The sequence below is a fragment of the Rosa rugosa genome, chromosome 4 (assembly GCF_958449725.1).
Source record: "Rosa rugosa chromosome 4, drRosRugo1.1, whole genome shotgun sequence".
Classification (NCBI taxonomy): Eukaryota; Viridiplantae; Streptophyta; class Magnoliopsida; order Rosales; family Rosaceae; genus Rosa; species Rosa rugosa.
In genome coordinates, this window is record NC_084823.1 from 139,418 (window position 1) to 206,147 (window position 66,730).

A 66,730-nucleotide genomic window follows, 5' to 3' on the forward strand; every position below is an offset into this window, starting at 1 on the left:
AACATTATTGCATCATCAAGAGCTAATCCACTCACTCATAAGACAACCATTGTGTCTTAGGTCAAAGGACTAATTTGTATTATTGCAATTTAGAATTCAGGTTTGACATGTAAGTAAAACTTCATACAAGAACTCTAGTGATCGCGTTCAGTGTACTCTTTAAGATAAGAGCACCCACATACTTGTATTAGTATCTCTACACGAATGACAAGAGACATATCATCCTCCATATTGAGCATACATAGTATGTGCTAGTCTTTCCGGATTATCAATGTCCAAATGATAATCCTATGACTAGGAACCTTTTAGGATATATAAGAGTGTACAAGAGTAAAGGTCTCATACATCTAACTCTTTAGATTACTTTCTCTTTAACTCATATCCCTTGGACCTTGTTCAATCAAATATCAAATATAAGCAATGAACAATAAACTTGCCCTTTTGATAAATAATCATTACATCAAAATGATACTACAAAAATTGAAACAGATAACGCGTTTCAGACGACACCACACACTTTTCCGTCAACTGATTGATTTTCTTTTTTTGGACCTCGTTTTTACAAAATCCGACTTCTAATATAGACTTATGATTAGTTCAGAAGGCGTAAAAAGACAAAACCGTGGTGTGACGCTAAAAAAATTGAGCGGCAAGTTTCCCACCATGTAAGTGTTGACAAACCCCGTCTCAAATTCCAAATTTCCCCCCAACATGTATTGATCATACAATGGAAATTATAAAACTGTGGTCTGATCAATATGTTTTACAGAAGGAGGGTGATTTCCCAGCACCATTTTTCTCCAACTCCCCAAGGAGGGAAGTCAAATTGATAGGAGACAAACACCAAATTTAAAATGACTGCATTCAGACCACATTTTTATAAAATTCTGTTGTGTGAGTCCTTGTGCAAATTGATATAGGTCGGGCTTGGAACCCTAACACTTAGCAAAAAAATAACAAAAAACCTAAAACTAAAACACAAAGCTCCTCACTCTCTCGACAGCACCTCACTCTCTCTCGACACATACCCAAAACCAAAACCCAAAGCTCCTCACTCTCTCAACAGCGTCTCCCCAAAACCAAAACCTGTTGCCAAAACCTCACTCTTCGCTCACGCCTCACCTTAAAACCAAAACCAGTCTCTCCTTATTCGAGAGTCTTCGATTCACATCGATTCTTGAACCAATTGATGGCTTGATGCACCTAAACAATCGTATGTTCCATTTACGCCTTAATTTCGATTCGATTCATTTTTGATTCATGCCCTAGATTTGGATTCCTTACTGTTTCTTCTTTGGTGTTGGCAAAAACTCAATGTGTCGTGTCAAAGCACAAATACATTTAATGTTTTTCACACCGCACTTTTTGTCAAAAGAACTATCGTATGTATACAATAATCACAACGGCTACAAAATAAACCGACTTCTGAATTTCGAAAAGACAACGGGTGCTCATGTCGCCTGTTGTGTGAACAAAAGTCTCCTAACAAGAAATTGCTGTCGACATATGTCGACACCCATCATACCACGGTTCCATGTTTTCGACCTTCATCAGACGACACCTCGACAGATCAAGACCAACCTCAATATCAGATGACAATTTTTACCCATCGTGTGTTTCAATTTTTATAGTAGTGGCACATGCAAAGCTCAAGCACGCACCTAGATCTTCCCAACTTGACTACAATGTATCATGGGAGCACATCCACTCATTATTGTGTTTGCATCACACTGAAGTTAAGGCTTCATTTGAAAAAAGTCGATGCTTTGTGCAACACGAGTTCAAGCATGCATACCTGAGAGAGTTGATAGGATTTGCCTCCATTGCGGCATTGAACAAGATTGCTCATAAAGCGAACAAGTAAGCTCTCATTCATGCTGATGATCTTTTTTACGTGAATATGATACTAACTTATTGATTACATGCTGATTTAAACTTTCTTTTCAGTAAAGTGTGCTGGGAAATTTGATTACCCTTTGATTATTGTTGCTAGAGATTAATTAGGAGTTTCAGCTTTCATGTGCCCCCTCTCCACTCTTTTTGTTCCTTGTTAATTACTTCACTTTATTAACTTTCTAAGATCTAATGTGTTAGACTAAGCTGCCTCATTACTAAACCCTAACCTATAAGGTAGCATTAGTTCAGCTGTAAAGGTATGTACTATATATGTACATTAGTTGAAAAACATTAGACTTCCCAATTAACGGTCATCTTCATCTTCTAAGTAATATGCACATTCCAAAATACAAATCGAAGTTAAAAAATTACTGTTTAGATAAGGAATAAAGAATATGCTGACAATGGCATCATTGTGCACTAATGTACTGATTGACACATGATATTATATGTTGGCAATCTTCTTTGGAGATAAATTTCTACAATGCAGGGCTGTGTTTATGTCTGTTAGGAGGATTTTTTTTTTATTGATTACATAGGGCTGAATATATAACAATATCAAAACTTGCATCATGTAATTGTGTCATACGTAAAACACATGGGTTACCTTGTGCCCATGAGATAGCTGAATATAAGCGTTGTGACAGTCCCACACCAATTACATTTGTGCATCACCACTGGAGAAAGTTAGAGATTGGGGCAACAGTGGAAGACTTGAAATTCCATGAAAATGTTCATTTAAAAGCACAACTGGAACGATTAGCAGAATGGGCTGAAGAACAAAATGAGGATACAAGACGTCAAATCTTAGTGAAGATTGATAAGCTAATAAATCCAAGCTCTACTTTACTCAGGGAGCCAGCTAAAAAAAGAAAGACCAAAGGGCGTCCCTGTAAGGGAGACAGTAGCACTCCTCATTTGTTATCCGGGTTTGAAATTATAAATACATTGTTGTCTGAGCATGAGACCCATTCGTCTCTTCCAAGTGATCAAGATATCTCACGTAAGTCAAATACAAAGTCAAGTAATGACCACTCAGAGAAAAGTAAGGTACGGTACAAATAGGCTTTTAGTAATATCTACTTGAAATTTATCAATAACTTACTAGTTGTCTACTTGTCTTATGTATAACATTATGTTTTCACAGGCAGATGAGCTGGCTCAAAAGGATATGAGGTTTGAGCTAACTCAAAAATATATAGTACAGTTCATGTTTGGCATTCAGCAATATATTATCAGTTCAATGGATGTTGAAAATGATGGTAATTGTGGTTTTAGAGTTGTGCCATCAGCTATGGGATTTGGTAGAAAACATTAGCGTAAAGTGTGGACTGATTTGATAATTGAGTTAAAAGGCACACTCGAGCTTTATGAAGTTCTTTATAGAGGACAAAGTGTTGTTGACCAACTTTGTAAACGACTTAACCATTCTGCATCCAATTTTGCACCTAAATGGAAATAGATGGAGCTACCAGACATGGGGCATTTGATTGGAACGTGTTATGGAGTAGTAGTAGTCAACTTATCAGATTGTCAGTACTTCACATTTCTCCCATTACGTGAATATACCAAGGGAAAACTAATGGAAGCAAATTTACATGAAATTGGCCTTGGATTTGTAAACAACAATCATTTTGTTCAGGTGAGGAGTAACATATATACATTAATTTGCTAATAAATTTCATATATATGATTTAATGTGACTAATGAGACTTCTTATTTTCTACATAGGCATGTTTATTGTCTGGACACCCATTGCCACCGGTTACACCAAATTGGATCTATCATGCCGATGATAAAGCTAAAAGTTTGTACTTGAAGTATCAAGACCGTTTTCAGCAGTATGATCGATTGCCACATCCTGAAAGAGTGACTAATATATCCTCAGAATCAGTGCAACTTGATGACGACAATGTACTTGCCGATGAAATTGTTCAACTTGGTGATGTCACTATGTCTAGTGAAGAAGAAACAATACATCTTGGTGATGACTGAATTGTCAAAAACGTACTTTTGAGTCTATTAGCTAACTGGTTCAACTTATATTTATTTAGTTATTGTATTTGTTAAACATTTTTTTTTGTATCAGTTTTTAGTTTTCATCTTGCAGACCATATTGAACAAGTACTGCATGTTCATCTTGCAGGCCATATTGTCATATTGAATAAGTTGCTATACATGTTTAATAGCTAGTATACTGCTACAAGCTTGTGAATTTTGAAAGACTTACAAATGTTTGAAATTTTATTTTTTTCGTGATGTTGTATTGGAGTTGGGATACAACAGTACTATATTTGATTGTAAATTGGACGATGATCCTTTCAAAATAAATTGGACTTTTCTAGCATAAACTACAAGAAAATATGTTAAAAAAAAAAAAGTTAAATAATAGGATATTTCATGATTTTAGAGATTAAGAATATTTTAGGTACTTTAGGAAGTGTATTTAGTAAAATATTGAAATAAAAAAAATTAAATAAGTAGTATATTAAGAAATTAGGGATGTATATTTTAAACTTCTCTTTCTTTCTCAAACTTTCAATTGCAAGACATCTACCATCTCTTTTCTCAAATTACCACTACCAGCCTCATTACAATTTATTGAAAACGTCGACCTCGTCATGCCCAAATCCACCGAAATTCAACTGGATGGGTGTTTTGCATGTTATTATTCATTCTTTGTGTTTTTAATTTAGTTGAAATGGTCATAACCTGACCAGAATCGTAAGGGCCAGCTTGGCCCGGGTCGTTAGACTATTTTTGTGAGCTGGTTTTTTTTTTTTTTTGGCAAAGTTTTTGTGAGCTGGTTAGGCAGAGCTATGTTTTATATAGTGTGGCCTCGACACGGCCCAATCCTAAATAAATTTTCAAAATTGTTGACTAGGCCCAACCGTGCGCAATGACAATAACTAGCTAGGTGAAATTGACACTCTTTTTTTTTGGGCAAACAACATATATTTTTTTAATTTTTTATTATGCACATGTCCATTATAAAAAAAACTTATTCTTTGAAGATGAGCTGTGATTTGTATAAACCAGGGTGCCAATTTTTATTTTTTATTACATAACAGTTGAGTAGTTAACAATAGACTTAAGACATCCCCTAAAGGCTATAGAAAAGAAATTAATGACGTGATAATTTTTTCCTAGCTCCGCCGTTATGTGTCAAATTTCAAGTAATTACTTAAGAGGACACATTCTATTTTTAGTTATTAATTGTGAGCTTACAATAATTTACCTAGGCGAAAAGAGCAGAAGAAAAAGCATAAAGCATAAACTAGTGAAACGAAAAGATGAAAACATAACTTTTGGTTATTCTTCTGACTTGTATTTTACTGGCGGTAAACAATTTCTGAGCCTAGTTTAGGTGCGTCGCGGGGCACCAACTGACCCTGCGCCAGCATCAAGGATTTGTAGATCTCGATGATCATCTTCTCATCATACTCCTTAAGGGGGCCTTTTCCGAATGAACCAGTAGCGCCATGACATACGGAACCACCGTAGGCGGTAGTGAACACCCGCGAGTTGGCGAATCTCAGCATGAGTTTGACATAGGCGTCTCGAAGCCAAACCAAAAACTTCTTGGGTGAAGGGATTCTTCTGAGGGAATTCAGCTTCAACTTGGGAGCCATTTTGATCCGCCACACGCGCCTTTTACGGGGTGAACGCAGCTCCATCCGGTTCTTGTGGCGTCGGCCCGACCCACTTAGCTTTTTGTAGCCTCTCCTTCGCCAGTATCCTCTCAGACCTTTGTACATGCTTGTAGAGACCCCTTCCATTGATGCTTGAATTTCGATGGATCTGTGTTCTTGCCGGTAGCTAGCTGATCGATCTGAAACTAGTTTTGATTAATTCACTGATTGAGAGATGGAGAGATATGCGTACAACATTATTAATACTAAAGTAGATGTCGATCTCATTGTATGGAATTATGGATCGAAATATGGGAATATAATATTGCTGGATGGGATGGTAATTATAAATGAGTGAGGGTCACACATACCTGCATTTCTGAAGCGTGTCGCTGTCCTTGATGATTATTGAATGTGGGAGGACATCGCACGTGCTAGGTGCGGATGATCCTCGCCGTTTGATCATACCTTTCTGGCATGGCTTACTTGCCTGCATTAAATCCGTATAAAATTGAATTTTTTTTTAATTTCTTATTTCTTAATTCATATTTGTACCATGTCTTTGGCTGATACCCCTACTTTGTTAAATGGTTAGGATCAGCTTCTTTATAAAATTAAAAAGTGTCCATCTTGTTTTAGGTAAAGAGGTTCTGGAGAATGATTGTGTGTTTCATTGATAATAGGGGTATCTTTTTATAGAGGATTGTAGAATCTGAATCATATAAGGAAAACTTAATCGAACATTGATTAGGATATCTAGAGAATTCTAACATATTATAACTGAAAAAGTAATTAGAGTTTGGGCCCGACACATATAATTCATGTATCCTTAAACACTCCCCTTTATGTCGCCCAAACGTTGATGCTCCTCTCGTTTTCTCGTCAAAAACCTTATCGAGTAACAAAAATCGAGTGGGACAAAGATAACTTTGGTCGAAGGAGAAAAAGAGTACAACACACCCTTCACATTTCAATATCAGAATATGTAGACATCTCCCCATGATGTCTGCGTCTCCCCTTGATGATTACAATCATGGGAGTTCGGATAACTTCCGTAGACCAATGTTTTTCACATATTTCTCGAAAGTGAATTTAGGCAATGACTTAGCGAATAAGACCGCCAAATTGTCCTCAGATCGAACTTGGTTCGCAAGGGGGAAAGAGGACACCAGCCGGTAGTAGAAGCGGCGGTTGCGATGGTTTGGGTGCATGGTGAGTCCGAATCCATCATGTCATCCACCGTTTTCTCTCTGTAGAGATAGAACAAGATCATATCTATCGTACCCTTCAAGTATCGAAAGATAGTTTTTACGCCAGTCCAATGGCGTCGCGTTGGCGTAGAGCTATATCTAGCTAATAAGTTCACAGCAAATGAGATGTCTGGTCTTGTGCATTGTGCTAAGTACAATAATGCGCCTATTGCACGTAGGTATGACGTACACTTCTACCTCTAACACGTCTTCGTCATCATCTCTGAGACAAAAATGATCTTTTTTAAGGTCAAGATTACAGACGACCATGGGAGTGCTCACAGGCTTAGCTTTATCTTCATTAAAGCGCTTAAGCATCTTTTGGGTATAAGCTGATTGGTGAATCAAGATACCATCAACACGGTGCTCAAGTTCGAAACCAAGACGAAACCATGTTCTCCAAAGATCTTTCACCTCAAACTCGAATTTCAGATGTTCAGCGGTTTCCCTTAACTCATCAAGACCTTCTAATGAAGTTCATGTCATCAACATAAATCGCGGCAATGGCAACTCGGGAACTTGTCTTCTTAATGAAAACGCACGGGCATAGTTCATTGTTGACATATCTCTTCCCAATCAAGTAGTCATTTAGACGGTTATACCATATCCGTCCGAATTGTTTCAATCCATATAGTGAGCATTTCAACCTTATTGCAAACGCGCTCCGTGGTCTAGAGCCACTTGACTTTGGTAATTGAAGTCCATCAGGAACCTTCATGTATCTAGATCCCTGACCCATAAAGATATGCTGTGACCACATCCATAAGCTGCATGTTCTGTTTTGCGGAAACTACCGAACTGACATGGTAGCAGAACGTAACAACGTACATTACAGGAGAATATGTCTCCTCGTAGTCAATTCTAGGGCGTTGAGAGTCCTTAGATGAATCTATGACTCAACTTTTTTCTCCTTTGAGGTTTTGTGTGGCTATGATATGGCCTCAATATATAGTTCATGATTACTGTATATTGATGAGGTTAATACTGATTAGGTGACAATTATGGCAGTAATTTGGCAATGAGGGAATCAAACTCCTAACTTAGTCTAATTTGTAACTCAATTCTTTAATCCTCCTTATCACTTGAGTTTATTCTAAGCACTTACTGTTAGTGATTATTCAATATGATTATATGTTACCCTAATAAAAAAAGGTAAATTTTATTTTACCTCCCTTGACCTTTACATCTTGCACTCCTGCACTTTTCATTTAATCACGGGTCCCCCTATACTTATCAATTTCACTCAATCTTGTCCAATCCTTAGCTTTTCTACTAACTATTATGTGATATATTTTGAAATTCTCGTCATTTATGATATAATTTTGCATGTTGCATTGGTGAATTATCATCATATAAGGGAGCCATTAGAGATACGTTTTCAATTTAGGGAGAATTTCACAAATGATCACTGAATTTTAATGAGTTCGACACTTTGGTCATCGAAGTTTCAAATATATCACATTAGTCACTCAACTATTACACCGTCTTACACTTTTCTATTTTCTATCTATTTCTCTATTAAAAAATTGACACATCACCTAAAGTCAGGGGTATTCTAATCCATTTGAGTCTTACCCGCCATTTTCTTTCATTCATTCGACCATACCCAGTATTCCCTTCAAAATAATAAATTTTCCTTCCAAAGTATTCTAATTTTCCTACCATTTTTTTTGGCATTCGTCCTTCCACCATATTTATACATCTCTCTTAGCAATCTGTTTAAAACCTAGATTTAGCTTCTCTCTATTCTATATAAAAGTGTAAAATATGATATAAACTGGAAAATTCAATGCACAATCTAATGAACTTGAATACTGACTGGGATGTTATCGAGTAGAAAATATGTGCAAATTTGATGTGATGTGCCCTACTGCCAAGTATAGGAGGACAAATCTAAGTAAAGGGAAAATGAGAGTATCATAAGCAATGGATTGAGTAACTCTACCCTACGCTAGATTACCGTGAAAATAAAAACTAGAAAACACATGTAAATCTATCTTTTTACAAGTTCACAGCCTTACCCCTTTGGAAGCTAAAGATCATATTGTGGTAGTGAATGGCTTGGTTAATTTTAATTTTTATAAAGTAAACTAAGCTAATAAAAATAGAGACTTAGGCACCACGTCCCCCTCGCGGTATAATAATTCCATCAATAATAACATCTAATGGGGCTCTTAACCCCCTTTCAAAAAAATAAAATAAAATAAACTAAGCTAATAAAAATAGGGACTTTGATCAATGGGATAAATAGATTTTAGGGTTCGCACATAACCTCCCTCATGCATTTATTGTAACCCATTTTCTAATAATAACATGCTTTGATAAATTTCCCCTCGGTTTTCGCTAGAGAAACCGAGATACCAACTAATTATGCAACCTAACCATGTCGCTAAAGCAAAGCTAGATTACACAACCTTAGTCCCATTTGCATTTGTTAAAACATAAAAGGGCTTTGATGAGGCAAACCCTAAGGCCTCTCAACTCTTAAACTCACAACACCAAGCATTAATTTTAAGGTAAGGAACACAAGCAATCTAGTTCTATCCGTAGGAATAAACTAGACTACCATCCTATTAGCTACACATGCTTCTCGGTTACAAAAGATTGTCAAGCTTTAGTTTCCAATTTCATTAATTCCTACAACATGCTTCTAGGTGAAAAATTCAAAAACAAATGTAAGAAAGCATTAAAGTAAAGTAACTAAAGGATTCAAAATATGCATATTCATTTAGAAACATAGCATCACATTCCCTAGCCCCAAATTTATTCCACTCACAACCCATAGTTACATACATCAAAGTCATAAACATAATAAACATTAAGTAAAAGAGAGGAAGAGAGGAGAAAGTGGTTGGTTACCCACGGGTTTGGTAGTTTCGAAGTTGTTTTTGTAATTAAGTGTGTATGTGATCTATGCTTAACTATATGTGTGCTCATAGCCTATAGGTGGGTTAGTTCATTATAGTTAGAAAAGCATATTAAAGATTTGATTGACTTACATACCCTTATTTGTGAGACTTTGTGCCTATATTTATAGTATATGCATTGTTCATTCACTTTTTCTTACATGTGTGTACAATTTCACGACATCACGTATCTTTAGAACTTGTCTGAGACCTCTCACGGCTACTTATTAGCTTACAACTAGATAGAAAGGATGAAGCATTAGAGCTATTTACCACCATGGCCAAAGATGCATGTGCCCAAAGACATTTACCATTAGCTAGATTGTCACTTTGAACCTATTTATATTTTTAACCTTCTTGTTCATTAGCACCACAAGACATTTACCATTAGCATGTGCCCAAAGACATTTTCATGAGCGTAATTACATTCTAAACACATGGATTAAGTTAATCCTCAAGCTAATAAATATGTGATTAATTTTTTTATATTTATTTTGTAGAAAATAGGTGGAGTTGCAGAAACAAGATAAAATGAGGTGAAATTGGAGCAAATTGGCGTTTCCGATAAAATGATGAAAAAGTCAATGCGGTCAACTATGACCAACACAAGCGAGGAAGCCGAATCTGACTATTCCAAGACGATGCATCCGGATGTGTTTTAAGATCGGAAGAAGAAAAAGAAAAATAATAATAAAGAAATAAAAAAAGTTGTATTAATTAATCGAACAATTGATTAATTAATTATGTTCTGAAAAGCCATCACGTGTAGCAGTTATCTTCTGCCTCTTTCTCAATTATAGTTAATGGCAGTCCCTCTGGTTGGTTCAAACCAACTAGAGGTATTAGACAGGGTGACCCCCTCTCACCCTATATTTTTATCTTAGTTATGGAGCCTCTAATGGCACCTAAATGCTCTGGCTATCAACCATAAATCACAAGTTGGCCTTCTATCTTCACCACATGGTTTTAGAATTTCTAACCTCATGTTTGCTGATGACTGTCTAATTTTGCTAAGGCTACTAAGAAAGGAGCAAGGAACATTTCAAAAATTCTTAACCTCTTTGTTGCTGCTTCAGGTCAGAAAATCAATTATCATAAATCTTCTATCTATTTTTCTCCAAATGTCAATTCTAGTCTAAAAAATGATATTGTAAATATTCTGAATATTCAGCAAAAGGCTACAATAGGTAAGTATTTGGGTATCCATAATGTTATTTTTTGGAAGGATCCTATAAATGCAAAAGAACTTTTACTTAAATTATCAAATAAGTTGTCTGGGTGGAAGAAAGGAACACTCTCAAGGGCAGGTAGGCTAACCCTTACTAAATCTAATTTTACTGGTATGCCCAATCACATTATGCACTACACCAAAAACTGCATCACACAACGGTGATCACACAACGGAGAACAAATCCTCTGTTGTCTGTTGACGACAATTGAATCATACAACATATTTAATAAATCTTCGTTGTATAATGATGCTCAAATTCTAAAACTTCTAGTTATGAGGTGATGGCACAACGGAAAGAAAGATTATCTGTTGTCTGAATGAAAAAAAAGACCGGCATATTTCCCTTCTACCATCGAGTCAAATTTGGCTCCAAATTGTACCCTAGATGCTATTAAATTGGACAACAGTTTAGTTACTTCCGTTGTAGGAGTATACCTGCAAATCATCATACAATGGTTTTTAATGTCCTATTGTGCAAGTGAGTACCAAAATTTGGAGATGGCTCCAAAATGACATTCATTCCCCCCAAAACGAGAAAATTTGGCTTCAATTGTTTGTTATGCTTGCAAGTTCCAACAACAGAATGAACTATTTCTGTTGTGTGAATGAGAAATGACTAGCCTAAGCGCGAAACCTAACATTTTGATTGCAGAGGCGGGAAATTTCTATCTTTTATTCCCTCAGCTATGTAACAAATCAGACAACGTAAACGTATCTATACATTGTCTGTCTGTGTTTAAAAAAAAAAAAAAAAAGTTAATGCCTATTGCCTTAGCCAACTATAGGGCACACTCAAACAAAGTTAACGCCTTGGCCATTTTCCTATCTGAGAGAGAAACCTCGAGCTTTTCTTCATTTCGAGCAAAATCTGGAGCTTTTCTTCACCATCTTCTCAAAACACTTAGCCATCACAAATCACCATCTTTCAAAGTCTGGATTTAGGTTCTATTCGATTAGGGTTCGATTTGGGTTCTACTCGATTAGGGTTCGAGTTGGGGGTTTTTCATTCTGCTGAAATGGGGGATTTGGGTTCTGACCAATCGAGTTGGGTTCTACTTGATTAGGCTATTTCTTCAGCCCCAGAGAGAAGATAAATCTCATTCTTTGCAAGATCCGCACTGGGTATTTCTTCTCTTCTTCTCTTCATTCACACCTGTTCTCTCATCTCTCTTCTCAAATTCACCAGATCCGCCAAAGACGCAGTCCACACCGGAGCTCCGCCTTGCCCTTCCTCCTTCTCTTTTCTCCTCCCACCCCGATGGTATCACTTTCATCTTTATCCTCTCAATTTTGCTTGAAATTCGCTTCATGTTCATTGCTTTTTAGATTCCTTCGTTGTTGATTTTACTTTTCTGGACCGCTAGTAGCTCTTTTGTTCTTGATTTTAGTAGAAATTGCCTTTGTCAGATGATGAACTGAACCCAAGGTTTTCGATATTGCAATGGGTGTTTGTGTAATTTGGAGACGATGGAGTGATGGGCATTGGGTAGTCGATGACTTGTGGATAATCTTGTAGTTGTTGATGGAGTGATGGGTATTTTGTTTCTGATTTTGTTTTGGGTAGTTGCTGATTTGCTCATAAATTGAAAGCCATTGGGTTTTGTGGGTTGTGTTTCTGGGTTTTGGGGGTTGTGTTTGAGGTATCTGTAATGGGTTTTGAGGTAGCTATAATGTGTTTGAGAAGCTAAGCGCCTTCTTCTTCTTCACAGAGAACTAGAAAGAGAACGGGAAGCTCTCAAGGCCTCAATCATCTTCTCCAGGTAATAATCAAACCTCTCTTGCAGTCTTTTTTTTTTTTTGAAGAAATCTTTCAGTCTTTCTATTCAATTGGAATTGATTTTCTTTCAGCAATTGCAACCAGAAACCATCATTGTTTCAATCACTGATATTATCTCTGCAACCGCTTTTTACTCAATGTGGTTTGGTTTGTAGGTCTCTTTACTCAATGTGAAATTTTAGGTTGTCAATTTTATATGCATTAGTTGAAAACAGAATACATGCAGATCACAAGGTTTTTCTGCAGTAAAAATATTTGCAGTTGTGTTAATCAAGAATCTCGGTAGCAATTAAGCAACAAGTTAAGGTTTAGTTTAACTATCTTGTCTTTGGTTGCTCAATATCAAGTAAAGGTGAGACCCTTGTTTGTGGTTTCTGTTAGACCTGGGATTAGATTGACTACATTAGTTTTGGAAGGTGAAGGCTAGGTAATAGCTATTAACTCAATACTGGAAGGTGAAATTTTGAGGAGAAGCATTAGTTCTGGATGTAGAGTGAGAGTGGATACATTGGTCTTGTGGAAAATAAAAACTGTTATGTAGGATATAGTTTACTTTGTTACTTTGTTAATTTTCTCATTGTTAATCACAAATGTCCACTGGTTGTTTTCTATAGCCCTACATTTTTGGAGGATAAATCACTAATTCCTGTCAACCTCTGGATGAACAATGCTCAAGCTAGATCAAGCACTCACTATGATCCACACCATAGCCTTCTCTGCTTAGTTTCTTGCTGTAAACAAGGTCAAATAATTTTCTCTGATCTTTTGAATGTATTGGGCTGCTTCCAACTTCATAGTGATTATATATGTTTATATAAAGAATGACTTGGATTGAAGAAAGAAGTTTGTTCAATTTTGCACGACTATTGTCTATTAGAGTTCTCTTTTTTTTTTTCTAAAACAAACTTGTATGCTTCACAGTGGTTTTATGGCCTCCTTCAGCAGCTCTGGTGTTATACCCTATGCCAATATATGGGGAGGCATCAAATCATAGGTACGGTACTTTCAGCAGAGTATGAATGCAGATCAAATCTCTTTTCTTTTCTCTACCTACTTGAAAGTTTATGCTTCTAGTCTATTTTCTATCTTTTCTTTTTCTACTTACTTTATGTGCAGTCTTCCAATAGTTGAATTGTACCCCCTCTTGGCAATTCTGTTCCTTTAGACAACATTGACTTTTCTAATTATCGAAGAGCAGAATCTTCAATGGAGTACTCGCATTCTTCATGCAGGGGATGCACTATTTATTCCTGAAGGCTGGTAAGATTTAAAATCCATGAACAGTATTTTGTTAGGCGTGCTCTCTCTCTCTCTCTCTCTGTGAACATATTGCAACTATTTCTTTCCTAATTGCTATTTCTGTTCTCTACAGGTTCCACCAGGTGGATAGTGATGATCTGACAATCGCTGTCAACTTTTGGTGGCAATCAAACATAATGTCATGATGTCAGAACACATGGATGCATATTATTTGCGCATCATCATCATCATCTTGAGTACGTATTTCTGAGACTCAAATCGATAATGGTTTTTTTTTTTTTTTTTTATGACAACAATACAATTGTTGCTGGCTTTGAGTTCTTGAGTTACGTTTTAATAGAGAACTGTCTCCCAAAATTTTGTTTATCATTTGAACTGTTCCTTTTTTTTTTCTTTTTTTCTTTTTTATTTGGTAAAAAGACACTAGACAAACTTCACACGTGTGTTGAGTTTTTAAAGAAAGTTGTGATAAATATTAGGAGATAAATTATGATAAGCAACAGAGCTCTGGGAACCGTAATCCCCCATTTTCCAACAGAACCCAACAAAGCTGCTCCGAAATAAAGACATCATGCTCTGAACTCTGGACAATAAACAGGGCACCTATGCAACAAGTAAGGGTTAGCAATGACTGGGTTAGCTCAACAATGTTCAAGTTATGATACAGATTTTTATGATGTTCACTTTAAAAATTTTGAATTATTTCATTTTGTCAAGTAATAAATTTCTATAGTTTAAATATTACTCAAGGAAATTGATAGAACTATATTTCTTTTTAAAATTGATATGTATTGGTCATTGATTGACTACCACAATCAGTGATTGTGATCTCTTTAGAATGGTAGATCTATGCTTGTGGATCATTGATCAATACACTTCATGCTGTCAATTGTTGTGAATCTCCGAGTTACATTATCTTACTTGTAAAACCTTTTATTTCAGCAAGAGGAAGCCTGGAACGCATACCCAATATGCAAAACAGGTTTGGCGTGTCTTTATCTTGTTATTTTCTGTGTATATCAATTGTTAAACAATCTTAAATAATTTATCTAACAAAGTTTTTGACTCTGGTTTCTCTGCAATGGATGCCCAATCATACAGTAATCAAGGTAACATTTATTGTCTCTCTTGAAATAATAAGTATTCCATGTATATAGTTTGCACTTGAAGACTGCTGAAGAAGCATTATTTGTTTTGTATGTGTGCATTGCCCATATTCGCCAAATTACAGTTGACCATTAAACCTGTTCATAGGGCTGACAATGGCCATTTCATATTTGAGTAACAAGTTTGGTATATCTATCATTTTTGTATTTTTCTCTCAAGTTTACTTTATGTATTTTACTTTGAACATTTTGATATTTTACAATGGTTTTTATGTCTGAGTACAAAATGAAACTTATAAAACGTACAATAGTTTTTGCTTAATTTATTTAATCTGGGTTGGTTGATTGATGAAAACCTCTATGGGGTTGTATTGAATTCGGATGCACAACTTAAACTTGTTGGGGTCATATCATTAATTCCTAGTTTCAGGGAAAATAAAAAAAAACTGAGTCTGATTTTTTGCTTTAGGAGGATCTGTTTGTCAAGTATTTCCGTCCTATGAAAGCAAGTCATATTGTTAACTTTGGTTCACTGTCGTTTCAGGTTTTAGTTGAGAAAATGGGGCTTCCTGAAGCATCTTGAAGTGTGGGATCAAGTAATATGGATTTACTAGGTAAACCAAACTGTAGACTTGAAATGGTTCATTTTATTTATGTGGTTACAACTTTGAACATTAACAGGGACAATCGTATGTTCTTGCACTCCATTTTTCTTTCAATTTCCTCAGAATGTTTAAGATTTCACTTCTAAAATGAGGTGCTACATTATGGCAGGGTGCAATAGATGTGTTGGAGAGAAGCACTCGGGTTCAGTAGCTTGATGGAACTGTTGTACCACTATGATCTTCTCCATTGGAGGTAACTTTGAGTGATTCTCCCTGTTGTGTGTGTTTTTATGAAATTATCAGTTTTGGGAAACTTTCAAGGCAGAGAATCTCATTTTTGATGCATATTTGGTGTAGGTTTTTCAGGTGATTTCTCTTGACTCCATAATTTTTCTAAACAAGCAATACAAAACTTTGAGGAGTATATATGTCTTCTTTTAAGTGTGCTATGCAAGAATGAACATTACTATAGAGCATTGTTATGTAGTAAGGCATAATCCCTTTTGTTTTCATTTCATTTGTAAATTGTGTCAGGAACTATATGGTGGATTGTTGCATAAAGAGTCATTGGAAGATCAAGCATGGAGTACCCGGCATTGCAGCAAGCTATATTTTCTTTCATCATGTAAAACTTAGCCAGAAAACTTAAAAGCTTCTTAGTCTATGAGATGTATCAATGTTTTAACAATGTTCCTTAAATTCAATATTTGATGAATTGATGTATCACAATGCTTTTGGTACAAATATTGATCATTTGATGGTTTGCATTCAATTTGTATTCCAATTGTTCACTATTAATTTATACCTATTCAAAATTTGGGTATTCACACAACGCAGTTCTAGATATCACACAATGGATTTCAATAAGTAACGTCGTCTAGTTTTAAGCTCATACAACAGAAAATACTAGAACATAGTTGTCTTACTCTAAATCACACAACAGAAAATACTAGAACACAATTGTCTTACTTTTAATCACACAACAGCTAAACTACAAAACCGTTGTATGAAAATTCAAACCACAACGGCATAAAAGCAAATTCTGTTGTGTGAACTGCTGCGCACAAGTGCTGCGCATGGGTGCGTCCGGCATCTGTCGAGTTCTTGGACGATGGTGTTAAGAAATATACGTCGACTGACTTTGTATCATACAACGGTGAATTCACCGTCGTCTGATTTTTCATCAGACAACATCGAGATTGACGACGGTGAGTCTTCAAATCAGACGACGTTTTTTCACCGTCGTGTGATGCAGTTTTTGGTGTAGTGATGTCTTGTTTTAAATGTCCAAAGAAGTTGACCAACAACATTGATAAGCAAGCCAGATCCTTTTTCTGGGGCTCAGACATGAAATGTGCTCCTGTTGCTTGGGAGCAGGTGTGCCAACCCAAGTCAACAGGTGGCCTGGGCATTAGACCTTCAACTTATTTTAATAATGCAGCTATAGCTAAGCTAGCTTGGAAAATAATTAATGATAAGGATAACTGGTGGTCACAAATTATGAGAAGAAAGTATCTAAGAAAGGTTTCTTTTTTCCAGGCCAAGAAGAGACCGAAGAACTCTATTGCTTGGAATGGTGTCTTGGACGCAAGAGACCTGATCATGAAAGGAATGAGGTGGATTATAGGCAATGGTAAGAATATTAAATTTTGGACTTTTAATTGGGCCTTTGACTGTCATTTACTTGATTTCATTCCTGATGATAAAAGGAATATGATTAACCTAGAAGAATCAATGGCTGAGTATATTATTAATGGTAAATGGGACAAGGCAAAGCTTGCTTCTGTTCTAGACCCTAATATTGTGAAGCAGATTCTTGGCATTCCTTTATATTACCTGTTTGTGAGCAGGAAGATAATTATATTTGGGGTCCCTCCTCAAATGGTAGATTTTCTATTAAATCTGCTACATGGCTGCAATATGATCATCTTCGTAAGCATAGCCAATCCGAGTTAATTAATAAGCTCTGGAGGCTTAATGTTCAACCAAAAATTAAAATCTTTGGTTGGCTGTTACTTAGAGGAAGACTTAAAACTAGGGACAGACTTTCCAGGTTTGGGATTATTAATGATAACTCATGTCTTCTCTATAATAGAGATAATGAGACTGCTGATCATTTGTTTGGCTATTGCGAATTCACTAAGGAAGTGTGGAGGTTGGCAAACATTAACACCCTAGTACATTGGGAGGAAGGATATCTCAAAGTTTTTGAGGAACTTCTTTTACTACAACCTTACAATGATGATCTGTTTGCAAAGATTATTACTTTATGCTGGCAAGTTTGGAAGACTAGAAATGATGTTATTTTCAGAGTAGCTTCTGTCAATCCTATGTCAATTATTATGTCAGTTGAAGCAATAATGAAAAGCTTTGCTGATTTTAACACTAGTACTAGTGGAGCAGAAACTTCAAACCTTTCAACCACAATTAAAGTGGTCTGCTCCTCCTAGTTGTTTTGTTAAAATCAATTTTGATGGCTCAGTTAGAAGAGATTCAGCTGCTAGTGGTTTTGTTATCAGAGACCATAATGGAAGACCAATTATTGCTGCAACCAAGAGTGTTGGCAATTCTTCTACCCCTGTTGCAGAAGCTACTGCACTCAGGGATAGTCTAATTGCGGCCAAAGACAAAGGTTTTACAAGAGTTGAAGTTGAAGGAGACTCAAAGCTGGTTATTGATGCAGTTACTGGAATGGTGATTCCACCGTGGAGGCTTCTCAAATTGATTGAAGACATTAGAACCATTGCTGCTTCCTTTTCTCAAATTACCTTTAAGCATATCTATAGGGAAGCAAACTTTGTAGCTGATGCTATTGCAAATTTAGGACATGATGCTGCTTCTCCTATGTCTTGGAGTGATAGGGTCCCAAGTGAGGCTTCTAGAGCCTTAATGTTTGATGTTGTAAACTTTGGTTGCCCAAGAGGCTTCCTTCTTTAAATAGTTTTCTTTTCTTATTAAAAAAAAAACATAATTGTTTAATTAGCTTGAGTACATCCACAACGGTCGAAAACTCACAACCAGATAGATTCCATAGAGATGTCATCACCAACAAGATCTTCCGCATGTTAAAGGAGACTTGCCCAAGAATGAGGTTCAACTCGCAAAGAATATATTGCAGACTTGGGATAAGAGGGAGCTTCAGACCTTGACGGAGGGCAGATTAATGAACAGTGGTATACCCATCAGGTAAGTTAGTGGCATGCTCGTTATACTGTAACGGTTGCAGTTGCACTACACCTGAAATCTTGTAGTTCCTTTTCATCTTCTCAATCTGCCTCCACATTATCGATTTGCCAGCTTGTCCACTTTCACGTCGTCCACCAACTCCCATAAGGAGGCACCGCCAGCGTTTCCCTCAATAACCTCATCTCCTGAGTCATCACTTGGCGGGAATCACTGGCGCTAGAATTACTCTCCAAATGCTCCACATGTTCACGCCTAAGATTTTGCCTGCGCCGCAGCACATTGGTGGTCGTCAGGGTTAGACATATACTCTTCCATTAGGTGTATAATGGTTTCTAAGGGGGTAATGTCAAGAGGTTCAAGCAGTGAGGTTCTTTCAGGGGTAAAATGACGCAATGAATCAATCAAAATGCGGTCTAAAATGTCAAGAGACACGTCGGACTCTGACTCCTCAGTGATTGAAATCTCAATAACGTCAGGCGTCCCTCAAAAACACCCTAAACCCAAAGTTAATAGTCAAAGTTATATCTAACCTACCTGTTTGAACCCAAGCACTTAAACACTAATGGAATCATGGTGGTTTATTCCCTGTTGGCCACCATGAAATGTAGTTGAATGCTTCCCCACGTGCATGCCATATTCCTTAATTGAATGGAGAATGAATATTCGCATGGGCGTGCCATTTCTTGCAGTTTGCATAATCTTCCATAATTATGCAGGTAGGCTTTATTTAGCCTCTAAATAATATATTTCGAACTTATTGACAATATATAGCTTGAGCCACAAACATTGACTCAATTTCTCCAAGACATGCCTTGTCAGGCCAAAATGCTCATTCTGGGCCAAAATGCTTGAGTGGTGAGGCTAGATACTTCAACTTGTGCCTGTTTAAGACTTTCATGTTGAGACTCGTCCTTAAAAATGTATGTAAAAGCTGTGGTCAAGCTAGGAGGGTCTGACATTCTGAGCAATTCCCCTTTGGCACTGTTATGTTTTGTATCAAGTCCTCTCAAAAATGCATGAACTCGTTCAAGCTCCTTCTCTTTCTGGTACCATGCAATATCTTCCTGATGCTTGATCTTGCAAGGACGCTTTTGATCAATTTCAGCCCATACATTCTTCATCTTGGTAAAAAATACTGAGACTGGTTGCCCATTTTGTTGCATTCCCGCAACTTTGCACATTAATTCATGAACCTGTATAAAGTCAGACTCATTTGTATAGAGATCTCCTAAAGTCTTCCATATTGCCTCAGCAGTTTCACAATCCTCCACCATATGTAGCACATCTTCGGTCATGGCTCTGAATAGTATTGCCATTACAAACCCATCATCATCTTCCCACTTAGCATAGGCTTCCATAGCATCTTTATCAGGAGCCTTGATTGTTCCAGTCACATGCCCCATCTTGTGCATCCCGCGGAGATAAACATACATAACTCTTTTCCATGTTCCGAAATTGGCACCATTGAGTTTGGTACCTCCGAAAGAACCACCTTAATTCTGAGCTTTTGATAGAAACCTCAACCTTCAGGATCTCATTGATCTTAGACACACTACACCAATTTCGGAATCAGACAACACATATCAGACGACAGCAAACATTTTAACTGTCATCTGAAATAATCAGACGACAGCAAGAATTTTTCTGTCGTCTTAATTCTCGAATCAGACGACAGCTGTTATATTGCTGTTGTGCAATTGTAAATCAAACAATGGTTGTTTTTCCGATGTTGTCTGAATCAATCAATTCAGACAACAGTTTTTACATTGATGTTGTTTAAGATTGATTAGCACAATAGTTGAAAAAAGATGTCGTCTGATTGTTTTTAATCACACAACAGTTATTATTTCTCTTAGTTCTCTATTGTGCAATTACTATTAATAAAATTGTTAAAAAAGATGTTGTCTGATGGTTTTGATTCACACAACAGTTTTTTAATTGTCTCTTGTGCCACTTTCTTTCGGACAATATACTTAAATTGATGTTGTGTGAGTTTTAGGGTTGATTGTGCTGGCGCGCACTTGTTGTATCAAACACTTTGTCAAATTTTCAATTTTCACTCTTTCCCTCCACCAATTTTACTTTGATATCGACTCATATTTAAAGGAACTCAACACACACACTCTCTCTCTCTTCCTCAGCCGCAAGCCCAATTCTCTCTTCTTTCCCCCTTCCACTTCTCTCTGGCCTCGCCGGAGACCACTATTTCCAGCCACCAGTTCACGACATCACCACTACCAATCAATTCAGGAACCAATTCTGATCAAAACCCAACGAGATCACTGTCATCCACCGCCGCCAGCCTCCTCACGCGACCATGAAAGTCGCGACGACGCTGGTCCCTAGCTCTCATCGAGATCCAGCTGTTTCCTCAACACACCTCCACCATTATTGTGCTCAGAGGAAGTCGGACATCAAAATCCAGAAGCCTCGCCGATGACTCACTCTCGGAAGACCACGCATGTGCCATCGCCGGAACCCGAGACTCTGGGTTTCTCTGGTCTTCCTTCTCCAAATCGAATCAAGCTCTAATACCTACATGTATGTTTCTTATTCTTGTTCTATTTCCCCTAATTTTGGTATTGTTGCAAATCCAAACCACTTCATGATAATCAAAAACAGGATTTGAGGGGTTTATGATTCGTGCTTTTTGGGTGTTTGGTTAGTTTGGATTTGGGTATATGGATCTTGTTCAAAACCCAATTTTGATTGAAACTCTGCTTTGGTAGTATTACAGCTTTCTTTCTCATTCAGACCAAAATAGTTGACTTCTTTCGGATTCAGAGAAATGCAGAAGCTCCGGAGAAGATAAACCAAGGTAAAATCCGATAAGAAATTGAGTTATAAGGTTTAAATTCCCATTCAATTTTTGGTGTATGTGAAAATATTTTTATTATTATTTTTTTTACGTATGTTTGGTGGGAGTATATACTAATGGGATAGTGTTGGTTCTGTTTTTGTTTGTAGATAATTGAAATAGCGAAGGAGAGCGAGTGGTTTGGTGATGTCCAAGAAGAGAAGGAGAGTGTTGCCTTTTAGTCCCAGTGAAGATGCTGCAGTGAGATTGAAGCAAATGGCATCCCTGGCAACAGCTTTGACATCCACTGGAACTGATTTTAGTAATAACCTTAGTTATAGGCCTGGTATGGCATCGAGGGAGGCCAACTATCCAGATTATGGACAAGGAGGCGTGCAGGTAAATATGTTTCTCTTTAACTGCTAAGGACCGGAAAATTCCTTGTGTTTGGTGCATTCAGCTTAAATTCAGACTGTAGAATCACTGTAAATCTGTATGTAATTAGGTTTTTATTTAATTAGGATATCCTGTAATTATGGAAAGATTGTTTCCTATTAGAGTTAGACTACTCCTTTGTACTTGTATATATACCCTCATTGTGGGATGAATAGAATCATCGAATTAACCCTGAATTGAAGTATTCTTTTCTACTTGGTATCAGAGCAGGTTCAATCATTTGAACTTGCGCTGCATCCTTTGAATCCTGAATCCTGAATCCCGAAGAACACCACAAACCGCTGCGTACCACCACCGTTGAAATCAAACCATCCTGAATTTCAAACCACCATCACCCTACCTTTTTTCGGAAAAAAAAAAAAAAAAAAAAAAACTTTTTTTTTTCAAAAACATTCGTATCCATCTTGAAACCCTTGAAAATCCAATCCTGCGAAAATCATGAATTCCTCAATGATGCAATCAGAGAAACAGGCTATGGGGAATTCGGTGACTACCGAATTTTCTGTTATGGCTCAACGCAAACAGGGTCCTCCAGGCTTCTCAAGACCTTCTCCACACCGTCCTCTAGGTAAACCAAATCCATATGCAAACAAAAGGTGCATTATCTGTGGGGAGTTAGGTCATAGCAAGGAGCGGTGCTATGAAGTGATTGGTTACCCTGATTGGTGGGACTTCACCAAGAAACCGCGAAAGAATCTGGGCAAGGCCGCTGTTGCTACTAAAGAGGAAGTTTACCTAGACAATGCCTCCACTAATGTAGCGCAGTCAGGTATGAAGGGTAAGGTTACTTTTAATAGTACATGGATAATTGATACAGGTGCATCTGACCATATGACCAATGACCCAAGTCTTGTGAAAAACCTTAGACGTTCCCCTCAAGACGTTGTCTCTACTGCTGATGGTACTCCAACTCCGGTCACCGGAGAAGGTTCTATTGCTTTATCTGATACCTTAACCCTTGAATCTGTCTTAGTTGTTCCATCACTAGCTTATAATCTCCTGTCTGTTGGTCAAGTTATTTTAGCTCTTGCATGTATTGTGACTTTCTATCCGTCTTTCTGTGTGTTTCAGGACATTCTGACTCGACGGATTCTTGGTTATGGTGTTAGAAGGGGGAAATTATACTATCTGGATCTGACAGAGACTGGAAAGAAACAGAAGCATCTTTTGGGACAAGCTAATCAGATCAACGGGGTAGAGAATGAGAAGGAAGCTGTATGGTTATGGCATCGCCGTTTAGGTCATCTATCCTTTCGTTATCTTAAGAAGCTGCAACCTCAATTGTTTTCAGTTGTTAGTGATTTGGATTTCCACTGTGAGATCTGTGAACTGGCCAAGAGTCACCGTATTTCATATTCACCAAGTCTTAATAAAAGTCCTGTTCCTTTTATGAAGATTCACTCCGATGTCTGGGGTCCTGCGAAAATTCCTTCTCTTTCTGGAGCTCGGTATTTTGTAACGTTTATTGATGATTGCACTCGCATGACATGGGTGTCATTACTGAAGAATAAGAGTGATGTATTTGGAATGTTTACCGAATTTCACAAAATGGTGGCAACTCAGTATCAACAATCCATCAGAGTGTTTCAGTCTGACAATGGTGGAGAGTTTGTGAATGGCCCTATGATTGAGTTTTGCCGGTCACATGGAATTCGTCATCAAACCTCCAATTCTTATACTCCTCAACAGAATGGTTTAGCAGAACGGAAGAACAGGCAGTTGATGGAAGTTGTTCGTGCTTCCTTATTTGGCATGAATGTACCTCGGTCCTATTGGGGAGAAGCAATAAAATCAGCAGCATATCTTATCAACCGTACTCCTTCACGGGTGATTGAGTTTCAGAATCCTCATCAGAAGCTTCATACACTTTTAACCATCCCTTCTATGCCTAATTTGGAGCCCCGGGTGTTTGGGTGCACAGCCTATGTTCATATTCCCAAGCCTCAACACAGCAAGCTTGATCCCCGTGCCCGTAAGTGTATCTTTTTTGGTTATACTGACTTCCAGAAGGGTTATCGATGTTATGATCCCCTTACTGGCACTATACATGTCTCTCTTGATGTTGCTTTTCGTGAATCCGAGCCTTATTACTCAGGGGGAGCTTCTCAGTCTTCCCTTCAGGGGGAGAGAGGTTGTGAAGGGAATCCTCGTTCTATTATTGATTTTGATGTCTTTGAAGACTTGGAAAATTTGGAGGATAGATTTGAAGGTAGAAATTCAGAAACAGAAAATACAGTTGCCGAACAGAGCATTGTAAATTCCGAAATAGACAATGCGACTGCAGAACGAAGTGTTGCGAATTCCGAAACAGAAAATGCGACTGCCGAACAGAATGCGACTGCCGAACGAAGTGTCGTGAATTCCGAAATAGGAAATGTAACTGCCGAACAGAGTGTTGTGAATTCCGAGACAGAAGAGACAACTTTTCTGGATAGTTTGAATCAAAATCAAGACATATCTGAAGCTCACACACAAGATATTTCCCCTTCTGCATCACCAACTGAAGATCCCGGTCAGAATGATCCACCTCAGGTACCCCTAAACTGTAATGAGTCTTCTGGGTTAGAAAGTGTCGAACCTAGGAAATCACAAAGGGTTACCAAGGGAATTCCTAAGAAACAATATGAACCAGATATCAAAGCCAAAGCTAAATACCCTATAGCTAATTTTATGTCTAACCATAGGATTTCTGGGTCACATGCACTTGTTGTTGATCAATTATCTACTGTATCTATTCCTAGTAACGTGCAGGATGCATTGACGGATCCAAAATGGACAAAGGCGATGAATGAAGAATTGGAAGCTCTTCAAAAGAATGCAACATGGGAGCTAGTACCTATGCCGGTTGGAAAGAAGACTGTAGGATGTCGTTGGGTATTTACTGTGAAGCTTAATGCAGATGGAACTATTAATAGATACAAGGCGAGGTTGGTTGCCAAAGAATATACACAACGCTATGGGATTGATTATGAGGAGACTTTTGCACCTGTGGCAAAGATTAATACTGTCCGGATTCTAATCTCACTTGCAGCAAACAAAGATTGGCCTTTGCATCAGTTTGATGTGAAGAATGCGTTTCTTAATGGGAATTTGGAAGAAGAAGTGTACATGGATGTGCCCCCAGGTGTTAAGAATTACCCAAGTGACGTTGGCAAGGTGTGTAAATTGAAGAAGTCTTTGTATGGCCTGAAGCAGTCTCCAAGAGCTTGGTTTGGAAGATTTTCAAAGTCCATGAAAGCCTTTGGATACAGACAGAGCAATTCTGACCATACCTTGTTCATCAAGCGCAAGAGTGGTAAGATTACAGCTCTTATTGTGTATGTTGATGACATGATTGTTACAGGGGATGATCCGAAAGAGATAAATGAATTGCAAAAGTATTTGTCAAAGGAGTTTGAAATGAAGGATCTGGGACAACTGAAGTATTTTTTGGGTATTGAAGTTGCAAGGTCTAAGAAGGGGATTTCACTTTCACAGAGGAAATATGTTCTTGATTTACTTGCTAAAACGGGGATGCTGGACTGCAGACCCATCGAGACACCCATTGAGATGAATCACGGACTTACTATCTATCCTGATCAAGTTCCAACTGATAAAGGGAGGTATCAACGTCTTGTAGGAAGGTTGATTTATCTTTCACATACTAGACCTGATATTGCTTATGCTGTAAGTGTTGTTAGTCAATTTATGCATTGTCCTAGTGAAGAGCATATGGATGCAGTCTTTCGTATTTTGAAGTACTTGAAGATGGCGCCAGGTAAAGGGTTACTGTTTCAGAAAAAAGATGAATTGGAAGTTGTTGGTTACACAGATGCAGATTGGGCTGGTGATAAAACTGACAGACGTTCTACATCTGGGTACTTCACTTTTGTTGGAGGGAACCTTGTCACTTGGCGTAGCAAAAAGCAGAAAGTTGTTGCCAGATCAAGTGCAGAAGCTGAGTTCCGAGGTATGGCACACGGAGTCTGTGAAATGTTGTGGATTCGTAATGTCTTGAAAGACCTGGGATACAAGCTTAAAAAGCCTATGGATTTGCATTGTGATAATACAGCTGCCATTGAGATTGCACATAATCCAGTTCAGCATGATAGAACAAATCATGTGGAGGTTGACCGTCATTTTATTAAAGAAAATCTTGACAGAAAGGTTATTCGCTTTCCATTTGTAAACTCAGAGGAGCAATTAGCTGATGTTCTTACTAAAGGAGTGTCCAGGAAGGTATTTGACAGCTCAGTTGACAAGTTGGGCATGATAGATATTTATGCACCAACTTGAGGGGGAGTGTAGAATCGCTGTAAATCTGTATGTAATTAGGTTTTTATTTAATTAGGATATCCTGTAATTATGGAAAAATTGTTTCCTATTAGAGTTAGACTACTCCTTTGTACTTGTATATATACCCTCATTGTGGGATGAATAGAATCATCGAATTAACCCTGAATTGAAGTATTCTTTTCTACTCAGACTAGTCAATACTTGTCTATTAGGTGGATAATGCCTCAGTCAACTGTATAGGTGAACCCAAATTCCTAGCTGTAGTGAGTAGTATTATGGCTAGAACAATGTCTCTGCTTCTGTATGTAGACTTTCAACTTTCAAATTTACACTCATGTGGAAGCCGAGTACGCCAAGTCCTCATGCAAGAAATGCTCGGAACTGATTTAAAAGATAGCTCTGAGGCTGTGCTCGGTCACCAGAGACCCGCGTGGTTTTGACTCGACCAAGTGGCACCACTTGGGTTGCTTCACTTTTGGGTCCAAATCGGTTGCTTTGTTTGACAAGATTAAAGGGTTTCAGTCTAAAGGTATTGCAACTTGGGTTTTTTGTTTTCGGTAATTGGAAAGATAAAGGTTCTGTTTTGGATTATCCAAGAAAATGGATGTGGTAATCTTTTGTGGGAAATAGTTTTTGGATCTACATGTTACGTGAGCATCAACAACAATTTGAAAAGGACATTAATTGGATTCCTAGAATGCAGCACATTCATTGGAATGGGTAAATAATGTCTCGATGTCATGTCCACATATGTAAGTCCTAGAATGTTTCGGTGGCTTGCCTGGGCATAATATGTTTTTGTTAGTTGAATTAGAGAACTTGTGTTGGTCAATAATACAGTCTTTTGTATGATCAAATTTAGTTGATATTCTATGAGACATACTCCCACCTGGTGGCTTGTCATAACATCATATCACTGAGCATCAACAGTTTAATGTTATTCACATGTTCATTCTGCCTACAGGATGATGGTCTGCATGATTTAAGTAAAATTGCTGCTTTTGATTTTGATGGATGTCTTGCAAATACTAATGTTAGAAGGTATGACCGGCCGATATGATGTTTATGCACTTCAGTTTCTTTTGCAGTTATTCTTCTTCTCATTCTGTGGTGGAATAAACTCATCTCTGAATATTATGTTTAGTATAATGTAATGAAATGTGTATATGTACTTAAATTTTTGAAAGTAGATAATCAAAAGTTCCTAAAGTTCCATTTGTATTTTCCTAAAGTTCCATTCATGTACTCTTTTATATCTTTTTATTTTCTTACATAGTCTATAAATCAAAAGTTGGGTAATCAATGTGGCTAACAAAAGCATTTCACAGGAAGATGGAGGGAAGAAGATAGAGCTGAAGCCTGGATTTCTAATGGAGTATGATGAGAGCGTATACCTTTGTCCTTTTTTATTTCTTCCAACTGCTTTTAATGGTTGTTTTCTATTATATTGTTGATACTGAATTACTGATAAAATATGAGTAGAAATTTCTCTTCTGCATTCCTTTAGAGCTATGGACGTAAAAATATATATATTTTTTTCTTGGTCTCTTGGTCTCAACTTCTAATATTGATGACTTTGTCTATTCATTGTCTTATAAGTTGGAGCTGTAGTGGTCGGATTTGATCTATATGTCAACTACTTCAAAATTCAGTAAGTTCTTTCATTCCTAAAATGTCAGTACAACTGTGTTGAATATATTGCACTTTGTCTTTTTGGTTACAAGTTACTGCAATTTTCTTTGGTAGCAGAATGAAAAGAATCATGCTCGATCCAGTACCATTTGTTATAGATTCTTTTTGTTTGGGAAGATCATTAGGACTGTGTTTTGCATATATTGAATTCGAGACAGCCAAATAGTTTAATTCAGTTTGCTTTCATTTTCTTCTCCAAATCATTTAACCATTCTAGTCTAAAATGTTGACTCAGAGTACTTGTACTATCTAGTCTTCATTCTCTTATTCTTTAAGTGCATGCTAGACTGGCTGGTGATAGATGAGATAACGGGCTTGGGTTTTTCTTCGCTTTTCAGTATACATCACTTGATCTAGTATTTCCCATCTTACTGCAGATACAAAGATGCTAGGAAGACTTCGTTTAAGTCCTTAACTCCATTAGAGTGTATGATGCAAGCTACCCAAAAACTCGGGAAGATCAGAAATGCTCAAGCTTCAATGAAATTTTGTACAAGGACTTTGACCTTTAGTATTTGATCATGATGCTCTCAATACCCTGACAGTTTATTAATTGCATCCAGTTTTCTTTCCTTGTAGTGATTTTGCTTACAACTATCTTAGTGGTACAATACCAAAGGAATGGGCTTCAAGCTTGCAGTGATTTTGCTTACAACTATCTTGGGAGATGGAGCAAATTGTATTCTTTTTTATTATCATGTAAAGCTCATGAAAACTTGAAAGCCTGTTAAGCTAATGAAATAGATATAGGCACTTGGGCAAGGTTAATTCTTGTGTAAATGTTGGGATGAATACTGCTGATGGAATGAAATGGTTTTTGGAATCAAGGATGTGTTGTTTAATTGTACAGAATGTATGTCTTCACTCCTATCTCAGACAATTCAATACCAATCAAAAACTATTGTCTAACAAATGGACATAAAGAAAAAAGAAAGAAAAAACTGTTGTCTGAAGCAATGACACACAATGGCTTTAATAGTTTTGTTGTTGTCTTGTTCAAAGTCAGTCAATAGTATTCAATTATTTTGCTGATCTACAAGCTTCCTTCAGACAACAGTTTTTTTACAAATCAATGTTCTCTAAATGTTCGTTACACGTCAACATTCTTCCAAGGTTTGTCAACTGAAATTACTTTGCACAAGAGTTAAGGTACCAATTGCTGTTGTTCTTCGTGGTATTCAGACAACAAACAGTATAGTAGTCGCTGTTGTAGTAAACTTTATCAGACGACAGTTTTCTGGTGTTGTCTGATTCATGTATTAGACGGCATTGAGATAGACAACAGCAAACTCTATACTCAGACGACAGTTTTTTAACTGTCGTCTGATTGAAAAATTGGTGTAGTGACACCTGACTTTCTCCATCAGTACCCATCGGAAAAATGACACAATAGATCAATAATACACAGCGGAATCAAGAGGAATTTGGTTTAAAATCTGAACAATGTTTCGTGGAAATCAATCTTATTGATCTTGGGAAGCATATAGCACGTGATATGTGATTGATGGTAGATTAAAATAATGAGCAGGTGGCTGTGATAAAGGTTTAATAAAAACAAGGAAAAAGAAGTATGGGTACGATCTGGTGATATTGGATGGAGAGAGGATAAATAAGGAATAAAATAAGAGGTCTACTTGATTGTGGGTACAAGGAAAGTGACTGCAGAATGTGAATATGGGAATTGCAGCAGGCGTGCACATAAAAAGGACAATTGCAGTAGGAGGTGTGCAAATTGGTATTAGGACTGCAGTAAAAAATATATATATATTTTTTTTGTGTGATACCTTCATATAAGTAGTACAAATGCAGAACGGGTTTGATGGAAGTGTAGAAGGCCCGGGCCAAGATGGAGGCGTTGCAGCAGTGATGAATGCAGATGGAGGATTGTGGTCGACCGTGGTTTTGGTTCTGGGTCGTCGACGTCCGGACACGTAAAAAACCCGCAGCAATACTGGATTTGTCCAAAGCAAGACAAAACGTGAAGATGAGGACGACCGTCCTTGGACAAACGGCGAAGTCAATCTGTGAAGACAAAGTTCTTTTCGGATCTTTGCTCTGATATCAAGTCAAGTATGACAAGATTGGAAGACTTAATTGTCTGATATATTATACATCTTACAACGGAGGTTTATATAGAAGGTTACAGAAATATAATATGCTACCACTCACACATGATGCATGAGTATGTCTACCACTTAATGATCAGTGCTAACTACACTATATTATGTCTACCACTATAGTATGTCTATTACTCACGACACTCCCCCTCAAGTTGGTGCATACACATCAACCATGCCCAACTTGCTTAGTGAGTCATAAAACGTCTTCCTGGAAACTCCTTTGGTAAGTATATCTACAAGTTTCTCTTTAGTAGGAACAAAAGGGAAGCTAATAAGTTTGGCATCAAACTTCTCTTTTATAAAGTGACGATCAACCTCCACATGCTTGGTACGATCATGCTGTACTGGATTCTGTGATATATCAATGGCTGCCCGATTGTCACAATATAACTGCATAGTACTTTTGAGTTTGAAACCTAAATCACGTAACAGATTTCTCAGCCAAAGTAACTCACACACTCCATGAGCCATACCTCTATACTCAGCCTCAGCACTGGATCGCGCTACAACTTTCTGTTTCTTACTCTTCCATGTAACCAAATTACCTCCTACAAAGGTAAAGTAACCTGATGTTGACCTCCTATCTGTGATATTTCCAGCCCAATCAGCATCTGTGAAGCCACAAACCTCGAGAATGTTGTTGTGTTTAGAAAACATTACTCCTCTCCCTGGAGCTGACTTCAAGTACCTTAAAATTCTCACAACAGCATCCATGTGACTCTCACTCGGGTTATGCATGAACTGACTTACCATACTCACTGCATATGCAACATCTGGTCTAGTATGAGCCAAATAAATCAAGCGCCCAACCACCCTCTGATAGCGAGCTCGATCAGTAGGTACTTGATCTGGATACTCTGCTAAACAATGATTTTGCTCAATAGGAGTGTCAATAGGTTTGCAATCCAACATACCTATCTTTGTCAGTAGGTCAAGAATATACTTCCTCTGGCACAAGTAGATCCCTTCTCTTCCCCTGGCTACCTCAATTCCTAAGAAGTACTTTAGTTCTCCCAAGTCCTTCATCTCAAACTCAGAGGCTAGCTGTCTCTGTAGTATATCCATCTCAATAGTATCATTGTCAGTGATTACCATATCATCAACATAAATGATTAGGGTTGTTACCTTCCCTTGTTGATGCTTGAGAAATAAGGTATGGTCTGAGTTACTCTGTTTGTAACCAAACTTCCGCATGAACTGTGAAAACCTCCCAAACCAAGCGCAAGGTGATTGTTTGAGACCATACAGAGATTTTCTCAATTTGCATACAAAATCACCAGGAGAAGCAGCTACAAACCCAGGTGGAAGACTCATGTATACCTCCTCGGCTAATTCTCCATGAAGAAACGCATTCTTGACATCAAACTGTCGGAGTGGCCAGTTTAAATTAGCAGCACATGAAAGCAGAACCCGAATAGTGTTCATTTTGGCAACAGGAGCAAAAGTCTCATCATAGTCTATACCATATGTTTGAGTAAATCCTTTTGCTACAAGGCGTGCTTTATACTGATTCATTGATCCATTTGCATCATGTTTCACGGTGAACACCCAACGACAACCTACAACCTTCTTGCCTTGTGGTGGAGGCACAAGCTGCCAAGTATTGTTCTTCTGCAATTCTTCCATCTCTTCTTCCATTGCCTTCCTCCACTTCGGATTCCCCAATGCATCCTGTACTTTGTTAGGTACTGATACAACAGATATTTAATTTACAAATGATTCATGTGACTTAGACAATCTCCTAGTGGACATGTAATTAGCTACTGGGTACTTTGATTTTGCATGAACTGTGGGTTCATATCTTTTGGGTGGTTGACTTCGAGTAGACCTATTTGGTAACACATACTGTCCAACATTAGATTCACTATTATTAGTACCAGTAGGTGAACATACCTTAGATGAGTGATCTTCAGTAACAGGGAGCTGTGGGTCAAGGGTATGAGCAGCGACTGAGGGGACAATTGTATCTTCAGCTTCATTTTCAGTGATTGAAACTTGTGCTTGGGTGCTTGGAGCTTCTGCTTCTTCGACTACTGGATTCGATGGATTAGGGATCTCAACTCGACCCGCTTAAATATCTCCTTCATGTGTTACTTCTTCACTTCTTTCCAATTCCTCCCCCTCACCATGATACAGCTCTTCAAAGTATGAATTCTCCCCCTGAAGAGCAGTATCAGATGAGGAAAAATAACTCATGTCCTCAAAGAAAGTAACATCCATAGTGACATAGTACTTTCTGGTAGGTGGATGGTAGCACTTGTACCCTTTCTGATATCCGCCATAACCAACAAACACACATTTAATCGCCCGGGCATCCAACTTAGACCTATGATTTTTAGGAACATGGACAAAAACCACACAACCAAAAACACGGGCAGGAAGATTTTGAAATGATGGCAAGGAGACATGAGATGCTAGGACCTCAAATGGAATTTTTCCCTGAAGTACGCTAGATGGAAGACGATTGATAAGATAGGAGGAGACTTGTACAGCATCGCCCCAAAGATACTTAGGCATATGAGCACTAAAGATAAGGGCACGAGCCATATCAAGTAAATGACGGTTTTTCCGTTCTGACATTCCATTTTGTTCTGGAGTTTGTGGGCATGTAGTTTGGTGAATAATGCCATGTGTGTGGAAATTTTTTTGGAAAACATGATTAACATACTCTCCCCCATTGTCAGACCCTCCTATCTTGACCACAGCTTTTACATACATTTGTAAGGGCGAGTCTCAACAGGAAAGTCTTAAACAGGCACAAGTTGAAGTATCTAGCCTCACCATTCAAGCAAAATCACCCGGACCTTCTCTTCAACAGGAGAGATCAGTCTCACTTCATTAGCAAGGACCTCCACCAGGCTTTCCCAATCGCCCTCGTCTGCAATGTTCTTATTGCAATGATGTTGGGCATGTTCGAGCGACTTGTTGGAAATTGAACCCGCTCCTTAAACCTAAAAGACAAGGTTATCATCCTAAGGCGAAAGCCACTGCTGTTCAATTGGTCAAAGAACCAGATTTCTATGGAGTGGCTGGGCAAGACCCAAAATGAGCATTTTGACCAGACAATGCGTGTCTTGGAGAAATTGAGCCAATGTCAGTGGCTCAAGATATATATTATTGACAAGTTCGAAATATATTATCTAGAGGCTAAATAAAGCCTACCTGCAGAATTATGGAAGATTATGCAAGTTGCAAGAAAAGGCACGCCCATGCGAATATTCATGCTCCATTCAATTAAGGAATATGTCATGCACGTGGGGAAGCATTCAACTACATTTCATGGTGGCCAATAGGGAAAACCTATCATGATTCCATTAGTGCTTAAGTGTTTAAACCACCAAGATTCCATTAGTGTTTAAGTGTTTAAACCACCATGATTCCATTAGTGTTTAAGTGTTTAAACCACCATGATTCCATTAGTGCTTAAGTGCTTAACCCATCATGATTTCATTAGTGCTTAAGTGCTTATCCCATCATGATTTGTTTAAGGCCAACCACTATGGTTTGGTAGCCTATATATAGAGGCTACGACGAAGTAACAACACACACAATTTTCATCAACTAGTCTCTACCACTACTCAAGTCTCTCCAGAGAACCCCTCTCTTTCTCTTACCGGTGATCACACTCCAGTCCTAGTCTTCTCAGGAGCCGACTGTCAGTGCCATCAAACCCTCTGTCAAAGTGCTTCGGTCCTAGTCTCCTCGGGAGCCGACTGTAGTACCGTGACCATAACAGTTACGGAACCAGCCAAGTAAGGGTAACGCCCTCGCAAACCAGCCAAGCTAAAGTCATGCTTTAGCAAGTTCTCCCCACTTCCCAGTGATTTTCGCTCTGCTCGATCTACGATGTCGAGTATCGATTGTGTGATTTTGAAGAAGCTTAGCAAAAGTCCTCACCACGAGGCACAAAGAATCCCGCGACGAGGTTGGTGCTCTCCTCGTCCACAATCACTCAAAAGAAGTCAGGTCAAGGGACACCCCTGATGACCGCACCCGAACGGTGCTGGCACGCTCGCGCAGAAAAGAAACTGTTGACCAGCTGCAACAAAACTGGAGCCAAACATTTTGGCACGCCCAGTGGGACCTACTGCATAGCGTTTCTTTGTGATTGCAGCCATTGGGAAGTCAAGCGCAAACCCTTATCAAAAGGTTTACGTTAACTGCCCGAAACACGAGACCTCCAGTTACAGACCACACTCGCGTACAGACTGTCATGGTCTTTCTGAAGAACTGGTAATCCAGAGATTTTCCCTCAATCCGCCATCGACCGAGATGACAACCGAGCAAGGAGGAAATCGACAACCTACTACTGAAGGCGAGAAAGTTCCCGCAGCCCAGCCTAATGAGGCTGGCGATGCGTCTAGCATCACCTAGGTAGCCGCGATCACGGTTACAACTATTGACTTTGTGCCTATTCCCGTTCCAGAGAATGTGACCATAGAAGAGCGGTTTAATATCCTTCAACAGAATTCTGCCGCATACCATGAGAAGATGGAAAAAGCCCTTGCGGAGGACCGCCGATGGCTTGATGAGTTCACGATCTCGGTCAAGAGGCTTGAGCTAGAGGCACAACAAACACAAGGGCAATTGGATGGCATGAACCAAAAAATGCAGAAGAACCACGAAGAGTTGTTGGCCGCAAGCAAACACATCGCCACAGACGTCGCGGCTATCAAAAATGAGGGATCTAATCTCGCGACCCAGGTTACCATGCAGAGAGCTGACTTAGACCAGGCTAAAGAGGTTCTGAATAAAGCTCTGGGAGATCCTAATGCGATCCTTGGTTCGCTTGGCCAACCTACAGGGTCAGGCAAGTACATACCGGCAAATGCTCGAGACAAAGTCATCGGTAGCGGCGCGGCAACCCACATTCTGGCTACAACCACCACGTCGGCCAAGAGTAAGGCAAATACTCTGACGATCGGTGAAAAAGTCAATAAGGCACCAACGGTCAAGCAGAAAAGCGGGACTTTAAATAGCGCCAGGGGAATCGACCTTGAGCCTGTCATAGCTGCCCAATACGACAGTGATGGATACGAGTGCGTATTCGAAGAATCTCTAGGGGTTGACCAGGCTGGAAGTTCAGCGAAGGTCACCGCGACCGCGAAGAGTCAAACAGCAGCAGGACTTACGTTACAGACGTCAGCCCAACCCAAGACGGCTCGTGTAGGCGGCATATCGTGGACTGGTCAAACATCACAGGCGCCACCCTTGATCCGGCCAGTTGGTGAAACAATATTCCACGTCCCTCCTCCACCCCCGGATCCCGGGTACATAAGGAGAGAAGAGGTAGAGGAGATGATTAGGGCCGCGAACCAGAGGCCTAACTTGGAGGAGGCCTACCAGGGGCCCTTCCCACCGTATATTACACAGACACCTTATCCTAGGGGATATAAGAACATTACGTTCTCTACGTTCTCCGGAGAGGAAGTCGAAAGTGCCGCGGCCCATTTGGTCAGGTTTCGAGTACAGTGTGGCCAGTACCTGAACGATGACAATCTGAAGTGTAACATCTTCGCTACTTCTTTGTCGGGGTCTGCCTTCACCTGGTTCACTAAGCTGCAACCGGGATCAGTTGCGAGTTGGCCCGTGATGGAGAAGCTGTTCAAGGAAACCTTCGAGACTATCGAGCCGGAAGTAGATCTGGCTTCACTCACTCAGATGGCTCAGCAACCAACTGAATCCGTTGTCACGTACCTTCAGCGCTTTCAGATCCAGAAAGGAAAGTTGAACGTGATTATGCTAGAGAAAGAACTGGTGAAGTTGGCAATCAAAGTCTTAGAGCCCCGCCAACGCAAAAAACAGCATGGAAGCATGTTCAATTCCATGGGGGAACTGATCACAGAAGTAGGAAGTTTTGAACACACTTGCTCAGGGAGATGGACGCTATGAAAAACGCCTCGAAGGGGACATACAGCCCAGGGAAACGCCGAACAGTGGATGCGCTCAACCATCAATCCAATTCCTTTGATCCTTACTACAAGAGTGAGGAATCTAGTAGTACAGAGGCTGACGAGTCTGAAGAAGACGAGATAGCTGTGCTGGAACTCACCGGGAAAAAAGCTTCAACGCTAAAGCAACTGAAGTTGTGCAAAGAGTCGGTGAAGCTCAAGTCAGTTGTTTTCACCAAACCAGAGTTCGCGAGTTATACTTACGACGCGAACAAAGCGAATGAAATCTTGGATGAAATGATCGCCACGAAGATGGTGAAAACCGACTTCGGCCCATTTCCCAAACCAGAGCAGCTAAGGGGGAAGAAATACTGCAAACTCCATAATATGTGGAATCATAATACAGCCGATTGTGTTAAGCTGAAGGATCAGATCCAAATCTGGTTAAATAACGGTAGTTTGCAAGTAGAGGCGCCGACAACAGTAGCAGTATTGGTGGACCTAGATCCCTTCCCAGATACCGGCATCAACGTGGTGGACGTGGCATGGGGTGCAAAAGATCAGCAGAATCAAATTCTAGACCACGCGGCTAAGGATTTGAAAAGGGCTGGAGACAAAGCCGCGAAGCGGGAATCCAAGACTCGTTTACCCATCGTCCTATGCTCGCGGTGCAAGGAAGAATGTGACACTCAAGCGCTGCATGAGGAAACATCCCAGACTGTCCGCTTTGGATCTTTGCCGCCAATAAGGTTAGTATCATCTTCTAGAAACTTCCAACCATGCAGCTCAAGAGTGCACTGTGGTTCAGAGACTCCTTCTCCAAGGGACTCAAACTTATTCAAAAAGTTGAAAGTCGCGAGGGAAGAAGGGCGGGCGGATAAGCGGCAAGGGGTTTTAACCAGACCTTACATTCCGCCGGTGTCGACGTCCTCAATCAAAGGAGGGAGATGGTATACACAGAAGAAGGGCAAGGCGGTGGAGATGATCTCTTCAAGGAAGAGAAAACTCTAGCGGAGGTTTGGAGAAGCAAAGCAAACCTTGGAAGCACTAGATCAAGGACTGATCAAACCATCGCAATTACTAAAATCTCTAGAAGAGTATCAGAGACAATTGGAGGCACTGGCCTCCAAGAGATTCGTTTCCCCGCGAGTTCAGAAACAGCAGCCCAAAGTATCGCACGAAGAGCGAAAGCCACGTGCCCCCAAGAGCAGCGTTCAGGAGAAGTCCCTAGTTCCCGCGAGGCAAGAACCGGCTCCAGCTCGTAAAGTTAATGTTTGGCAGAGAATATCTCGCGAAGGAAGAAATAGCGAGCCTTCAATCTTTGACAGGCTAGGGGGCAAAGACAATCGGTCCGCGACTGTGTAGTGGAGGCCTAAGAAAGTTCAAAGCATAGTGGTTGCGAAATTCGAAGAGGCTTCATCAGCGAAGCAGGGGCCACCGAAGAGGGAATATCCCTTCGTAGCAGATCAACAAGAGCAGGCCATGATCCAAGAAGGATCGCTGGCCGCTCACGTCCCAAGCAAGTTCACGGCAGAAGTTGACCTGAGCTCTCCCGCGGCGGAATCAGAAGAAGCAGACATGTTGGACATTACATGTAACATGGTGTATGTCCTATCATCGAAATATGCCTTGCCAGTGGCAGCTCAGGAATGCCAAGCAGAGGATGATAAATCATTGGACAAACGAACGTTCGAGATCACCTCAGCAACGTCATCTCTCGCGAAGAAACCCACGCCGAAGGAGGTAGAAGCAGCAGAGGTTGCAGACACCAATGTGAGGGTTCAGGACATGGGTTTCAGCAAGCCAACGCCAGCAATGGTGCAGCACATGAAGCCATTGTACATCACTGCAGACATGAACGACACTAAGGTGAGCAAGATCATGGTAGATACCGGCGCTGCGGTAAATGTCCTAACCACCAGAACTTTGTAGCTGCTAGGGATCAAGAGAGAGAAGATCCAATCTACCTCCTTGACTTTGAAAAATTTCGTGGGAATAGTAACCAAAACACTCAGTTTGATTTTCCTATGAGTCAAAGTGGGTCCAGCCGAAGGGGTGTACGCTTTCTTCGTTAGGGACTGCTACGCGGCTTATAGTGCGATCTTGGGCCGCGATTGGATCCATAAGAGTTACTGTGTCTCATCCACCCTCCATCAAGAGTTGATTGTGTGGGACAGTGTCACAGATAAGGCGGAGGTGATCAAGGCAGACCCTCGACCTTTCGCAATATCCGCCAGCTATGTAGATGCGAGGTACTACCTGGAACCAATCTCTCCTTTACAAGTTGTTAATATCGATAACAAGGGCAGCCCCACAGGGGTGACGACCTCCGAATTGGCACAATGGGGGCTTGCAGTCGCAGAGGACGACCATGTGAGGCCCGGACATGCAGTGCCATCCTCAAACATCGATTAATGGATCGCAACCTCCGAGAGGAAGAGGTAAAGGCCTTTCACTCTTTATACTAAAGACTATGTTCATATTTAGTTGAGAAAGAGGCCTATGCCTATAGCAACACTGGAATACCTCGATGAAGGATTCTCTGATCAAGAGGAGGAAGAACCTATCCAAATAGCTCCAGCGGCACTGGATGATACTCCTCCAAAGGTTAGAGATCCAACAGAGAAGGTGAACTTGTGGACTGACACTAAACCAATGGAAGTGGCAATCAGCGCGAACTTAGAGCCTGATGAAAGACAGGGGCTTCTTGACTTATTGTGGGAGTTCAAGGATTGCTTCGTTGAGAAATATGAAGACATGCCAGGTTTAGCTCCTGAGTTGGTCTGCCACAAGCTACCAACTGCTCCTGATCAAAGGCCAGTAAGACAAGAATCCAGAAGAATGAATTCAAAGACTCAAATATTAGTCAAGGAGGAGTCGTAGACAGTTTCTTCGCATAAGACATGGGGGGGAATTCTAGTCTTCCTACACTCGCGAAGCCCATTCATGAAGGCCTGTTTTTTAGGCCCATAATCGTTTCTCCGCTACGCCTAGCAACACTACACAATACTAAGCCGAGTCAGCGGCTCCGGAATTTTTTTTGAGCTTTATCTCTTCTCTCGCAGAGAAAACACCTTCGCGGGAAAATAGGGTCGAGGTGTGGATTTTCTCAAAACCTTCGCCGCGAGGCTCTTTTTGACGCGGAGCATATTTTAAAAGTTCATATTATTTTCAATATACAACTATGGGGGCCTATATTTGGGGCCTTGAGAGACACAATTATTGGCTCCTCACGGATATTTGAATATCAGGATAAGAAAATATTATTGTATTCATAAAGTGGCTTTGCGGCCAAAAGCAGTACATTCATTACAAAGCCAAAGGTGGCTAAAATACAAAACAGGAATCTTCGGATATCTTTTGAATCTTTCTTCAAATGGAAGCAGTTGAGGAACCAAATATCGGTTTGAGCCATGCCATTATCGCAAGGAGGGGCAGACTTCAGGGAAGGAAAAAGAAGAGGAACGGAGCACCCGCGCCGCCTTCAAATGGAAGCGGCAGAGGAACCTAACATAGGCTTGGCCAACGCCATTATCCATGAGAAGGGGAGACTCTAGTGAAAAGAAATGGAGCCTCCAAGCCCCCTCAATTGGAAGCAGCTATGGAATCCAACGTCGGGTTAAGCCGCGCCATTATCTCCGAGAGGGCAGAGAGTGAAGGAACCGAATATCGGCTTGAGTCTCTGCACCCCCTTTAGCCTTGGTAACCACCATTAGTTAGATGTGAAGTATGGGAACAACCATTCTATAGCTTGAACCCATTCCTTCAAAGAGTCCATCCCTTCTCATCCCTCCAAGATTCTATCAAGAAGAGAGAGGGGAAGAAGGAGGTGAGAACCAAAACCCCTTCCATCTGAAGGGCACAACACGGGCCGGGTCCAGAAGGAAGGAAACAGAGGAAAGACGAACCACAAAGTGGCCTTCCTCCCTTTCCCTATTTCGCTTCGCGTGTGGGATTCTAACAAAAATGATCTCGCATGACTGAAGATCCCACACTAATGGAGCTCCCCGTGCTTTTTTACCCCTGAAAGCCTATACATTCCATCCAGGCTGTCAAAGGAAAAAAAACACGGGGATGCCTGAGATTACGCCATAAGGTCTAACCCAGGCTTGAGATTACGCCATAAAGCCTAAAATTTAGAGGCTAAGGGCCATTTCCTGAAGGGAAGATTTGTGAAGAAGGAGAAAGAGAAGTAAAGATTGAAAGGTCATTGTTGAGGATTTGAAACTCAGAGGAAGGTTTTTGGCGTGAACGTTCCCATCCCCAGAATGCACCTATTTATAGGAATAGGGCATGCAAATCTCCACCCTTGGATGGACAGTCGAAGGGTCAAACTAAGTGTCAGTAAATCTTGATTAAAGTTGCCCTAAATCTTGGAAAAGAAGGGATTATTGGCGCGTGGGGGAACCGAACGGTTTTCGAGGAGGTAACTGTTCCATTTTCAATATTATCTTCTCACAACTGTTTTCAACAGTTAGTTAATGCGAAGTTAAAGACTCATTAAGAAGATAAAACCAAGAGTTTTGAGTTGGGGCCAGCAAGTGGATCCAAAAGATAAATATTAGTTAAGAAATAAAGATGTTGTCGGTACTACAAGAAGAATGCATATTTTGTACTACAATTGGGCCTAAGAAAATCACTACTATAAGTCATAAGAGGCCTAAAGTGGCCGGCCCGTAAAATCAAGCTTCACACAAAGCACCTCAACCTGGAAGCGTGCAGCAAGGGCCCCTTTTTCAATCAACAAGGCTCGTTCTTTAGCTTGGGCCAAGCGGCGAGTCAATTCTTCGGAGGCAGCCAAGGGAGCGTCCAGTTGGGCTTCCTCCGCACTGAGCTCGTTGTTCACATGGGCCAAACGAGCTTGGAGATGTCGGATCTGGGTTTCTAAGTCTAACTTCTGGAGCCTTATCTCCCCCATGCGAGTGGCCTGATCATTCAAGGTGCCGCGAAGAGTCTCCATCTAACTAGTGAGGTTATTCCGTACCTCGCAGGCCGCACGAGCTCGAGCCTCCACGGCATATTGGCAAGCGCGGGCCACGTCAAGGTCTTTCAATAGCTTCTCTATAGTGTCGAGCTGAGTTGGATTGACCGCACGCTCTCGGCGAAGGAACACAATGGCTTCCCAAGATATATCCTGGGGAGTTCTTCAGGCGCCAGCCGCCGCTGTCCCAAAAGGTTTCAAAGCTCTGTCCTCGTTAGTTCAGCGACGGTGAAGAGATGGCATTGCACCTTTCCCTACAACCGCAAGGCCAACGTAGTGGCCTGATGTTTTTTTTTTTTAAACATGATTAAAACCCATGCGGTTTTAGATGCTAAAGTTGCAGCAAGTATGGTGGTTTCACTTGGTCACATGTCATGATGTCGATAGCCATGATTCAATCATCCTCTTCAGCATAAGATTCGCGAAGGATTAAATGGCAGCAAACAGTTTGCTATTCAGCATCTTATTTCGCCAAGTACTGTAGGCCTTGAACAAACTTGATCTAGCCAGCGAAGCGGCTCCAACACCTACATTTGAGAAAATCAACAGAGAGCCAGCGAACAAGGCAGATACTTGCTGCTATACACATTGCGAAGCTACCACCAAGGAAGAGAAGGATCCTCATTCAAGATCAAAAGCAGTCTCCTTAGCATGGGGGCACGCTAAAGTTCTGATCTCCTACAACCTGTCCAAGTTTCGCCAATTCACTGCATACCAGACATCAGATACATATGAGGCAATAAAGTTGGCAAAGAAAGCGTCAGTTCATGACAAAGGCAATTCAGATTGTGGTATTCAAGCTTTATGGCCTATTTAGAGGCCTATATGGAATCAGTCAAGTAATTTCAGTCAAGCCAATACAAGTGGCTTTGGAGCAACGACATTATAAGAGCAGTGCTGATTCAAGACCTCTTCAGTTAAGACGAAGACCTTCGACTTCGAGGTCTGGGGGGCAATGTTTGAACCCAAAATGAGCATTTTGACCTGACAATGAGTGTCTTGGAGAAATTGAGCCAATGTCAGTGGCTCAAGCTATATATTGTCGACAAGTTCGAAATTTATTATTTAGAGGCTAAATAAAGCCTACCTGCAGAATTATGGAAGATTATGCAAGTTGCAAGAAAAGGCATGCCCATGCGAATATTCATACTCCATTCAATTAAGGAATATGGCATGCACGTGGGGAAGCATTCAACTACATTTCATGGTGGCCAATAGGGAAAACCTATCATGATTCCATTAGTGGCCAATAGGGGAAACCTATCATGATTCCATTAGTGCTTAAGTGTTTAAACCACCATAATTCCATTAGTGCTTAAGTGTTTAAACCGCCATGATTCCATTAGTGTTTAAGTGTTTAAACCACCATGATTCCATTAGTGTTTAAGTGTTTAAACCACCATGATTCCATTATTGCTTAAGTGCTTAACCCATCATGATTTCATTAGTGCTTAAGTGCTTAACCCATCATGATTTGTTTAAGGCCAACCACTATGGCTTGGTAGCCTATATATAGAGGCTACGACGAAGTAACAACACACACAATTTTCATCAACTAGTCTCTATGACTACTCAAGTCTCTCCGGAGAACCCCTTTCTTTCTCTTACCGATGATCACACTCCAGTCCTAGTCTTCTCAGGAGCCAACTGTCAGCGCCATCAAACCCTCTGTCAAAGTGCTTCGGTCCTAGTCTCCTCGGGAGCCGACTGTAGTACCGCGACCACAACGGTTACGGAACCAGCCAAGCAAGGGTAACGCCCTCGCAAACCAGCCAAGCTAAAAAGCTAAAGTCACGCTTTAGCAAGTTATCCCCACTTCCCAGTGATTTTCGCTCTACTCGATCTATGACGTCGAGTATCGATTGTGTAATTTTGAAGAAGCTTAGCAAAAGTCCTCACCACGGGGCACAAAGAATCCCGCGACGAGGTTGGTGCTCTCCTCGTCCACAATCGCTCAAAAGAAGTCAGGTCAAGGGACACCCCTGACGACCGCACTCGAATGGTGCTGGCACGCCCGTGCAGAAAAGAGATTGTTGACCAGCTGCAACAAAACTGGAGCCAAACACTACCTTTTCACTACCAATCCATCAAGAACACATCAAGAACAAGCGCCCGAAACCTAGAAAACCAATACCCCAAATTCATGTATATCACATATCCTTACCCCTTTTCAAGAAAAATCCTGAAACACAGGCAATCACATTTGCATCTTCACAAAGAGTAGAATGTGAAAGCAAAGGAAAATCCCGAATCGGCAATCAAGATACGAAGCAAGCGTGATCCCGGATTCTCTTCTCCTCAATAGCCTCTGTGCAGAATTCTTGTTTCTCCTTTTCTCTCTGGTCTATCTCTCAAAATGAGAAGATGAATAAAACTTTTAAAATGAGGCAAAGTGTGAAAACCCACTCCGTTTCCCCCTTTAAGTACGATGCTCTCTGACAAATCTCAGTTGCAGAAGCAAAAAGGGCGCTTCAAGAGATCTTGACACGTGCCCCACTATACCATTGTTACGTGGATTAACTGAGGCGTCGCCTCGGTTATCCACCCAATAATGGTGAGACAGTAATGATGCAACAATGGTTTACCAAAGAGATGTACCAACGCGCGCTAGGCCACTAGTTGATATCCACTCGTCATTGTGATGTCAGAAGATAAAACCCACTCAAGCATTTTGAAATTCAAAAAACCCCGTTAACGCACTCCTCATTAACGCATTCGACTTCTCTTGCCTCGGAAAATGAAAGTCTATGTTAACGCACTCCTCATTAATGCATTCAACTTCGCTTGCCTTTGTAAACGAAAGTTAATACACTCCTCGTTAATGCATTCGACTTCACTTGCCTCCGCAAACAAAACTGTTATCGCACTCTTCGTTAATGTATTCGACTTCACTGGCCTCTGCAAACTAAAGTCTCTGTTAACGCACTCTTCATTAACACATTCGACTTTGCTTGCTTCCGCAAATGAAAGTCTCCATTAACGCACTACTCGTTAACGCACCTAACTTGGGCTATCTCTTAAGCAAAACATTTCCGTTAGAATCAAAAATCTTAAACGGAACCTGGTAACCACATCACCATTCAGGATTTCACAAGTCCATGGTCCGCAACCATCCGCCAACGGTGGGGCATAACATCTTAATGACAGTGATCTCCACAAGACACTGCAGTCAAGATTCTCCTCTGGGAAAGAATAAGGGATAGTCTAACACCCCCTAATCTAACACAGATAGATCCCTTCATCAAACAATTATTCGGCCATATAGAGGTTTTTCTTAGCTGGGGAGTGTGGGACTCCCTGGGGGGCCTAGCAGGGCCCACCCGAAAAGGCAAAAGCTTTCGCTCAGACATAGTTCATCATTGACAACGCACTTGCACTGATTATGCCCAATGAATGGCCTGAAGTCACGCTTCAGCATTAGTAACTCCCAACCAAGAAATCCCTCCTTGATTGGGGACCTGGGGGACTTGTACATACAAGGTACTGATGGGAAAAATCAATAACAAGTTGGAGCTATCTCTTATCATTGAAATGGCTACGTGAGTGTGAACCCCAAGAACACCGCAAGATAGGCTTTCGCCTGTGCCTAGTTGTAGGCCGGAAGGCATCTTGACATGCTGCCACATGCCGCGTAAATATGACCTCTCAGAGAGGTTTGGAAACACAAAAGTGAAGCATATCAGTCCCACAGTGGAAAGAAAGTGAAGATCATTTCTCACTTCACCTATAAAAGGTCTCTCATTCTCTCCTCATGATTACGCATTAAATACTTAATATTATTCTGTCAACATAAATATATTGACTGACTTAGTCATCGGAGTAGCGAAGACCGCCAACCACAATCTAACTCTTGGCGCCAGTGTATTTTTTTTTTTTTTTGACAGGTGACGCTAGTGCTTCCTCTCACCAAATCAACTGAGACTCTAGACCCATGTCCGCGTTAACGAGATCAAGCTACCCCTGAATCTTGAGCATTGGCTTAATTGATAGGACCAATTACATATAGGGCCGTTTTTTAGTGTTATATTACCCAACATGCCACCAATTCATTTTTTCCTTCATAACGCCACCAAAGCAAAATTGGGCTTAAATTATCAGTATAAAAATAAATAAAAAATTACGATGATGCTCCTAGCCCATAAATAAATCGACCCAAAATTCTAAAATTTTAGGATTTGGTCTCTCTCTCTCTCTCTCTCTCTCTCTCTCTAACCACGAAGATTAAATACGCAAATTGAAAAATCAAAGAAGAAGAAGTTGAATAATTGTAGAGAGAATTATCAAGAATAGAAGAACGAATCGAAGAAATCAGTTGAACAAATTTGAATCAATGCCTCTCTTCAATCCTTTTTGCTTTCTAACTCTCCTTGATGCTAAAATCTGCAATTTCATTAGGGCAAATTTGTCTCAAAAAGTTCAATTTCAATAGGTTTTCAGTAGCATTTACATATGTGTATAGATTTTTCATTTTTTGTAATAGCCTTTCATGCATGGTAGTACAAAATTGGTCCTTTGCAATAGATTTTCCATATTTTGGAGTACATGTGTACTAACACCTTGTTGCTTAATGAAAATTGCTTTGTACGTTGGAGCATTAAGAATGCTTGGAAGTAGCTTTCACATGTGTAGCACTAGCATTTAGAGCAAAAGATGTATAGTTCTGTATCAATAGCTTTACTTTTCTCGAATAACTTTATGTTTCATCAACAAGTTTTCCGTTTGGTAATATCTTTGATGGTAGGGAGTAACTTTTGTAATAGTTGGTAGTAGTTTTCTCAGTTGTTGGAAATAGTTTTCTCAATCCGCCAGAATAACTTTGTTAGTCTCTGTGAGTAGCTATTGTGCTGGTTAGTACATGGTAGCTTTCTTAGTTGTTGGGAATAACTTTGTTAGTCTCTGGGAGTAGCCTTAGAATGTTTTGAAGTAGATTTGAGGTGTGTATTAGTAACTTTCAGGGTGTTTGGTAGTATCTTTTATGATGTTTGACAATAGATTATCCCTAACATTAAGTTTTGCTTACCAGCTTGCATGTTTAGCAGGAGCTTTCTAGTTCTTTCTTAATAGCTTTATGATTCTTTGGCAGTAGTTTTACACTTCTATCATAGTTCTTTTTTGTTCTTTGATAATAAATTTTCTGTTTGGTTGAGCTTTTAGGATGTTTATTTTTTTGCTGATTTGAAAGTAGTCCTTTTATAGGAAGGAGGGTATAGATCGAGGTGGCTCTAAATACCTTTCCTGACCACCACATTAATGTTACAGTTGCGGTGTTAGTGATCAGAATAGGTGGAGATTTACAGAGTTCTATGGCCATCCAAAGGTGGAACTACGTTATCAAACGTGGGAGCTGTTATTGATACTAGGACAGAACTATGTTGGGCCATGGCTTGTAGGTGATCATTTGAATGAGATTCTTCGGTTTTCAGAGAAAGAAAGCAAGCCTTCTTGCTGCCCTAAACAAATAGAGTTATTTCAGAGGTGTGTCGACGGGTGCAGTTTACATGATTTAAATTTCGTTGGTCCTCCTTTTACTTGGAGAGGGAAGGGAAATGGAGAGGAAATTAAAGTGAGGCTTGATATATTTTTGGCATCAAATGACTGGTTTGGGATGTTTCCTGCATCAGGTGTCGCATCTCAGTCCATCTAAATCCGATTATCTACCACTATTGATTGAAGTCCATTCTCGCAAGCCAAGAAAGAGGAGGGAAAAAAAAAAGATTTTTCGTTTCGAGGAGCAGTGGCTACTAGATGAAGATTGTGAGAAAACGGTGAAACAAGGGTGGGAGGGAGTCTCTGTTGATGACCCCTTCGTGAAGGTTTGCAACAGGATTAATAATACTAGAAGGGTGCTTCTCAGTTGGAGTAGAAGCAGGTTTGGAAGGCTGAGATTAGAAATTGAAGAACCAAAGGGGTAGTTAGAAGTTTTTTACACAAACTCTTTGTCTTCGCCGCTGGAGGAGGAAAGGGCATATTTGGAGGCTAAGTTGAATGAATTATTGTTACAAGAGCTAGGGCTGCACACGAATTGGGTTGGATTGGTTTTGACTCCAAACCGTCTCTATGCCAAAGTGAGCGGTTTAGGCATTTTAGATAACCAGTCATTAAAAAAAAAAAAAAAACAGAGCTTAATCTGACCCAATCCAATCCAATTAAAGATGGTTTGGTTCAGTCGGTTAGGCGGTTTTAACCTATATAATATTAAGGATTAAATTCAGTTTACCCCCCCCCCTGAACTTTGGGCCTAAAATCAGACTGGTCCTTAAACTTTTTTTTTAATCAGACTGGTCCCTAAACTTTTTTTTTAATCAGACTGGTCTCTGTACTCTCAAACGACATCACCCGAGTCCAAATTTTGAATTTGCTTCAAAATGTGACGTCACTATAGCCGTTGGAGCCAACAAGGGGGCCCACATTTCACATTTTTAAACCCATAAGGAGGGCAGAATAGACATTTCCAATTTAATATAATTTCTATATATTTTTTTCTCAAAATCTCTCTCTCTCTCTCTCTCCCTCTCCCCGACCACGCTAGAAACCCCTTCTCTATATTGGCGGCGTGATCTCGACGCTGCGTTTCACCTTCATCTTCTTCCTCTTGAATCTCAGATCGCCCTTCTTCTTTTTTCACTGAACTGTCCATCTTCCTCGTCAATTTACATATAGTTAACTCAAATTCCATTTCAACTCCATAACTCAAAACACTATTACACTCACAATTGCTCATCATTCGAACCAGTTCAATTCTTGCTTTCCAACTCAATTTCTCCATTTCTATCCCAAATAATATGTGACTCCAATACAAAATTAATATAATCAACAACAATGACTTCACGAACAACAGTTCAAACCAATTTACTATGTTCTGGGATTGTTACTTGATCGGAAACGGAAACAAGAGCCATGAATACGCAGTAGCCACAAAACCCAAAACTCCAATTCTCCAAATTCAACCAAAACTTGAATTCAGTTATACCCAACAATAAGAATCACAATCTTATGTTCATATATATAGTCGGAAATAGAGCAACAAATATCAACAGACAATCTTGAATAGTGAAACCCGAAATTAACAGTAACCTCAAAATCCCAATTCTTAAAACATGAACTTGAAGTGAAATCCAGAGTAATAGACAGGTAGAGGTCGATAATTAAAAAAAAAATCATCCAATTCCCTTTCCTTCTTCTTCTTCTTCTTCTTGTTGTTCTTCCAAACTCATCAACACCCAAACTCAAACCCAATTGCTATCAAATTCAAATCTAAAACCCAATTGCTATCAAATTCAAAACCAAAAACCAAACTCAAATCCAGTTGCATGCTATCAAATTCAAATCCACTGTCTTCATTCTCACCCTTGATGGCCATGAGCAGAGAGGGAGAGGATGGAAGAGAGAGAAGGCGAAGAGAGAGAGAGAGAGGAAGCCGAAGAAGAAGAAGTGGGCCCTGGTGGCCCAGGTCTCCGACGCCGTGACCCGGCTCAGGAAGTTGGTGATGATGTCCAATGCGGGTCCGATAGGTGAGAGCTCCGGTGCAGACGGTGTCCTACAGGTCGGCAGTGAGGCACGTGGAGCGGATGAGGTCGAAGGCCAACTTCTTGCAGACGGCGGAGGCGGGGGAGGCTACCATCTCTGTGAAGGCGGACTTGGCAAGGATAGAGATGTCGCTGTCTGAGATTTGAGAGGAAGGAGGTGAAGATTGAAGATTGAATAGATTGAAGGAGGAGAAATTACAAGGCTGAAGCTAGAGCTGTTCGAGGATGACATTGATGGCTGATTTGAGCGTTTTTCATTCGCCTATCGCTTAACAATCAACACGGTCATCAAAGATGGGAAGTATTTACGTCCCGGTTTATCGTACCTCGGAGATTACGAGCTAGATAAGAATCCTATGGTTCTAGGTCACCGAAAATCACTTGCACAAACAAATAAACCTAGAAAAAATGCTAAACAAGGCACCGAGCCTCATTCAAGCATGACTTTGCATCACACAAAGTCACATAGACGGCCTTGCATGGTGCAAGGCCTAGATAGGGCCGTGAAACACACAAAAGTGCTTGTAATGCTCACGCCCACATGGATTTACAAATGAATGGTAGTGGGAAAGTCACAATGTTTTTGGATTTTCATAAATGATAAATAAACTAACTAACTACGACATAAAAATAAGATAGATAGAAGGATGGGATGAATCGCATCAAGGATCACCATGGAATTCAAGGTTCTCCACACAAATCTAAAATCACATGGAATGATGATGATTAATTCAAATGATGCTTCAAATGTTTTGTTGGATTTCCATTTAGCATTAAGAGGTCGAAAAGAAAGCTAAATTGATTGTCATAAAATAGTAGTCAAACCCTAAGCAAAAACAAGAAGAAGAAAGAATACTTAGTTTTTGGCTACCCTATTCTAGTCTCAAACCTTATGCTTTGTTAGGGCCACAAGTGCTCAAAACTAAATGCTTTATGTTTCGACAATCGATTGTAACACACTCTAGCAACTACCACAAATAATAAGGTCGAAAAGAGTACTTGTGATAACAATTACCCTACCTAACAATTCCAAATACTATTCCGACAATCAAGGGTAATAATACTCAAAATTGGGTGACTTGAGAACCACAATCTAAGAAATCCAAATGGAAAATAGAGATATGCAATGGGCAAATTAATTCCACCACACTCATGCCATAATCTAAATTGAAATATAAATTCCCCAATTTAATATTCCAATTCCAACACACCAAACATAGATTAAGGAGGGGAAAACCTAAACCATACATCTAGAGTGAAGAAATTAAAGCAAGAGTACACAAATCATATGAATAAACATCAATTTTATTAATTCCTCAACAAAACCATACAAAACTAAACTTGGGTTTCAAAACCCTAAAACCATGAGAGGTCACACACAAGTATATATCAATACACATCAAACAACACCATAAGCAAGAAATAAGAGAGAGAAAGAAGAGGGAAAGAGAGGAGAAATCCATGAAATTTAAGGCAAAGCTTGTCACTAGCTATTGTCATAACTTCATGGCTTCTCTTGCTACTCTTATGAAGCCATGGTGTAGAGATGGTGGCCTAGATACAGGAAATGTGTGTGCCTCCAACTTGTGCAAGCTTACATGTGAAGAATGGGGGATGAAGAAGAGAAGAAGAGGTGAGAAGAGAGAGAAGTCCCAAATTCGGCCAAAAGGCCTAGGGTGTAGAAAAATGGGTCTTAAGCTTGTGAAATGTGTGTGCAAAGGTGCTTAAATACCCCCTTGGGTTCAAGGGTCAAGATTAGACTTGTACCCTAGATCCAAGGGCTCAAAAACAAGTAGAAAAAGGGTAAAATGAAAGACTAAAACAACCTAATAAATATGTAGAGAATTAGGAGATTAGAAAACATTTTGGAAAATAAAAAGAAAACCAGAGGGTAAAATATATAAGTGAGTGTGTGCCTAGTATGAACACAAATAAATATCTCCATCCACATGTGTGATGTGTGTGAGGTGTGTGATCCACTAATTATTATTGTCATTACATCAATTTTGAATTTGAAATTTGAATACAAAGATGTAATACAAATGGGCTTGGGTCTTCACTTGTGTGCTTCTTTGGTCTTGGGCCTTGGACTTCATGCTATCGGGCCAAGTTGACTTGGTTGACCCGATGGTCAACCATTTGACTTTTTGTCCTTTAGTCGGAAGTTGACTTTTTGCTCAAATTCGCTACTTTTTTCGTCTTTTTCCTCTCTTGACCATAATTTCCTACAAATGAAGAAAACAAAGTAATACTACGAAATAATGCTTGAGTATTCGTTAATTTCAAGGTAATTAGGGCTAGAAACACATGTAAATTGCGTGTAAATCAATGGCGCCATCGTGGGAAGGAGGTGAAGGTGAAACACGTAACCCAGTCGCCGATATAGAGAAGATGAGAGAGAGAGAGAGAGAGTAAAAATAAAAATTAGAAATTATATTAAATTGAAAACGTCCATTCTGCCCTCATTTAGAGTTTAAAAATCTGAAGTGTGGGCCCCTTTGTCGGCTCCAACTCAGCTGCTGACGTCATTTTTGGACCCAGATTCAAATTTTGGACTCGGGTGATGTTGTTTGAGAGTACAAGGATCAGTCTGATTAAAAAAAAAGTTTGAGGACCAGTCTGATTCTAGGCCCAAAGTTCGGGGGGGGGGGGGTAAACTGAATTTTTTCCTAATATTAACATGCTATTTATGAAAAAATTCAATCTCAATAATTAAAATTATGTTAAATTATCTAAATTTGAAATTCAATAATTAAAATCCAAAACATATAGTCAAAAACTAAAATCTAGAATATAGTTAAAGTGATTCAATTATTTGACAGCTTAGCAGCTTAATATGATAGTATTAAAGGTTAGAGAATGAGACATTGAGATCATAGATGTGATGTGAGAGGATCAAAGAAATTGTAACGATTATATACTAGGATTTTAGGCCTTTGGGTCTTGAATTCAATATGGTAGTATATCATTTGAGAATAAAGTTATAACTGAAGATTTAGAACTTACTTAGAATAAACTTGACAAATGAGTATATTTATTATGTATATATATTTAAAACTTTTTTCTCTTATATTTCAAACATACCGGTCGGTTCGGGTTTCGACAGTTTAAGTACAAGAAAAACCAAACCAACACAGTTCATAAATGGTTTGATTCGGTATTTAACCGATTTTCAATTTTTAAAGTTAAAAAACCTTAACCAGAGCTAAGCTGGGGCTAATTTGAGGATTTTACCTTGCATGTGGGCTCTATATAAGCTGAGTTGGCATGCCACGTCAGCGATTTATCAGTTTCAGTTCATGGACTACTAACAAAATGATCTATTGGAATAATAGTGCACGGTTATTTTTGATGAAATTGAAAATCTAAAGACTGAAATGATTTTGGCCCTAAAATACAAGATAGTAACTAGTATTTAGCCATTTGTGTAAAATTAGCAAAAGCCATTTGTAGCGTTGCTATTAGCTTTCTTAACTATTAGCAATAGATTTTATTATTGTAGACAGATTTCATATTGTTAGTTACTGAATCTATTTGGAATTGACATAACAGGGTATCTTCTGTTTCAATTTCAGCTTTAAGATGGAAAGTGAGTTGTATTTTAGTTGTTGTATTGATTTGAAGTATTGAGAGTGATATGATAAAGCTTATTAGTGATATGCTAGCTTTATATTATCGTTGAATAACCGTAACCATAAGAGGAGGACTTGGATGCATATGTAAGCATCAGTCATGAGTTGTATCGATACATTTATCATATCAAATTTAATGAAATAAAAAAAAATTCTCTATTTCACTAATGGGAAAATCTCACAAACAGTACCTGACCTATCGGCCACTAATAACTTTCGTACCTCAAGTTCAAAAAATATCAGATTGGTACCCGAACTTCTGACCCCGACCCAATATCAGTACCTGAGAACAGTAAAATCGTTAACGGAGTTAATTTTTGAAGGGTAAATCTGTCATTTCACTGTTCATCATCTCCGAAACTCTCCCCTCTCTCTACAATACCAGATTTCTTCTTCATACCTCCTCACCACTATCAACCAACCTTTCACTTCTTCAATAGCCACCGTCTCATCCACCACCAACTCCTCTCACCTCTCACCTCTCCTTTGGTCGATTTGGGTTTGTGTGTGTGAGGTATGAAGAAGATAATGAAAAATCTGGGTTTGCAGAGAGAGGGGAGAGTTTTGGAGATGATGAACAGTGAAATGACAGATTTACCCTTAAAAATTAACTCCGTTAACGATTTTACTGTTCCCAGATACTGATATTGGGTCGGGGTCAGAAGTTCAGGTACAATTCTGATATTTTTTGAACTTGAGGTACAAAAGTTATTAGTGGCTTGAAGTTCAGGTACTGTTTGTGAGTTTTTCCCTTCACTAATTTAACCAGTTCTTTATTCTTCTAGGATTTTAATGTTTGTCTGCCCTGTTGTATCACGTCACCGTCGCTGCGTCGAATATAGTCATATGGCTAGCTAGAGCGGAGAGCCGGAGGGGTATGATTCATTGATTCATCATTGTCATCAATCATATGATTCTGATGAGTTAGTTTGGATTTGGTTTAAATATGTTACCCTTTCAAGCTTCGAAGTTTCAACTAAAATCGAAGTCCTCTTGACTTGTAGCGCACGGTATGCAGCCAGGTTGACCATCTTTTCTCCCAAAAAATTTTAGTTACAAACTTACAATAAGTCAATAACTCATAATTAATTTCTTATAATTGCTTGCTGCTCACAGCATGACCTAGCAGCTCACAGCTAACTACAATAATAATAATAATAATAATAATAATAATAATAATAATAAGGAAAAAATACAGTTTTAGTTACTTAACTTTCGCTTGATTGATACTTTGATCACTCATGTTTATAAAATCTCACTTTAGTCACTCAACTTTAACTCTGACTATCACTTTAGTCCACCGGTGAATTTTTCTGATAAAAAAAGTCATATGACGCCTCACATGCCATTTTTTAAGCGTTATTTTCGTCCTATAATTTCAAAAAATTTCAATCTATATTCAAACCAAAGGTCTCACATCTCTTCAACATCTTAAAATAACCCTTAAAAATGGCATGTGAGGCGTTATGTGACTTTTTTTATTGGAAAAATTCACCGGCGGACAAAACTGATAGTCGAAATTAAAGTTGAGTGACTAAAGTGAGATTTTATAAACATAAGTGACCAAAGTGTAGATCAAGTGAAAATTGAGTGATTAAAACTGTATTTTTTCCTAATAATAATAATAATAACAATAACAATAACTTTGGAAATTTGCAATAGATTCTTATAATTTAGGGAAAATGGTCCGTACGGTACCCGAACTTTGCCTCCTTATAACTTTTGGTACCTGAACTTCAAAAAATATCAATATGGTACCTGAGGTTCTTTGCCCGACCGAAGATTGGTACATATGGCCGTTACCTCCGTTACGAAGCTTGCCAGTTGGCAATTTTAGAAGGGCATTTTCGTCCATTCATATATTAATTAATTTTTTTTTCCTCTAAATCATTTTTTCTCTCTTTTCTCTCTCTGTTCTTTCTCTGTTCTTCTTATCGGAAAATACTTGGCTGCCCAGCCATGGGCAGCGCTTCCTAACCAAGTCCTACGTGGCCCACTCTGGGTCTAACACCTGTTCTTTTTTTCTTTTTCTTTTTTCTTTCCCCTTTCTGTTCTCCTTCTTCCTCTTCTCCACTCCCATGGCTGCCCATCGACTCCTGCAGTTCACCATTTCCACAATAACACAAATCAAATCCATTTTTCATAGCAAAAACTATAAAGAAACAAAACTTCAATCCAATTATCAACGAAGAGTTCAATCTTAATAGCATATGCAGATGGACCTTGGGCTCTTCGACGACGGCGGAGATGAGATCAGAGAGGAGATCGAAGCAGAGGAGCGGCTCCGTCGTCCTCCTAATCTGCCCCTCTTCTCCACTGGGCTCACCTCACCACCGCCACTTTTCTCTCTCTCCACAGAGCCTTCCCGCCGACCCACCACCGAGTCCAAATCGACCGTCGCCGCAGCCCATGTCCTCCACCGGCCTCCAAGAGCACATGGGCGACAGTTCCATCTTTTTGCAATGTATCTGTCCCAATTTTAATTCAGTGCAAGAAAGTTCAACTACTTTGGTTGTTGGTTATGCTTGATTTGTAGAAAGATGAGAATTTGGGTGATAGGCTAAACAAGATTATCTGTGTTGTTTCAAATTTGGGCGGAGTATGATGAATGTGTAGTCTCTGTTGCCGAAAAGAAAAGGAAGGACTTGAATTCTGATTAATTTCTTTCTTGGCTTCTAGTCATAGTTCTGAGAAATTTTCAAATCAAAGAGATTCAGATGGAAGTCTTTGGGTTTGAAAAGTGTCTCAAGCACTATACCAGAAGGACCCAACTCGGATTCTTGATCGTTCTTGTCAGCCTTGGAATGAGATTCGGCGCCATCGGCTCCGGCACCGGAAACGAAAATGGAATCTTGATGCTTCTCGGCTTCATATATGATTTATAGAAGTGAAGGGGGGGGGGAAGAAGAAGAAGTAGCTAGAAAGAGTTTGATTTTTCTTTAGTTTCAAGTCTAACTAGGTGGGACGAGATTGGAATCAAATTGGGGAAGAAAACCCATAAAGCAAAGGTGGAAAGAAACCCAGAAAGATAAGTAGAGGTTTGAAATTTGATGATTTGGGTTGGCCTTTATAAGGTGTGTCTGGATTCTCTCTCTTGACTGAAACTTGAAGAAGATGGTTCAAAGTTGAAGTGGGGCAAGATCTCTTTGTTGTTGCAGCTAGCTCTCAAGAATGATTGAAATGAAGAAGTAAGAAAGAAGAACTGATAAGCAAGGAGGAAGTGACGATGAACATTCATGTAATTTTTTTTTTTATTATATAAAAAAGAATAAATAAGGAAAAAAAAAAGTAAAGGGTAAATTGGTCATTTTAAGTTCAAAATTGCCACCTGGCAACCTCCGTTACGGAGCTAACAGCTCTACGTACCTATCTTCGGTTGGGTTGAGAACCTCAGGTACCGTATTGATATTTTTTGAAGTTCAGGTACCAAAAGTTATAAGGAGGAAAAGTTCGGGTATCGTACGGACCATTTTCCCTATAATTTAATATTGAAAATAGAATGTGTACGAATAAACAACTATAGTTATGATAATCAACTTCATTTTGAAAATTTAATTTCTTCCCATATCGACACAATTTGGAAATTAGGGAAATATTTATATAATAGGAATATAACAGAATATGATGATACACAAACATATTTATTAAAAAATAGCAAATATATGGATCACATCGGAAAGGAAGAAATATAGGATAATTAATGTCACGCCCCGGATTTTGAATGATAAATTCAAATCCGAAACCTGAATAATTACAATTACAAAAAAACCAAATCTCGAAACTTCGAGTTCATTATTACAATTCACTCTCACAATATATTATAAAGCTCAAATGAGCATAACACACCTCACAACTTACAATTGTTGTAAAACTCTAACAATTGCTCTAACCGCACGATCACCGTCCTGGTTCTCCTGTCCTGTAGGATTACCCGCTACACAATTTGAATAGTGTACCGGGAGTTGCAACAACACAAAACCCGGTAAGCTTTTTACAGCCAGTATGAGTAAACAAGAAAGAACTGTTGATTTATTAGATTTCAAGACTACCACAAACCCACGTTACTTTCTCACTCTCATATATATATATAGACACTTATGAGTTACTCTCAATTTAGCTCATAAGATCACTCACTCTCATATATATATGTAGACACTTATGAGTTACTCTCAATTTAGCTCATAAGATCCCTCACTCTCATATATATATATAGACACTTATGAGTTACTCTCAAATTCGCTCATAAGATTTCCCAACATTTGGTAGACAGACTCATATATATATATAGACCCTTATGAGTTACTCTCAATTTCCCTCATAAGGTTACCATATATATATTGACACTTATGAGTTACTCTCAATTTCACTCATAAGGTCACTCCACATTTGGCAGACAGACTAGAGCTCTAACTGAACGTAACCACTCGTCCGGCCACAGACGTGATTACGATTTAATACTATTAATAACCACCAGCCCGGTACGAGAGCGTGATTCACTAATAGATGCCATGGTCACCTCGTGACCTAGTGATCTCCACAGATCACAACAATTTATTGTTCCTCAACAATAAAACTCAATATCTCTCACAATATATTGTTTCTCAACAATAACTCAACACAACTCCAACAATACATATTATTTCACGTAATAATATATATACAGACATTCACACAGGAATGTCTAGTAACACCAACAATAGTTCATATGATTGCAACAAAATAAAGCAATTAATTGTATTGGGTTCGTAATATGAACCACGTGAGGTTTACTCACCTCGATAATCCCGCTGCGTCTTCAATTCAGCTCAAAATACGATCCACAATCGTCCACCAACTCAAACCGTCAATCACCTAGTCCAATAATGATCTTGACTTAGCCAACAACTCAAATATGTAATTAAACGACGATCCAACGCTCAGATTCAAATTAAACGATGATCCAACGGTCGGATCTGAATTTAATGATGATCCAACGGTCGGATCCTCACGGATCGCCTTTAGGATCATCCTCCAAAATTATCACGAAGATCCAACGGTCAGATCTTCCTGAATCGCCTTTACTAACATCTCCACAAAATTATATGAAAATCCGACGGTCAGATTCTCACGAATCGCCTTCCGAATCACTATTTCTCAATTATACGAAGATCCAACGGTCGGATCTTCGCCCGTGACCTCACAAGGTCACCGGGACAGTCATACGATCAACATATCCAAAATTGAAGCAAAACCGATGGTCAGATCTTCACAGATCGTAAACCGAAGATAAACGTAAAAACGTTAAATAGTAACGTCAAAACGTAAATCCACTATTTATCAACTTTTTCTAACATGACCATGTTATATATCAAAACGCTCGTATGGATGCATAGATCATCGCCTAGATAATGAAAACTCGAAATATGGTCTGATGCGCCGCCACAAGCGGTGGTCAGTGGGCGGTCAACGCGGCGGTCAACGCCGGTCAACCACCTCAGATGGCAAAGTGACCAACTACAAACTGGTTCAAAATGAAAGGGTGGTCGACTTTCATACCTGGAGCTAAGCCTGGTTCGGCCTAGATCGTCCTAGATCAAGCGTTGAAGTTGGATTAATCTCGTGCGTCTGATCAGATTCCAGATTGAATCAGGGACGTCGAAATCTTCAACTCGTGATCTTTCACTCCACACTCCAAATCGTCAAGCAAGGCCTATATGGGGATGATCAGGGGGAAGAGGAGATCACGAAAATGGGGAGGATCGGCCCGTGCAACGCCGGCACGGCTGAGATCCGGTCGGGTCGGTTACTCCGCCTGGGGTCGCTTCGATCCAGCTCTGGGGGCAACGGCGGTGCAAGGCAGCGGCACCAGGCGACTGGGCGGCTTGCGGCGATCACAAGGAGGGCCGGGTCGTGGCCGGAAGACGCCGGAGGACGAAGATGGGTCCGGGTCGGGTCAGTCGGGTCGGCCGCGTGGGAGAGGAGAGAGAACGGAGAAAATGGGGGACTGTTCCGCAAAAAGAAATTGTTTCGTCCTTAAATGAAATTTCTGATTTTTTTTCGATATTTATAGAAAATTCCCAAATTTCAAAAGTTCATAACTTATTCATACGAACTCCGAATATTGCGTTCCACATGTCCACGAACTCGTATCGACGAGCTCTACAACTTTCATGAAGGAAGTATTCCCAAATTTTGAACGTATAAAAAGTCAACTTTGTTGACCCCCTAAAAACGTTCGTTTTCGAAAATAAAATCGTTCGAACTAATTCCACACTTCTCCAAGCTTCGTACTCGCTCCTACTATCGTGAAATCATTTCTAAAAATCCACGGAATTTAATTTGGATTTTCCGGGGTATTACAGTCTACCCTCCTTAAAGAAATTTCGTCCCGAAATTTGAGCGTAAGTCAATTCCTCTCGATTAAGGTTGACCTAACTATAGAATCTCCATCTTTTCCAAATCTGTAGTAATCTACAAAGCCTCAGCCCTTTGTATAAAAATACATTCCTATGGCCACTAAATCCTTTCATCACAAACGTAAACGCACAACACAACTGCTCAACATCACTCCACATCAATTACACAAAATCATCACATGGATCATCTCATAGATCCTTACATAGATCTTCACTCTGTACTGGCATACAAGCACAGTAAACACTCCCACAAAGTGTTTCGCTACTCAATTAGCATCACGGTAAATCTCTATAGTAAAACTCAAGCATGCACCATTCTTCACAACAATAGAGATGCATCACTCAAAACAAATCATCCCCAAAAGCACGCCAATAAAATATGTCACCCAGTGACGATGACTTGGGCTTGTTCAATCCTTGGGCTAAGCACTAGGGCTGGCCATTTGGGCCTGAAGAAATCGGACCATCCACATTTCGAACCGGCCCAAACCACTTTGGGTTTAACATTTGGGCCTACTATTCGGGCCGAACAATTGGGCTTACCATTTGGGCCTACCATTTGGGCCTACCATTTGGGCCTACCATTCGGGCTTACTATTTGGGCTTACTATTTGGGCTTACGATTTGGGCCTACCAATCGGCCCACCAACTTCCAGCTCGGCTACGGTATGAAATTGTACATACCGTATATACGTATGCATACCGTACAGATCGTATATACGTATGCATACCGTACAACTGTATATTCGTATGCATACCGTACAGACCGTATATACGTATGTATACCGTACATACCGTATATACGTCGTATATCAAGCATATACGAGATCCAAAAATATTTGTAAGAGGTAAGGTTCGAACTCCCGACCTCAAACACGAAGGTTTTGCTCCCAACCACTGAAGCAAGAGCTGCCTTCATTAATATATGCTCACGTGTTATATTTATTATGTCATAAGCGACATAAATAAAATAACGGGGGAGGCAAGGTTCGAAACCTCAACCTGCCGCACGAAACCTTTGTCCCCCAACCACTGGAGCACAAGCTGTGCTTAATATAATGTGTACAAATTTTATACTTATTATGTCATAACGAACATAATAAAAATAAACGAGAGGCGAGGTTCGAACCTCAGACCTCTTGTACACGAACTGTACACTCAACCACTCGAGCACGGCTGCTCACGTTATTATCCATACAAATCCTTTTATTTAAACCAACTGTTTCAACTGTTTAAACAATTCGGCCCAAAACATCCAAGACTGTTGCAGAAACCCAGCCCAATGTATCCAAAACTGTTACAGAAATCCAGCCCAACTCATCCAAAACTGTTTCAGAAACTCGGCCCATCATGTCCAAAACTGTTTCTGAAACTCGGCCCATCAGGCCTCCACCCACAGCTACAGTGATGCCTTGATCCGAGACAGGCCCAAGTACGGCCCACTTGTGTCACGGCTTATCCCTTCCGTGATTTACGGCAGTCAAATCTGCTTTCGGCTACAGCTGTCTGCCACAGCGCCTCGAGATTCCCTCGGTCCCCTTACACGCTCTCCACGCGCCAACAGCTTTTCCGGGTTTCGGGGCGACTTTAATCCAACGCGTGGATTGAATCTCAGAGATCGTCCATCCAACGGTGGAGATCTGCTCACCTCGTTCTATAAATAGGTGCATCCTGGAGAAAAACTGTTCACACCAAAGAAAAGAAATTTTCCCCAGCCATTCTCTCTCAAACTCTGCAGCCTTCCTCTCGAAACTCAAATCCTTTCTTCATCAATTTCAATCCTTCTCTTCTGATCTTCTCTCCCATCTAGTTGATTCAATCCCATCTTTCCTCTGAACTTTCAGATCTTCAATCTTTTCCTCCAAATCTTCAATCCTTCTTTCTCAGATCTTTTCTTCCATTTGAAGATTCGATCTCATCTTTCCTCTGAGAATCTCAGATCTCCAATCACCAGTTCAACAACTCCAATCCTTCTAACAAAATCTCCCTCAAACACTAAACCATGTATTCCTCGATTTCCACATCCTCTCACCCCATGACCCAAGAGCCACGAACTCTGCAACTAATGGAGCTCCAAACCCCGCAACAAATGGAACCACAACAACAGCAACCAACAGAGGAGGGAGGAAACACCCAAGCAGCTGGAAGTAGTGCCAACATGGATTTCTGGCGAAGCCGTACCAGGTGGATTCCTACTCCAGAACAAATAAGAATCCTCAAGGATCTTTACTATGTCAAGGGATTTAAGTGCCCAACTACAGAGCAGATTCACGAGATCTGTCTCCAGCTGAACCAGTATGGGCATGTTGAGGGTAAGAACATTTACTTTTGGTTCCAGAACGTCAGGGCTCGAGAGAAGCAGATGAATAGGTGTAATCAGGCTGCTCCAGTGCCCATGAGAACTAGTTCTCTTGGTACTGGTAGATCCATTGATCTCAATTTTGGGTCCACTGGTTCTACTGGTGCTGGTGGATCCATCGACATCAATTTTGGGCCAGCTGGTGGATCCATTGACATCAATTTTGGGTCCACTAGTTCTACTGATGATGGTAGATCCATTGATCTCAACTTTGGTTCCACCTATTCTACTGGTAATGAAGGATTTCTTGATTTAAATTCTGTTTCATATTCTTCCTCACACTTCAACACTAATACTAGTACAACTCTTTTGGCACAACAGGAGGACAAACATCCCTGCAACAACGAGGAGGAGATCACCAGGAGGTTCAAACTCTTCCTCTGTTCCCCGTGCACGGCGAGGACGTCTTTGGTAACCTGAAGACTACTTCCGAGGAAGGTAGTGCACATGATTACTATTTCGGTGGCTCAGGCGGTTACAACCGTGGATCTCCAGTTTCTCTTGAGCTCAGCCTCAACCCATCCGGAGCTGCTGACTAGGCTTAGTACAGCATAGTCCTCGTTTTCCTTTTTTTTTTTTTTTTTTTTTTCTTTTTTTTTTTGTAATATAAACTCAATAAGATGGTGTGCATGTTTTCTTTCCTGTTTGTTTAACCAACAACAACACCAAGGATCGAACCTTGGTCACCCAATACTATTTTCAAAACCATAAACAACTCTACTGCACACATCTTTCATAATGATGCAATAAAAACAATCACTCAAAAAGAATCCAACAATCAATTAAGTCGCATCGAGGTCTAGCTAGTATCCTCTGAGTCAAACCAAACACAACAATTTCATCGATAGGATTAGGGATTTATAAAGCTAAACACATCCTGAGTTAGCTAGGAAAAACCCACGTCTTTAGAGTTACTCTTACAACTCTTATAGAATCTCGATAATTCCATCTATCAATTGCTTCAACAAAAACTCACCACAATTCAATCCCTAACATTTAGCGATTCAGAAATCAAATCAAACTTCCATATCACATAGTAATTCACTTGAACCACTATGGATACCTAACAAAATCACTAAAATCAATATCCGAAATTGCGTTTAACTATAACACCTAAAATCAATCACCAAAGGCACACACTCTCATCCAACATCATTCACAAGAACTGATTCTAACTCTCCCAATTAATTACACCAAAATCAACTCCATTGCAAAACTTTAAGTGTCCCGCCTACTTAAACTTAAAACACACAACAACTTCAAATTCACTGCAGCCCATCTCCATACTACGATCCAAAACTTAAGAAAACTAGTTCACCACACAAAGGCCACAAAATTCAATTTCATTCACTTGAACAAAACTATATTCACAAGTCACGGTCAGGTCATCAACCCATGGTGTTCAAATGAATAAATTTCAAATCCAGTTTTCCTTGTGAATCGTAACGTATCGTTCCAAAATGATGCAAGCAACATCAACCACGTATATAAGACACATCTCGCGAACTCAATTCAAATTCAGAATCACCAAAACTACTACTAATTCCAATTCTACCAACAATCTTGATTCTGAAGGAATTATAGTACTCAACGACAACCCAAAACAATGGTCTCTCATCTCTAACCATCGAGCACAAAATAAAATTCTTGTCTCGCACCTTAAACCCTGCTTAACAACTTACAAGCACAAGGAAGAAGTAACCGCAATAATTCCTTCCCTAACCGCAACACTACTCACAACTCCACATGAGTCAAGAATCTATTCAAGAACATTAGTATATTCAACTTAAAAAGGCAAAATTACCATCGATTAATACTCGTATCCACATTACAGACGAGCATAGGTCCACACCATGCCTTCAACCAAACACTTCAACAATCAAAAGAACCTCATTTCCATAAAACAATCCTCGTTGACTTAACAGAGTTGAATCAAGAGGTTCCTATTCCTCAAGGATTGTAACTCGCGGCCACTGAACTTATTCCCATACGAACCTACAAGACAACTGTAAGGTTCTAAGTACAACCCCTTCGAATATCCATCACCTAAGGAGTATAGTATGCTTGGCTAATACATGTATAACACTTAAAACACAGTATAAGTCAAATACAAATTCATATTAACCAAGTCAATACTATAGGGAAGGTATTCACGTTCCCTAAACGACCTAGCGGCCTAAACAACTCCCAACACTCACGCATACCCAATGACTTAGCCAATACCGAAGAGCACACGATGGGGATCCGCTGCAGACGGGCCATCACTCGGAAGGTATTGACACATCACCAAATATGCACCTTACGCTCTGATACCAAACTGTCACGCCCCGGATTTTGAATGATAAATTCAAATCCGAAACCTGAATAATTACAATTACAAAAAAACCAAATCTCGAAACTTCGAGTTCATTATTACAATTCACTCTCACAATATATTATAAAGCTCAAATGAGCATAACACACCTCACAACTTACAATTGTTGTAAAACTCTAACAATTGCTCTAACCGCACGATCACCGTCCTGGTTCTCCTGTCCTGTAGGATTACCCGCTACACAATTTGAATAGTGTACCGGGAGTTGCAACAACACAAAACCCGGTAAGCTTTTTACAGCCAGTATGAGTAAACAAGAAAGAACTGTTGATTTATTAGATTTCAAGACTACCACAAACCCACGTTACTTTCTCACTCTCATATATATATATAGACACTTATGAGTTACTCTCAATTTAGCTCATAAGATCACTCACTCTCATATATATATGTAGACACTTATGAGTTACTCTCAATTTAGCTCATAAGATCCCTCACTCTCATATATATATATAGACACTTATGAGTTACTCTCAAATTCGCTCATAAGATTTCCCAACATTTGGTAGACAGACTCATATATATATATAGACCCTTATGAGTTACTCTCAATTTCCCTCATAAGGTTACCATATATATATTGACACTTATGAGTTACTCTCAATTTCACTCATAAGGTCACTCCACATTTGGCAGACAGACTAGAGCTCTAACTGAACGTAACCACTCGTCCGGCCACAGACGTGATTACGATTTAATACTATTAATAACCACCAGCCCGGTACGAGAGCGTGATTCACTAATAGATGCCATGGTCACCTCGTGACCTAATGATCTCCACAGATCACAACAATTTATTGTTCCTCAACAATAAAACTCAACACCTCTCACATTATATTGTTTCTCAACAATAAACTCAATACCTCTCACACTGTATTGTTTCTCAACAATAACTCAACACAACTCCAACAATACATATTATTTCACGTAAATAATATATATATAGACATTCACACAGGAATGTCTAGTAACACCAACAATAGTTCATACGATTGCAACAAAATAAGCAATTAATTGTATTGGGTTCGTAATATGAACCACGTGAGGTTTACTCACCTCGATAATCCCGCTGCGTCTTCAATTCAGCTCAAAATACGATCCACAATCGTCCACCAACTCAAACCGTCAATCACCTAGTCCAATAATGATCTTGACTTAGCCAACAACTCAAATATGTAATTAAACGACGATCCAACGCTCAGATTCAAATTAAACGATGATCCAACGGTCGGATCTGAATTTAATGATGATCCAACGGTCGGATCCTCACGGATCGCCTTTAGGATCATCCTCCAAAATTATCACGAAGATCCAACGGTCAGATCTTCCTGAATCGCCTTTACTAACATCTCCACAAAATTATATGAAAATCCGACGGTCAGATTCTCACGAATCGCCTTCCGAATCACTATTTCTCAATTATACGAAGATCCAACGGTCGGATCTTCGCCCGTGACCTCACAAGGTCACCGGGACAGTCATACGATCAACATATCCAAAATTGAAGCAAAACCGATGGTCAGATCTTCACAGATCGTAAACCGAAGATAAACGTAAAAACGTTAAATAGTAACGTCAAAACGTAAATCCACTATTTATCAACTTTTTCTAACATGACCATGTTATATATCAAAACGCTCGTATGGATGCATAGATCATCGCCTAGATAATGAAAACTCGAAATATGGTCTGATGCGCCGCCACAAGCGGTGGTCAGTGGGCGGTCAACGCGGCGGTCAACGCCGGTCAACCACCTCAGATGGCAAAGTGACCAACTACAAACTGGTTCAAAATGAAAGGGTGGTCGACTTTCATACCTGGAGCTAAGCCTGGTTCGGCCTAGATCGTCCTAGATCAAGCGTTGAAGTTGGATTAATCTCGTGCGTCTGATCAGATTCCAGATTGAATCAGGGACGTCGAAATCTTCAACTCGTGATCTTTCACTCCACACTCCAAATCGTCAAGCAAGGCCTATATGGGGATGATCAGGGGGAAGAGGAGATCACGAAAATGGGGAGGATCGGCCCGTGCAACGCCGGCACGGCTGAGATCCGGTCGGGTCGGTTACTCCGCCTGGGGTCGCTTCGATCCAGCTCTGGGGGCAACGGCGGTGCAAGGCAGCGGCACCAGGCGACTGGGCGGCTTGCGGCGATCACAAGGAGGGCCGGGTCGTGGCCGGAAGACGCCGGAGGACGAAGATGGGTCCGGGTCGGGTCAGTCGGGTCGGCCGCGTGGGAGAGGAGAGAGAACGGAGAAAATGGGGGACTGTTCCGCAAAAAGAAATTGTTTCGTCCTTAAATGAAATTTCTGATTTTTTTTCGATATTTATAGAAAATTCCCAAATTTCAAAAGTTCATAACTTATTCATACGAACTCCGAATATTGCGTTCCACATGTCCACGAACTCGTATCGACGAGCTCTACAACTTTCATGAAGGAAGTATTCCCAAATTTTGAACGTATAAAAAGTCAACTTTGTTGACCCCCTAAAAACGTTCGTTTTCGAAAATAAAATCGTTCGAACTAATTCCACACTTCTCCAAGCTTCGTACTCGCTCCTACTATCGTGAAATCATTTCTAAAAATCCACGGAATTTAATTTGGATTTTCCGGGGTATTACATTAATCCTCAAGTCAATTATTATGTAATTAATCTACTTTTATTTATTTTGTAGGAAATAAGTGGAGTTGCGGAAACGAAATAAATTGACGCGAAAATGGTGAAAATTTGAGTTTTCGACAAAAGGATGAAGTTGTAGATTTGTTAATTGCTTAATTAAGCTTAATTGCTTAATTAAGTTGAATTGGTTAATTAATGAAGCATGCACGTGCAGTTTTGTTTAATTGGTTGGAAACCAATTCCAATTGGACACGTGGCATGGCATGGTTAATTGGTTTAATTAAGCATGATTCTAACCTCATGTTGGCGTCCTCCCCTCACGCGCAGCAAGATTTCTTCCTCTCTTCCTCTATTGTCATGCCACGTGGCCCTAAGTTTAATTAAGTCTCTCCAGCAGCACACAGTAGCGACTCATATATACATATATATATATATATATATATATCCCTTTCATCTCTCACCGAAGGAGACCAGACCCTAGCACAGAGAGCAACAGTAGCCGCAACACCAAAACAGAGGCAGCCCTTTGGGCTGTTCTCTTCTCCCATCTTCTTCCTCCATTTTTCCATTTTTCCTCTTTTCTTTCTATTTTATTTTGAGATTTTAAGGATTTACTCACACAAAGCTTCAAGGATCTATCAAAGGGCTCAACCTCTACAAGATTCAAGATTTGGGTAATTGTGGGAGTTATAATTCAAGAGTAGTCATGTTGGCTTTCTAGCTAATTGTGGCTATCATTGTTTTCTCCTACACTTCTCTTTTC

General features: G+C 39.8%; 1 protein-coding gene and 2 long non-coding RNA genes across 4 annotated transcripts; 2 read left to right on the top strand and 1 right to left on the bottom strand.

Annotated features, from left to right (window-relative positions):
• Nucleotides 1–5,076: 5,076 nt before the first annotated feature.
• Nucleotides 5,077–5,849, bottom strand: LOC133706556 (uncharacterized). Its single transcript, XM_062132095.1, has one exon. It carries the CDS (start codon nucleotides 5,673–5,675, stop codon nucleotides 5,229–5,231), a length of 447 nt encoding a protein of 148 aa, XP_061988079.1. The 5' UTR covers nucleotides 5,676–5,849; the 3' UTR covers nucleotides 5,077–5,228.
• Nucleotides 5,850–11,668: 5,819 nt separating this feature from the next.
• LOC133746579 (uncharacterized) lies at nucleotides 11,669–14,156 on the top strand. 2 transcript variants are annotated; one of them, XR_009864238.1, is made up of 6 exons: nucleotides 11,669–12,176; nucleotides 12,625–12,675; nucleotides 13,307–13,434; nucleotides 13,614–13,686; nucleotides 13,891–13,952; nucleotides 14,065–14,156. It is a non-coding gene; the product is annotated as an uncharacterized LOC133746579 (long non-coding RNA). The 2 variants fall into 2 exon arrangements; XR_009864237.1 differs by lacking the exons at nucleotides 13,891–13,952; nucleotides 14,065–14,156 and adding an exon at nucleotides 13,809–13,878 and having other exon boundaries at nucleotides 11,670–12,176.
• A 205-nt stretch (nucleotides 14,157–14,361) lies between these two features.
• LOC133746580 (uncharacterized) lies at nucleotides 14,362–16,435 on the top strand. Its single transcript, XR_009864239.1, has 4 exons — nucleotides 14,362–15,061; nucleotides 15,603–15,672; nucleotides 15,833–15,916; nucleotides 16,198–16,435. It is a non-coding gene; the product is annotated as an uncharacterized LOC133746580 (long non-coding RNA).
• Nucleotides 16,436–66,730: the final 50,295 nt, after the last annotated feature.

Excerpts from the sequence above, each read along its gene's own strand:
- LOC133706556 (XM_062132095.1), bottom strand. The coding sequence starts at position 5,675 with ATGGAAGGGGTCTCTACAAGCATGTACAAAGGTCTGAGAGGATACTGG.